This window comes from Sinohyriopsis cumingii, chromosome 3 (assembly GCF_028554795.1).
Source record: "Sinohyriopsis cumingii isolate HCF-2022 chromosome 3, ASM2855479v2, whole genome shotgun sequence".
In the NCBI taxonomy this organism is placed as follows: Eukaryota; Metazoa; Mollusca; class Bivalvia; order Unionida; family Unionidae; genus Sinohyriopsis; species Sinohyriopsis cumingii.
Genome location: NC_142963.1, coordinates 50,483,290 through 50,555,378, shown reverse-complemented (window position 1 = coordinate 50,555,378; position 72,089 = coordinate 50,483,290). Strand labels below are relative to the sequence as shown.

Below are 72,089 nucleotides of genomic sequence, written 5' to 3'. Positions count from 1 at the left end.
TTCCTGAAGTCCTGACAACCATGTTTTTATACAGAAAAGTCCAACTACAAAACATACATAATTTATATTTTAAAGAAAGAAAATTAGCTTACTAGTCTTAAAATCGAACCGTGACATACAGCAATATATTCAAACATCGCTACCGATGTTCTTTTGACCAGGCATTTTTTATATTTAATCCTGCATACATAAATCTCTTGACAGACGTACAAACATATGTATGGACAGGACACCCATTAAGATATGATCTTAGAGAGCGGAGTAGGAATACAATACAAACTAAAATCAGAATCCCAATGCCTCAAATGTCTCCATCAATATGATACTAATGAAGAAACTTTCTTTCCACGTGCAAGTGAAACTTCAAAGCCAAAAGAGGAGAACAAAACGGTCAAATTGCACTGGAAACTAAGACGCATACTAACTCGAATAGGATGGGTAGACCGTCATTATAGAACAATATTGAAAATATAAACAAGAAATTAAAGAGAGAGACAAAGATATAAAGAAGCATATAATTTCCCGGCTGCTTTTGTGAATATGACTTACAAACAAAAATATAATTTAACTTACTTTATAGGATTTATAATTCCACATCGTTTCAAGAATATCGTCCAAAATTTCCATCGTTGGTTTTGAATCAGAAATATATACCACTTGTTTATCAACAGACAATTTAAGCAGTCCGGTGACATTTAACAATCTTTTTAAAGAAAAGAATCTAGTGGATTAAAATTCAAACATCATGCGGAGAAATGGATTTTTGAAATATATTAGAAAAAGAATTACCTGGAGTAAAAGCTGTTTTTCATGGTCGAAGCATTCTGATATTGTCTGTCCCCCGGCATAAAAGAATATCCCGTCAGGCTGTTGGTGAACTCGTCTATTGCTTCCCTATCTGGGTAACATGTTCGATTGTCTGCTACAGTCAACTGGTAGCAGACGACAAAAGTAAACATAATTGTCAACCTGTCAATAATAATAATAATAATAATAATAATAAAGGCTTTCTTCCTGTATGAAAAATAATGAAAACGCACCTCAACATTGTTAAGTTTTATTTTAACTTTTGATCTTAAGACAACTGACTTGCCCCATTTTGGTGTTTTATTTTATCTGTTTTATGACTCACCTGGTGCATGCAGCGTATAATAATTGTCCATACATTGTTAGAAATACATTTGTTTGGCCTGTCGGGATGTAATAGATTGGTATATTAGAAAGACAGACTCAGTCTTCATTTTGAAAAACATTTTCTCTCATACATAAGATTAACAACAAAGCTACAGAAAAGCGGTTGGACATGTACATTGATATTACCATCAGGTTGCTTTTAGCGAATTAAAATTTTGCTAGACCTTATTACTCATAAATTCAGGAGCAAATTTCACTCTAGAATTATATCAAAATCTAAATAAAATAAAGTACAAAGATCGCTCCGATAAAGAAATTCAACCTTATTAGCTGCTTTAATCGGTTTCAAAACCTTTTTCTTATCCTTTTCGTTCAACTTAAAATTTAAAAACTCTCTATTACAATATTTAGCTTTTCTATCAGAAGTAATCACGAGAACAAACAAAAAAATATATGGGTTGTTGATATGGTGAAAAATGATATGGCTTATCTAGTTTGCATTGATGCACTGTATACTGTCATCCTTTGATGGACATAAAGAATATATTCATCTTTAGTAATGTTTTTCGTCTACAATTTGCCAAAGGTGTATACTTTTGTTGCTTGATATATTGTCACAAGCACCGATGAGATTTTGGACGGAGACAGAGTCAATGTTTTATTACACGAAAAGCAATGCTCTGCATGACATAAAGCTACGAATATCACATCCACAAATCACGTAAATATCAAAGACGTTCAGGTCATGGGTTTTTAAATGTGTGCAGTATTTACTCACATTTCCAGTATTATAACTCTGAATCAGTGGCTTTTGAGTTCGAGTACAGCACTGTTTGCCACAGTGGAGTTTAATTATACAACTGTTTGCCGCAGTTGAATTTGACTACAATACTGTTTAAACATAGTTTGCATGGTGGGATTTAGGAATAAAAGCCGAGGAAGTTATTCAGGAGCTATCAAAGTATGGTGTACTGATGCCTTTAAACTAGAAAATATGGAATCAACACAGTTATGGTCCAGAAAAAAATGTTAAAATTACCTAGCGTCAAACTCGTGCATTTTGGTTGCAAATCGCTCGGCAGTCACATCGAGTTTCTCCTAGGTGGCTCTAGATCTCCTGCCATCGACTGGACAGTGTGTACTCTTAGATCGTACTCAATATGGTGTTGGAGCAGTTGAGTATGTTCTTATTATCTAATTGAGACTGGAACTAATTTTTTCATCGCACATTAATTTGCATGCACATCGTTTGAGGCAGCACTAAAGATTGACTTTTTTCTCCATTTATTAACTTTTATCTATTGAAAATTCCCACAAAAATGGAATGCATGGAATCTCAAATGTGTAATGATTTAATACTGAATTTACAAATCTCATAAATGCTGGAAATTATTAAACAAGTTTCAAAATGAAATATCATTTTAGTATTCATTTGAAATCCTCAGTGTTCGAAAACAGTTCTGCGTGTATTGAACTGAAAATTGATTTTCTTACATGGGTCATTCGGAAAGGGCGGTTGACATTACGGGACCACGTAGTGTTGCTAAAAGACATAATGCATTGTGCAGTAACGGAAACAGGCTGTTAGCTTGTGATATTATGCGACAATTTTGCGACTTGGCCATAATTGTCATGCCTTTCAATACTGTAATTGTTCCGAAATGTCTCACAACAGTGGTTAATTAGTGACAAAAAGGAAAAGAACAATTAAGAATCATACCATACACATGCATACTGAGATAGAGAGATTATACTTACATAGTGTGATATGAGCTAGAGCCTAATATGTTCACTTGGCTGATTTCAGTTTCTTCCTGTATCACTCGAAGAAAATCAAGGTATATATGTAGATTAACATCCATTAACCTTTTTTCTCTTCCGAGTTCATTGAAATGTCAAAGTAATAATAGAACATCTACTAAAATTCGCCCAGGGGACTTAATTAAGGACTCATGACTAATATGTTTTGTTTGATATACTAAAACAATAGAACCTTATAAACTTGTAATTAATGTACAGATTTATTTTGAAACCTGTCATATTATAATACCTTCAAAAGGTATATATTAGAGACCGATCAGTTACAGTCATCGGAAGGCGGGATTGAGGTTTTCATTCTTACTAGGATAAGTGTATTTTTTAATCTCAAAAATTTGATTGTGCTTATAATGTAAAAAGTTTTTTTTTTTTCTACCAGAATGTAAAATACTGTTTCAGGCCTATGATGAATATCTTAATATTTTATTGCATATGTACAATTTATAAGTTAATGCAATCGATCCCCAAAACGTTCATCTTATGCTTATATATACCATGCCATATTCATACTGGCTTATGTTTCCATGTTATAGAAGCAGATTGTAGAAATGAAGGTAACAATAAGCAATTTATACTTTTATTGCAGTGGGCATTACAATTCTTGTAAGAACTGCAATTCATCTTGGAAATTGTAATGATGACATATGTATGATGGTCACTAGGTGCATCTGGTCAACGTCATAGGTCCATTTTAGATTAGGAGTGTCACGTGTATACTAGTGCGTGGGGGTGACAATAATATGACTATGTTTGTGTCTTCTTAATGCCACGGTCCATTAAGTACATGAGGTTTATTCGATTGACGTCATAGGCCTCACCTATTGGGAGTGGTCTTCAATGGTTGTGTTTTGAACAGGTGCACTAGCCTGCGTGTGAAGTTCTTGATGGAATAGAATTCGTTCATACCGATTCTAACGATTTAATATGTGGTAGTTTAAAGTATTATTTCTTGACGAGTTGATAAATATAGTTTTAATGTAGTTATGTTACGCTATTTCCGAACGATCTAGTCCTTAAGACTTGATTGGCGTTTAGAGTATTTGAATATTTAATGGACAGTTAACACATATTGATAATTCGACAAGAAGCAAGTAATTATATTTATTATGCGACGAGTTTAACGCTACCACTAATATAATGCTTGACTTTGTTGAAATCAATAACAAATTTATATATGCATACTTTTACCAGGCAGGTAAAATGCTTGATAACTTCATGTATCACTTTCATAGCTCTGTCCAGGATTCGCGTATAGAGACATTTTCATATGTAAGTGCTAGAAGTATAAGTGCAGTCGATTATGTATTATGTAATTAATCATGGTTATCTTCGTGTGATTATTTTCTTGTAAACTCACACAGCTTTTATTTTGATCACACCATCATAAAGTTTACGATGGGCGCAAATAATGTGTAATTATATTAATACTTATGCGAGTTGCTTAGTTTTAGTTCGGTTACAAATGGTATATTTTGATAACGTTCCAATGCATAAACATATGGATGCAAATAGGCAATCGAGTTTAATTTCGATTCGTGAGAGAACAAGGTCCAGGAAATTAATGAAAATACTTAGAAATAACATGAGAAGGAAATGATAAAATATATAAGGGTAAATGCAATGCCATGATTAGAAACGAGGTTTTTGATTGCCTGACCAAAGTGCCAATGTTGTAAATATCGCTATTTTCTTGAAAGACAAGTTTAAATGGTGAATTGTAGTAAAAAAATAATAATGATATTTAAAATATACGGGAGAGGAACATTGGTATTTCATGCCCCCTTTTAAAATCAGTTAAAATGTTAAAACTACTTACTCTTGTGTAGGTACATTTAATAGGTGGTGCAATGAGGTTAGGTCTACTATTTGCCTAAAATAGCTATGAAAATGAGATGACCCCTAAAGGGCCAACTAAAGTGCCCCTTAGCGGTCACATGGGTTTCATTTCATTGTTGGGGAATGCAAATGTGCACAGTTAACTCAATTGTAAATAGCGTCACTTTCAAATGAACCACAAAGGAGCTGAGACGCAACCTTTATTCAGGAAAAATAAATTGTATAATTCAAGTCCCACAGCCAACTTGCAAAATTTACCGAATAAGTCTTCCCTTTTTATGTCAAGACGTAACCGTTATTAGTGAGTGGGGATACATACTATACGGACAATGGGGCCTCTATGTTAAAATTGGAGGGTTTTAGGATAAGGACAAGATTTATACGGGCAATGGGAATAAGCATTACATAGAGGGTATTTGTACTATGCGGACAAAAGGTGTAAAAGGTGTGGGACTATATACGACAATATGAATTGAACAAGGTTCATCTCTCGGTACTGAACACTGGCAACAATGTTGCGATTGGTTGACCTCAATCGGGCGGAACAGTGTGTCAATGAACTGACCTGAATACGCGTTACTCTCGGGACAAATAGAGACATAGGCATGGAGTCATTGACATAGAGACGTGGTTAGTGACAGGGTTAGAGACATAGATAGAGTCATATGGATATAACACAAACAGATTTATGAACATAAATCTATCACACAAAAATATAGATTTATGAACATAAATTTATCAAATAAAATGTCGACCAAACATTTTGTAGGCAAGAGAGTAAATCTTTTCGAGGCAATGAGTGGCCCTGAAAAGGATCATTTTTTTTTTTTTTTGTTAACACCATTCAGTTTACATAGAGGGATCCCACTTCTTTTCTTCCTCAAACTTCGTCTGACCTCTGGACCGTAGATTAATACTCTCTTCAGACAGCCTTGTCTCTCCACATAGATCCTTGGTTTCGAAAGGACCGTCTCGGTGATCTGGGTGATAGCCCCTGATAATTTGACATACATGGGATAGTCCGGGTTGAACATCATCGACGATAGGAGGGTGATGATTCTACGTCAGTCCACATTTTCTGACGAGAACAGGTGAATGGAATGAAGTGAAAAGCGGTTATTTATATTGTTGTTGTTGTAGGGTTTAACGCCATTTTTCAGCACACGATAGGCTATACATGGCGGTTATTTATAGTGGAAGAGCTGATCGACACGGCTTGAGTTCTTTCACCAATCCTAGCACGCGTTACAAAATTCAGTCACAGTGCGGAGTTTGTCTTCCAATCCGAAGAGAGCTACATGTGACGTCACATTCCCTATATATTTACTCTAGCGTCTGAGCACAATAAATCAATGCGACAGAGTTAGAACATGACGGAAATTCTCTCTTCTCAAGAATTTGTTTCGGTACCGGTATCTTCGCCGCTGTCTCCTTCCCTACTGTACGTAGAGGATTTTAAACAGAGACAGAAAGTAGAATTTGAGAAATATTTTCCGCATCAGAAAGAATCAGATCAAGCCTTTCTCATTCAACAGCAACAGCGAGAAGAAGTGGTAAGAAGAAAATGACAGGAAGAAGAAACAGAGAAGAAACATGGCCTAGGAGAGAAGTAGGATGGTGAAAATCAAACGGTCATGGTACGCTTAGACATTTTGGCAGAGTCAAGGAGTCTGAAAGAAATGTATCAGAATTCTTTAAGAGAAAATGACCTTCCTGGGCCAAACATTCCAACCCTGTCCATACGCCTACTACACCTGAGATAGCAACGCTAGTGATTTCTACCAAACAATCAACAGTAACAGGTCCAGAAGTAGGCCTTGGCCGTGGCAAAGGGATAAGATAGCTAAAGATCAGTATTTTCCGTTATTGATTTTGTTTCAGGGACACACATCTCTCGAAAAAACTCAAATCCCTTTTTCCCCATGATGGTCGTGTGAGTGTATGTTCTTATTATTAAAATTAAAACCAAGAGACACTTATGTCTTATCTTTCTGGTTTATTCTCTGTAAACATTTACAATCAAATTTCACAACACAAAACAACACTTTAATAAGTTCATAGACTTTTGGAATCACAGCCCCCACATACACGATGCAATTTAAAGACTTCAAGTCTGACGTACCGTTGTATAAAGCAGAGAGGTTCAACATTGATTTGTGGGATTTTTTGTTAACCACACTGGGCTGGCAATGTCGAGCCAACGAAGACTGCTTGATTCTTTCCATTTATCACAACTGCCTGAAGTCACTCGTTTAGCAGGCCATCAGAATTGACACCTTTCAAAATCATCGACAAGATTCAACATGTGCAACAGTTCAACGACAAGTTTCACATCACCGATGGAAAAACGACAGTGTACATGGCCCATGTTTCTCTTCTTAAAGAGACCTGACGCAAAAAGGTGTTATTGGTGGACGACCTTCGCAGAACCAAACACAGTCTCGGCAGACTTCACATTTCTTAAGACAATATGTGTTTATCCCTTGCCACCGTGGTGGGACAAACGTATGCCGACAAGAACGACACGGCAGAATGGAAAAAGCCTGTCAAATTATTCCAAAACCGAACAAAGCCAAACAACGAAGAGAAGCAAAACTCATATTACAGCAAGCGGGGCTCTAAAGACACAACCTGTGGAATTCCTGAACTCCGTATATCACAAGACGTCTTAGCTCCATGCTACACCTTGAAAGTAAATTCTCAAAAGTTTGCAGACCTATGTTGTTTCGAGGCAAAATTTTTAAAGACGGAAAATACATTCACGTCTATCATCAGGATGAACGTTTCGACACCATTACCATTATCACCGGATTCCTGGCATACGGTTAGTATTGTGAGAAATGTGACTATGGCTATAACAATCGATTGCAACACATACATGACGGATCGAGATGTCCAGGATGTTTGGCCTCTAAACCCTGCATTGACGAGTGACAAAAACGAGTGCATTTCTCAGCTTGTCAGCGCACTTTCATCAGCTCAGCCTGTTACCATTAACATCTGAGGACGCAAGGTTCACAGCAGGAGAGTGCTTGTCAACTTCTGAAATGTTGTTCTACTTGTGGACAAGTCATGCGTACCAATAGTGCCAAGTTACACCTTTGTCCAGGAAAGAAACGATGACAAATTTGTCACAAAATCTTGGAACATGAAAACGATATCTACATTAAAAAATGCCAATCCTTACTGGAGGAGAAGAAGATGCCCGCAAGAAGAAAGACAATTTCATCTTTTTGATTTCGAATACAAGCAAGAGAACGGCATTCACATTCCTAATTTAGGACGTGCATCCAATAAGCGATCTTTTGTCATTGCCCTCACTGCAGCAAAATTCCTGGAGGACGTGAAAAAATCTTTCGAGGACCTAACACGTTGACCGATTTCGCCCAATGAATCTTAGTCCCTATCGACGAAATGTAGAAACAAGAGGACATCGAACGCTACGGAGATCGTCATCGTTATGTCACGCTGATAGCTCACAATTTCTCGGGGTACGATGGACAGTTTCTTCTCAAATACTATAGGGAACAACGCACCGAACGTCCTAAAGTGACTTTGAACAGAGCCAAACTCATTTCCATGCAAGTGAGACAAATGCAGTTTAAAGATTCGACGAGTTACTTCGCCATGTCTTTGAGTCGAAAGCCTAAAACGTCTGAAATGACATAAAATGGCCAAAGGCTATTATCCGCACTTTTTCAATACTGAAGCCAATCAAAACGGCGTTCAGCCCATTTTCCCGATGCTCACTAATACAACCCCGACAACATGCGCACCGGAAAACGGGGAGATTTCTGCGCTTGGTACCACACACAAGCCTCTGACCCTTTTGGCTTTCAGGATTAAATGCTAAAGTATTGTCGTTTCGACGTGGATATTTCATGGCGTCGCTGAGGATCATTTCGAGAATTATTCATTTAACACGGAGGGATCGACCACTTGAAAGAAGCCTGCACCATTGCCAAAACATGTTTCTTAGCATACCCAAACGATGCATGCCTGAGAAGACACTTGCTGTCATCCTTCCTCAAACAATCAATTTTGTCAAATGTTATCACTCGGTCAAAGCTCTACCTTGGCAACATTACTTGTGTGACAAGAAAGACAAATTGATCCAACACTCTCGAAACGGAGGAGGTGACAAGACCATTGGAACGTATACGGTGTATGCTGACACTGAAAAAATCCTGAGATCGTGTACGAGTTTAACGGTTGTTTATTTCACTGATGTGCCATCTCCTACCCTCAACGGTACACCCAAAATCAGCTTTTGCAACGTACCATGGAAGACTTGTACGAAGCTACTTGTCCGCGGCGCTTTAAGTTAGAACAGCAAGGATACCAAGTGGTGGAAATGTATGGAACACGAGTATTATCACCATTTGAAAACCGAAATTCCGAGTTTAAACGCATCGTAGAAAGTTACAAGCTAGTGGACCCTTTGAAACCGCGGAACAGTTTGCTGTTTACTGTCCCACGCCGACGACGAGAAAGGAGAAGAAATCAAATACTTGAACGTGTGTTCACTGTATCCTGTATCCTTACGTGTGCAAATATTGTCACTTTTCCGCAGGTCATCCACAGTTGCTAGCGGAACACATTAACCTGGACAAAATTCGACAATACGAAGGATTGATTAAATGTAAAATCTTGTTTCCAACCCGTTTTACCTCATCACTGCGGAACCTGAGCCGAAACGTGCAACCAAGACCAATCGTGTCATCACACTCATGAAGAACGCGTCTTGACATGAATGTGGGTCAGCGTAGAATTATTCAAAGCTCTAGACCTGGGATACCAATTATTAGAAGTGTACGAAATTTACCACTTTCCCAAGAAAGAACAATACAACAAGGGCGAGGAGATTCAGAGAGGCGTTTTCGCAGACTATGTGGATGCCATTTTGAAACTGAAACAAGAAGCCAGTGGCTAACCTTCCTGGTCTCACATTCCCTAAGACCAAAATAAATTCAAAGAGAAATGCTTGGAGTTGGAAGGCATCTCTTTAGACCACATCGAGACAACGAAGATCGACGATCGTTTGCCAAAGTGATTTTTAATTGCTTGTGGGGCAAAATGGAACAGCAACGTGTTTACCCAAAATGGAGTATTTGACGGAAACGTCCCGTTAATTCCAGATGATTAACGACAAACCAACTACATGAACACGTTAACGTCCTTCGTGAAGACTTGATCCTGTTCAATTACGAAGAAAAACTATATTTTGTACAGGCTTTCGAATTTGAAAATATCATCATTGCGGCTTACGTGACAGCCCATGCTCGCTCAAAATAGAACGAAGCTTTAGAACTGTTAGGAGATTGTGTACTGTATTTTGACACGGACAGTTTCATCTACATCGATTGTCTGGGTAACCGTCTCCCTGACATGTGAGGAGACCGTTTAGGAGTCTGAACAGACGAGCACAGCAACGACAAGATTCTAGGTTTTGATATTGGCTGTCCTCAAAATTAAGGCGAGGAATACCGGGACCCCCAAGGAGAAGTGCGCACGGAATGTAAAGTGAAAGGATTCACTCTCAATTATCTCACCAGTCAAGTTGAGAACTTTGGGGTCTTAGAAGAAGCTTTGGAATTTGGAGAGGATTAAGATTTGAAAGTGACCACCCAATCTAAAGAAATTGTACGTTTACCCACCAAATCGTCAGTCGTCCTTTTGGAAAAACTGTATAAAATCGTGTACCAGAGGCGAAAGCGACTTCCTAATCACTACACTTTGCTGTAAAAAATGGTTCCAAGAGAATAGTCGTCATAAAGAAGGATGACTTCGAAACAGAAGGAATTGAGGGAGAGACCCACTGCGAACTCCAATTTCGAACAATACAATTTTCCTGTCTTCTTAACTGAGTATTATGATTGTGCCAGTCGATTGGAAACGTTTAAAAAATGGCCCACGGATAGGGAAAGATTACCTACTTCGAATATTTTAGCTAGAACAGGATTTGTCATCTTCGGACCTGAGACTGGATTTGGATACAAAGTACATTGTTTCTGTTGTGGTCTGAAGTTGCGTATGGATCGATGTATCTATAAAGATTAAACTATCCTGGAACATAATCGATGGTCTCCGCACTTTGTTTACGTTTCTATGGCCTTTTCCACCCATCACTCTACGGTTTATTTATGAAGGTACCTTAGAAAAGGTAGTACCGTTGTCCAGGAAGGAAAAAGGAAGACTACCAAAATTAGGCGTAAAAAAGGAAAGATTTACAAGCTCGAGATTTCATTACGACTAGTATAAAAAAGGAAAACGTCCATAACCGATGGTTCATTGTGACTAATGATGAATTTTAACAAACAGACACCATTTAAGGTCGTTGATTTTTAAGTGGAGTGTGACGCTGTGCCTTGCGATTACATTCAGTACCACACCATGGGAACTTTCTATGACTACTACATTACCTACAATGTAAAGTGATGTTGTGCGTGTCGAACCTGATTGATGCGAAAGCGATGACACTCGTTACAGTACACCGTATCACTTTACTGGTTTTTATCCTTAACATCATACTACTGTACAGCTACCACCGTACGGATGCCATCCATGCCTGAGCAAATTATTTAATGTATTACCACTCTTCATCGAAATTGCACCTCTGAAAGAAGAATATTAGTTGCCTGTGCTTTTATCTGGATACTGAGACTTTGCAAGTAGATTCCAAACGTTCAAATGAAAGATGCCTAAATATCTAGGAGGACCTACCCCCAAAAAGTAGTCAGAACCGGATTTATCTACTTGGGCGAAGGGGATAAAGTCAAGTTCTTCAGTTGCGATGTGTCACTATACGAGTGGGAGCAGAACGATTCGGCTTACCTAGAACATACTCGATGGTCTCCACACTGTTACTATCTACCGTTAGTGGGACGATCTCAGTAATCTGTTGATGGATATTTTAAAAGAGCTCATTGGTTGTTCGCCTGTGGAGTTTAGAGAACGCATTTACCGAGATTTGGTCAAATACAAATTCAAAGCAAAGAACAATCGCATCCTTTACTTCACCGATGATGGAATTACTTGTACCTGAATGGTATAAGAGGATTGATTCAATTCAAGGTGTTCCATTGGTCACACACTGACGAATCACGTGAGATTCATAAAGTTTTGGATGCCACTTATTCTACATTACAAAGTGACCATAGTACATCGAATTCCAAAGGGAGAGTTAGAGGATTATCAAAATCTTTTACACGAACAAATCTTGGTTCAAGAGGAAACGTCTGTGCAACGTGTGGGGCGTAAGTTAGTTTCTAAATCATTTTGGCATGGTACTGACATAAAGCTGTTTCTGTTCAAAAAGTACATTTATTACCTTCAACAACAGAGAGTATAACCACTTTCTACAATGTCACGACTTTTATCATTATTGATACAACAATTGCCGTGGAAGGAAATGAATTACAATATTATTTAGACTTTGGCGGATTCCCAAAGCTTTTTACGAGAACTGTATCCAATGCTTTCTGGGATTTTATTTACCGGCCGATGCCTTGTGGGCTCTTTACGATCTGTACAACATAGTATCACCAAAACCATGATGATGGTACTTCTAAATGTACCCGAGAACGTCATTCTGTTAAAAGTTTTGCGCTTTCATTTCGATACTTCTCGACCTCTACGGAAAGAAAGATTCTTCAACTCTAGAACACTGAAGATGTTTACGAAGATGTGTGTGTAGCTTGTAACTTACACCTTCACTGGTCAGATGTACGTGACTGAAAAAGGTTTGTTTTCGAGGCTGTGACAAAACAAGTGGCAAACTGTGTTAACTGCAGTGCTAGAAGAACCCGACACCAAGGAAGACCACCCCAATCAGGACAGGACTGCCATCGACATGGAGATTTCCGAAAGACCATTCCGGAAGGATCCATGTGTGACTGTGTTAAGTGGTATAGAGACTCTAAGAACATTACTAACTGTAACTTGGACACCACACGTTTGTTACCAAATATGTTGTATAGTGACTTGTTTATATTGCAGTTTGATCATTTTGATGTGCATTGTATCGATGCACTTAATAATTTGGCTTTTATGAAGTTTTGTCTTTCGTGTTCAAGTTATCAAATGTTTTGAAATAAACCTGTCCTGAAAAAGTATAAAAACTCTTATCTTTACTGTCTTCGTTTCAAAAGTGACATTCCATGCACTGTGGAGACCACATCTGTCCCTGCTCCATGTTCCTCTATTTTCCAAGTCATCGATGAACACTTCGATCGTGCTAGTTGGGAGGCCTTGTATCCTCGTCATCCCTTTAACATGTTAATTGCTGGACCAAGCGGTTCAGGCAAAAGTGAATTTGTCTAACGTTTGATCAAACAGAAACATCATTAGTTCGATCGTCCACCTTAACGTATCGTGTGGTGTTACAAAGAGTGGCAATTGGCGTAGAGCCTCCTGCGAGGATGTCATGACGATTACATTGTATTTGTGAAAGGCATTTCTGGCAAAGACGACGGGATCATGTCATATCCCAGTCAAACGCATCTGGTCATCTTCGACGACATGTTAGGAGAAGACGTATAAGCAAATAAATTGTGGTTTTAGCGCAAAGGGCATCATCGTAATGCCAGTGTCATTTACATTACCCAAAATTTATTTCAACATTGTAAAGCCCATCGCACCATCATTCTAAATACTCTTTACGTGGTCTTGTTTAAAAATCCTAGAGATAAATCGCAAGTGAAAGTGTTAGCCAAACAGTTAGAAACTCCCTAGCTGATTCATGCGTATGACGATGCCACTCAAATCTCCACGCCTATTTACTCGTGGATTTAAAACCCACAACCCCTAATTATTTGCGATTTAGTACCCATTTGTTTCATCAATGGTGTCAAGATGGAGGGTATTTCGTGTACACGTCCCAGTCTACTTCAAAAATCTATAATATCCTCGGACACTTTGGGCCTGTTTCACACATCGTCAACAAAATGTCGCATCAGGCTGATCTTCCCGTCAAATTGATTTGTGCCTTGTAAGGCACCAGTTGCGAAAAAAAAATCCACAAAAACGTGCTCCCTGCTCGTGCCTTAGAAGCCAGTCTCAGAGAAGTCTTCGGATGGTTTACGTTTCCAGCACATCAATTACTGCAAAGCATCATTCACATTCCGCATCACATACAATGCTTTTTTGACAGAAACAAAGTAACCTTGTCGCAACTGGCAGATCCTCAAATCGACACTCAAACCAAAAGGCAAATCATTTTGAAACCTGGAGATAGCGGTTCTCTGTGAGGTGTCATCATTCGCTCCTTTTTAAATGGGATACCAAGGCTTTCAATGTCATCCCCATGAAAAAAGCCACTCCCCAACTCAAACGTATCCTGAAGAAAAATAGCAGTTGTGTCAGGACCAGGTCCCAACCCTAGAAAAAGAAATTTCCCCAAAAATCAATTTCTTTCCACAAAAGAGGCACTATAGACCAGACGAAATCTTACATCCCCAACCGAGGACCTGCAGTGACGGTGACCGCGTCTCCAGTAACCTCAGATTCTTTTACTTCTCCGTTGCTAGTGATGCCAGCCAAACCCAATTTTAACACCCGTTTTTCCCCATTTGATGAAAACTGTCTCCATGGACTTCCCCTACAACTGTGACACCCTCCTCCTCTTGAGCCACACTGGTTGCCGTTTTTAAAGTACCTGCCCCCAAAATCAAAGTCCAAGAGAGATTGGGCATGTTACAGAGTTTACTGGATTTATCCAAGCAAGAACACTCCCGATTGAGTTCGTTAAGAAACTCTCCACGACGCTTGATGCCTGTCATCATGTTGATACGACGTAGAGACAGTCAATGGCGACACATTCCACTTAAAAAAATGGCCTGTGGCAAATGTTGGGCATCAGTGTTTCTGTACTCTTTAACGCCAAAAGATTCGATCTAAAAGAAGTGCACACCACAACCATCGTCGTTCTCCCGTCTAAATAGAAAACAGAAAAAGAAAAAGACAGTCTGGTCGTTGGACCCTGCATCCAAATAAACGCTTAGCCAATCATATGACGTCTCTCCCCAAAAGACCCCATCGTCCAAATAGAAAAAGAGAAGCAACCAAAGGGGAGGACTTCATGAATCAATAGTAAAAGAGGTCGTCAAAACACTGGTTCAATCCCTTCGACCTACTCCAAAAAATACACCCCAAAAATAAAAGTGTGTATGCCAAGTCATAAACGTCAGAGTATTTTTTTGTTTGCCCCGGAACCAACAAGGTTGTTAACCCCCAGAAGCCATCTCTCTTCTTCCCCCAAAGGAAAGAATAGGAAAAGACTTCCTCATCGTTTAGCTAAACTTTAGGACGTGCTGTCCGTCCTGTCCAAAGACCCTCCACCCATGTGAAAACAAGAAATTCAAACGGCCGCAAAAGACGTCGTCGATAAGGTGTGTGAATGTTGCCTATTTGTCATGAAAGGTACGTTACCTTTGTCTCAACATAAAAAAGAATGCTTAGCCAAGCATTGACATGTTCTTCGTCAAATCGTCAAGAAGAAAATACACATCCATCAAAAGAAAAAAGATGTTGGTACAACGTGGAGGATTTGAGCACCTGTTGTTAGCACCCATTCTAAATGCCACATTGGCACCACTACTTACATGATTCATGACTGCAACTGTTTCACAAAGGGTACCTAAAATATGTAGGATCAAGAACATTAAAGGGACCTCAGGGGTTGAAAAGATTTCACACGTGACCTTTGGAATTTGATGGATGGACACAAACGGTCTTTAGTGCCTTTTAAACGAACGATGGAATTCCATCGTTGGCAAGAGATCTCGCATTTACCTCCTAATTCTCATTTGACCGAGATGTCCTAGATACAACACGAATTGCAATGGTTGATGGATCGCAGAGATTTGTCAGAAACTGAAAAATCGCAACGGTACGGTCAAGTGTTGCAACGACTTCAACTCTTTCACCAGAAAGCTTTGGACGAAACATCTCGACCGACTCTGAAAGAGTTTAAGTCCCTAATGAAAAATCCATCACCACCACCACCACCACCACTACCCCCCCCGTGACCAAAACACACACAACGCCATGGAGACCTGAGGACGAAGTGGCACGAGAAGTCAGCGGCTCCCATCCTTAATAAGATTGCAGAGTCCTTGTTGACCCCATCCCCCACACCCCAACTAGAAGAACTCAGAGCTTGGGTTAAAAGATGGTGTAAACTCCTCCTTCGATTGAAGTGAATAAAAAGAAGTAAAACCACAAGTGAAAAAAGCAAGACAAAAATCCATCCCATTTACTGCCATCGCCATCACCACCTCAACTACCATCAACTTCTACTCCCGTGGCACGTAGGATACGTAAAGCCGTTAACAAATCACCACCTCACCCCATTCAAAGTAGCATCAGTGAATAGTGGGTGACTTAGTAAAAAATGTCCTGATGAAGAAAGTGTTTGCCAGAATTTACTACGATCCATCCAATCACGCAGTATACGGAGGAGTTCAGAAATTGAATGCTGCTGCCAAAACGCGATTGAAAAGTGTCCGTTTACCTCAAGTGCTACGATGGTTACTAGAACAAGCTACGTACACCTTGCACAAACCGAGCCGACGAGAATATTTCCCAAAATTGCAGCCCAGTGGAGGGCATCGATCATCAATGGCAAGTCAGTTTAGCCGATGTCTCTCATTTGATCATGTACAATTGTGGCCTCAAATATTTGTTTTGTGTCATCGACGTCTTTTTCAAATGTGCCTGGGTCGTGCCATTCCCACAATATTTTGTGCTGCTCTACGGCCAGATTAATTAGGCTATCCAATTGGATCACGATTTCCATTGGGAAGTGGCTTAGGACGAAATCATTCCCCATACATAAATTAAGAAATATCACTGAAAATTAAACATTCGTGAGGTCCACATTATAGACGACCAAGGGCAAAAATACTTGAATCAGTACGTAATGGTCGATAACTCTATGAAACCACAGTGTCGCGCAATACTCATGGTACATCTATATGTTGAAAATGCTTCCAGGATATTGTTCTAGCGGTCAACATTTGGTGGACACGTTTGCTGACAGATTTAATGCACTGTTTGGCAAAGCTGTGGACAAAGCCAGATGAATTGTCAGGATCGAGTACCATAAAGTGGCTAGTCGCCAACTAATAACATTTCCGGATGACAAAACGTTGGGCATTACATTTTGTCCTAAATTGTTTGTCAGTTTTGGTGGGAACCTTAAGATGGCCAGGGATGGACACATGCCACAAATCATCAACAGCTTGGATTTTGAGAAGATTTTTAGTTCCTCTGTAAAACTCTGCCAACGATTAAATTTGATCTTTGTGTACTCTGATGTAGTGGAGTACAACATGGTGGGACACATATTCGTATCGTTACTGCGAGTCATTCATTGAATGTGGATTCTACCACACCCAGTGACGAGGAAGGTGGAAACACCTATCACGTTCAACGATAATTTGTTCATCTTCGCCATTTTCCCGTTAACATTGGTATAAAAGGAGTCTGGGACAAAACCGTCCATTCCCTAAAAGAGAATGTCACGGTGAAACTCGACAGCGAGGACATGGTTTAGGAGATATGACGAAATCTGCCCTTTATTCAGTGGTCCCAAGTTTGGAAACCGATGATGACACAAGGTCTTCACGCATTGAAAGATGCCGCTTTGACGCAAGGCAAAGGATTTCGTCAAAATGACACCATCAACAAACAAAATCCCAAAGAAGCCTTCTTGAAAGGAGAGAAAAATGTCTTTCTTCAAACTAGCAAAGACATTTCGGGTCGACGAGAAACTCCTATACATGTCTTGGACGCTACCGAATCAGGCATTTCTGATTCCATGACGCCACAGCAAGGACAAGGCAGAAAGAGACGTCGGAAACACCTCTTCAGAGTACTTCACACTCATAGAGCTAGAAAGACCAAGAAAAGAAGAACCGTCCGAGACTTAGACGTTTTTGATTATTAAATCACAGAGAGGAACATAATGCACAGAGAGTCTTGCGCCTGTTCCAAGTTGGAACTGGATTTATTTGCCATGCCACCCATCATGATGACGATGCAAGAATCCCAATGGGTAGAATTGTATCCCGTCACCTCTTTAGCGGATCCAACTCTCATCAAGTTTGAAATCAAAGGACAGCCTGATGATTAAATCTATCTGAATAGGAGTTACTTATTCCTGAATGTTAAAGTGACAAAACAGTGGATCGTCTCAATCTAAAGGAGGACGATAAAGTAGTCCCAGTTAACAATTTCATGCAATTCTTGTTCAGTGGAGTGGATTTGTACTTGAATAACAAACTGGTCAGCAGCAGGATGGATACTTATCCTTACCGAGCGTACCTGGAAAATCTCTTGCGGTACGGAAAAGAGGCCAAGAACACTCATCTGGATGCTTTTAAACAATAAAAGGAAATTTGACAGAGAAGGTAACTAAGAAATAAAACTCTTGAAGTTTTACCTATGTATCCAGTCATTCCAGAACATGTACAACGAAATCAACGACAGCAAGAAAAAAGAAAAAAACTCTACCTACAGTCAAACAGAGTGCAGATGTGGTTAACTATATATTTGACCAAGCCGATAAAATAGGAATTGGATTTATGATGACTGACCAAATTGTTGACTTAAATTACATAGAAGATCTAAGACGGATGATGGATGCTTAGCAAAAGGCAAAGTGTCAAGAGAAATTAACTCTACAACGTGATTCCCAATTTCTGTGTGCGGAGATCAGAGTCTCTTTAAATGATCGAATGGTCTACGTACACTATGTCCATAAACTAGTTCAAAATGACTAAAATGACTAAAACCCACAGATTTTTAACACTGATTCCCTAAAAACAAAGAACATCAAATGAACACCCTAACGCCAATCGTTACCTATAAAAGCAATTTGAACGAATAATATAATTCAAAGTTTGGTAAAATCTTTCTAAAGCCCCTTTACTCTCATTGTATTAGGCAGATATTTGAACTATTGGATGCCTAATTCCCACATAACATGTTGGAAAATTCGAGATATATAATTTCACACAGAATCAGACTGGAATGATTAGTAATGCAATTATGAACCATTTTACTTCATCAAATCTTTTACTATGGTTTTAGTTGCAATATTTCTACAAAGAATCGTAGACATTATGGTCAGCAAACATTGGTTTCCTGATGTGGTCTTTGGTAAGAGATCGACACAGTTTACGATTGCTCGACTAAATGGTTCGTCTGATGCAGGAATCGATGGGGCTTGAATATCTGCTGATTGGGTTAACTTCCACTTGGACAGGTGTAACACAATTTACACTATTTAGATACACCACGTTTAAGCCTCGGTCAGTAGAAATGATTCCAAATCTTGTGATCAGGTTTTGACTCCTAAACGTCTTACCTCACTGACCACTCGTCGCCAGGGGGTTCTCAGTTGGTTTTCATACTGTCATAAAATCCCATTTGTGTGACAAAATAATACTTCTGTAGACAAAAGACCAAAGTGGACATGGAAATACGTATAAAGTAAGGGCAATTGACTAAAATTATCTGGGTTTAAAACGGACTTTCTGTAAATATTTATTTAAATTCTAATGATTGGTTATGAAAACAAGTGATTGAAGGTTTGTCCGTTTTACATTTTTATCCACATTTGTTGGCTGATCAGTATTATTTCTTAAATAAGACACCCCACTCCCCCTTTTGATGAGCCTGCCTTTATTTAACTAAGTAGAAAACATTGAGGTTACTTAAAAGCATATCGAATTTTGTAAAAATCTATTTAGCGGGTTTTGAGAGGTCAATGTTGAAAGCTGAGATCAAATTTTAGTAAAGGATCCCATTTTGTGTCCCTAATTCATATAATTGGAAAAGATTGAAAACTATGAAATAATACTTCCTGTGAGATTTGTTTAATTCTACGACGCACGTTTTGACTATAATTTCGAGTTAATTCTATTTTTTTTTAAAGTAAGGACATGTGTAATGAGTGATGAACATCATTTGTACAAACAAAATGCTTTATGTCAAGATGATCTAGGTAAATTTGTTTTTAAACTGGTTCCTTGCTTTTTGAGTAGGAATTGAAAATAAAAAACCTTGACAGATACAAGATTTACGACCCATGATGAATCACACATAATGGGTGCAAGGCCATGCCACATGCATACCTTGACAAATTGATATCGCTACCTGAGTCACAAAAATACCAAAATCAAATTAAGCAAGACCCATTTACAGCAATTATTTGTACTTTCACAGGACAGGATAAAAGCTGGTAAGAGGAACATAATTTGGTTTACTATTCTATCTATATGCTTCATTCCTTTTAATATTATCTGCATTCCTAATATAGCAAATTGTGTAAAACGAATATTGTATTTATTTGTTCTTCTGACTCCAACTGTCGGGTTGAATTCTTGCTTTCTTTTCGGAGTGAAAGAGAGAGTTTACCAAATATAGAAATGTCCGATACAATTCTTCTTTCGTTTCTAGCGAAAAGAGAGCGTTTTCCAGATACGATAATATCAGATAGAATTCTAATTTCCTTGCAGTCTTTTAGTGTATTATATATTGGTATGTAAACAAAGGCCCTAGTACCATTAATGACTACACTAAAAAAAAACTACTATACTATGTAATGGTAATTATTCATTTCGGGAGGGCGAATAAGCTGAATAGAATATACACCTGTCAAAACATGTGTCCGAATGATTTGCATTCATTTATCGACTATTTTACCTGCAAAAGATGACAAATCATGTGTACAAAAACAACTATCTTGTTCATGTAAGGCGTGCCATAAACCTGGATAGAGATAGATCAATGGTATCATGCAGGAAAGGTAATTTATTAAAGATATGGTATTCCTTCCCACTTTGACTTTAATTGTCGTGCTCTAATTGTTCACTTCTGTACAATTTCCTGCCTTGTAACTGTTCATGAAATTTATTTAGATTAGTTCGTTTGCATTCCCTTTTGTTAAAGTAGCAAGGAATATCAACAGACGAAAGCAGTTTCTTTAAGTCAGCATTTCCTATTGACACTTGTATAAGCCCAATTATAACCTCCTATTAACATTCAATTAATTCTATTTATTTTTGTCCAGCTGTTCTTGTGGGGTTTCCATATTAGGTCAAACATTACTAAGAGATAAACATATTGCACATTCCTTCCATCCAAGTACACACTGTTCGTCAAACTAAATTGGCATGGGATCATATCTGCATGCTTTTGGAAGGCTTCATTCCACATGCCGGCATTGTACAGAACATGAACTATGTGATTTAAAACAGCCGCCTCATCAATGAAAACAATCTTACATCACTCTTGAGACTACCGCTACATATAGAAGCCTGAATATTAGGTTCTCACTTTATTAGTAATGTATTTTGGATAATTTAATTGCATTGAAGTTAATACCTGTGTTCATGAACTCATCTATACTTCATGGATATTATACTGGAGGAAATTAAAATTCCACACCAAACATATATCATTTAGTTATCCCTTTCACCAGACATAACATTTCAAGAAATAAAGCTCACATTTTCAGTGATTGTTTATGAAATTAAATAAAGCATTTGTGAAGTATTATATTAGCCCCAAGTCTTGATACCGATGTAAGTATTAGCAATTTATTAATTTCTCACAGTAAAATATACAAGTTTAAAACTGATAAAGTATGTTTTGTTTGGTTTAGGTATATTTCTGCCAAACTGAGAACCCATTATTATTAATTTCTTGTGTAGAAGAAATATAAATTATATGCATCTATATTATCTACATTACTCACCCATTTATATTTGGTGCCTGTAAGGAATGTTATAGCACAGGTGCCTTCGGACTGTCCTTGGACCTATATGGCCCTGCCTCCATATATTGTCCAAGGTAACGACATCAAACTTTCACTTCTCAATTTTCTCATTGCTGCTTTTGTCTCCTTTAATTCTTTTATCATAAGCTACATCTCTTTTAGATACAAACTTTCCGACTGTTTTTAAGTCCATTTGACGCGCTATACTTATTATTTATATTTGGCAGTTTTTTAAAATTATTTTATTCCCCTAATTTCACCCCCAATCCTACCTAGAAGCTGTGATCTACTACATTTGTGGACTGATTGGCCTGCTGAATCAATTTTATTCACAACACAAAGGAGGGAAGCTTACTATTTGTGTTACAAAGAGGATGGGAAGGTTGACCTTTAGGTGAGGATGGGTAGGTTGACCTTTGTGTGAGGACTGGTTGTTAGTGACCTCATATATCTGCAGACAGTGTAAAAAGTTCAAAGCTTATACTTTATAATAAAATTGGGTCATATCCATCTGCCTTTGATGTTACGTTCTGCATCTACCAAGCAAATATAAAGTCCTTTATTTTAAATGAAGTGTACTTTTTGAAATAGGACAGGTACGCACTATTTGGTACATTGACCTTTGACCTAGTTATTACATAATATGATATAAAGTCATTTATCTCAAATCACCCATGTGAAGTTCAATAAGTGTTAATATGTATAAAACACAATTCAGTGTACAATTCATTTTATTCCTGAAATATAGTTTGGTAGTAAAGCACAAATATGAAAACAGCAGCTGAAATAGTTCGAAGACCATTACATACAAATTAGTATAAGACACAGCTTGGTACCTCATAAAATTGCTTTTGATAAGCAATACTAAGCACACTTGTTACTTGTACAGTCCCGAGATAGATTATTGAAAAAAATAAGGTTGGCTGTAGGTATAACGGTAGCAATTGAATAACCCCAGGTGGTCGGAGCTTAAGGTGTAGGGTATCATTGAATTCAGAAACAAAAAATAAAACTAGCTGTGATAGATGCATTATGTAAGAGTTATATTTTCTGTTAGGCTTACAAAGTATTGAGATTATTGGAAAAATGTGAGATTGTGTTCATTCATATCTAGATCATATTTTTTATTTTTTTTATGATTTTTTAAAATGTGATACACATAGCTGAATTGTGTCTTTTGTGACTAGATAACTAGAGTACCTGGTTTTGTCCTTGTCTAATTGACATTCTAAGATTGTTCTCTATAACAGTGTGTGACATACATCATGAGGTCGGATAGAAAGTGTATTTATTTAACAAAACATTTGCATTGAGGTATTTGAAAAACATTTGGTACCGTGATACCTTTCTGGAACTGTTTCATATAATTGTTTCCGATGCTTGCCTCTGTCCTCTTCCACGCCCGTGTATTACTCTGTACGTACATCCACTGAAGATAACTGAGTTCCGGTGCCATTCTTACCCCGAAGCATTTGTTTCATTAGCCTGCTCTTGAACACCATCATCATTACAGCTGGTGCACTTATCACTAGAATTGTCACAAAATTCAGACTAGTTAGCTGAATTATCAATATCCTTCTTCTTTTGCAAATTATAAAATCTTCTTTGCTCGTAAATCGGCACCAGTTTAGTCCGTTCCATTAGTAGGACTACTCCCATGTTAACCAATTTATTAGTATATTCTGTAAAGATTCCAGAGAATGTATGTACTATCTTCTATTTTTCTCTAAACAATCTAAATGACAAATTGAGCCGATAGAGTAATTTCAGATTTTCTCCCACATCTTTGATAGTCCAATCTTTTGAAAGACTAATTAAATTTTTACAAACGGCAAAAAGCTCGTTCATAATGACTTGGCTGTCTATTATTTGAGTATCAAATATTCGTATATATAACGGCGGAGCATGTTTACAATGTACAATTATTCTTTGTTAGTGTGTAGGCATTACTGTAAAAAATAGTTATAGCCTCTGTGTTAGTATAGTTACAATTAAAAATGTGGTCTTGGCAGATAACCATGCAGTGTGTATTTATTGATATCTACCATAGACTTGACTGCCTGAGCCTCCCATCTCTCTCTATCTCCCCCTCTCTCTATGTTTGTGTGTGTTTGTGCAGAATTTTTTTTCCACACCCAATGCAGACTACAGAAGTACACAAGATGATTATTTTGCTCCTTTGGTTCACTTTGTCAGCACTTCAACCGTATGCGTCTCTACTCGCCATGGAACATCACCTGTCTGCTTGCCTGTGTACGCGATCAAAATTCAGGGTGAATTACAGACAACGCTCAGGTAGGAGATAACGTTTCATGGTAAAAACGAGGACGGGTCAAAAGTCCGGCATGTAATGAGCCAGTGGGTCAAGAGCCTCATCTACTTACTTTTGAAGTGGATCTTATTTATTTGATGAGGCGATACGTAATTGCACATTTCTGACCATCCGCAGAATATCTGTGTGAGCAAGAGCCCCAAGAAGTCCTAAATTGCTAATATCAAAGACATTCGTCATCATAGCCAAAAGTAAGAGCATTGGCCAAATAATCTGGTTACGCAGGATATTTTCTGTAATTATTTATAATTCTATTGATTGGTTACGAAAACAGTCAGTGTTCTTTGTATGTTTATCCATATTTGGTGGCAGACAGCATAATTTGTAAAATATCCCCTTTTCATCTCACCATCTTTAATTTAGCTAAATATAAGACTTTGAGGTGAATCGTAAACGTAACACGGAAGTTGATATAGGGCGTTAACAAAAATATTTTGTCCGTCAAAACTGGTTAGTTTGTGTTAAATGGGCGTTAATGAATATGCGCTCAAGTGTGTTCTGTTTTCAGTAGCAATGACCATATTTAATAGCAATTGACGTCGCTGATTTTGTGTACAATTTAAAAGCACCTGTTACAAGAAGCTTTTAACAGAATTCAATAAAAAAACTATTGATCGGGCTTTTTGAAGAAATAGTTGAAATGTACTACCTTTATTCAGTAATAGCGTTCAATTTTATGCTATTTACAGAATTTGTAATGGAGAATTGAAAGGTATCATTAGCTTTCTCTAAAAATTGCTTACATTCCGTTGAGCAGTATTTAGGTTAATATATTCAAGTTGGTTCATTTTAACAAGTATGAACATGTGCGATGAGTGATGAACATCATTTCTACAAAACGCAAAGGCTGTATGTCAAGATGATCTCATAAAAGTTGTTTTGAAACTAGTTCCTCGCTTTGTAAGAAGGGGTTAACAAAACATTGACAGATGAAGGATTAACAACCGATGACGAATGACTGTCGCAGGTCCATTCCAAGTGCTCAGTTGGATAAATTGATATTGCTAGCAGGACCGAAAAATTTGTGAAATTAAATGAAATATGACTTAATTGCAATACTTATTTCTATTTTCACAGGAAAAAAATTAAAAGGCTGCAATTATTTTATACCTTTTTAAAATAAGAGCGGAAGATGTATATACTGCATCCTGTGTAAAACTACAATTTCATATTTGACTTAATTATTTGTTCTTTCATTGTGGTTGTTTCTAATTCTTGTTTTCTTTTGGCTATCGCTAAGAGCTTCCCAAATAAGGAAAGCTCGGAGAAGATTCTGCATACAGTGTTTCAAATACATTCAGTTAAAAAGTGCTCAAGTGTTGCAATTTGTTTGTACAAAAGGACATACATATATTACTAGTTAAATATATACTTTCATGATAGACGCTGTGTTGCTGGTGGTGCTTTACGCTATATGTGTATAATAAAGACATTATAAGCATTTTCTTGTGGTGACGGTGGTTGTCATCTCGTTTTCTTCTTTAACCTTATAACTGTATCAGGGTGAACAATAATGCTGGCCGTAAAACAATTGTTCTCTTTAGCTGCCAAATATGACAAAAACATCGATTTCGAAATCCGCAAAGTAAAGTTTGAGGAACGCTGCAGCTAAGCTATAGGTACTGATCATACATAATAACACCTTTAAACTGGTATAAATCAAATACAATCATTTCTAATTATTTTCCCAAAATTAATATTAAAAGCAATTAAACACTTAGATTTTTTTATGTCAGTACACTGATAATGAGTCAAATCCTATAAAGAACAAACTTATCAATATCAACATTCACATATCAATATTCATAAGTGTACGTGAAATAGGTTCATTCACTGATAAAAATAATTAAAGAATAATCGAAAATGCGGAAGTTACACAAACCCGTCAGTTCTATCAAAGTGACATACTTTATATAAGGTTGAATTACACCCTTTGAAATGTATCCATATTCCAAATTTCAAAAGATTAGGTGACAAACGGTCAAATATATTGAGGGTGGAATGAGCAGGTGAAATATAAAAATTCAAGCATAAAATTTGGGTCACCTTGATCTAGTTTTATGGATAGTAGATATCACAGAATTGTATAAATACCTTTATTTATTGAATACATGTACTCGGGTTCCTTATTTTTGTGTGCAACGATACCTGAGGGTGATTTATGCATACTGTACAACATTTCGAAACAGTGAATTCTGTTCATCCTATGTCGCTCGTGCGAAGTATTTTCGATTGGAAAAACCGAATACTTTCAGCGCATTGACGATGTATGGGTGCGTAGACTGTGTATAAATGACTCACCGTGAGTGTAAATGTTCACATTACGGAACGTCTTGTCAGCGAGCGGTCTACTTTATGACTTGCACAACTTCAGCTGTAGAGGTATGTGAGTTATCTTTTATGTTCTTGTCTATAAGTTATAATTATTGTACTACCACATTTATTTTTGTATATTTTCTATAAAGCTTCGGCTTACGTAGTATAATGCAAGTATTTTCTATTCTTGTTTGTGACTTAGCAAGAGATTTAAATTAACAATTATTAGTTGCATTTTTCAAGAAATGTTTAGTACAGTAGGATTCTTATTGCGCACGGGTATGCTCACTTCTGAATCTGTTTATTGCTTTGTATGTATTGTGCCCCAATTTGAAGACGACAAAAATAAGATGGATAGTTATCTAAACAGGTTTGAAAGGTAGGCCACTATGCAAACACGAAAAAGGACGATTGGTCACTTCATCTTTGTACGTTCTTGTAGGTTAAAGCATTAGACGTGTATTCGCGTTTACCCGTGGACGATTCGCTAAATTACCACGCGTAAAAAGAAGCATTTCTGAAGAAATACGAGGTAACCGGTTTCGCAAGAAGTCTAAGTATAGCAAACCCGAGAGAGGCGAGACATTCACCCAGTTCGTCAGTAGGACGTGCAATTTCTTGCAGCGATGGGTGGAATATGGTAAAGTCGTCAAGACGTTTGAGGGTCTTATCGATTTATTGCTTCGTGTCCAACTATTCACAACTTGTGGCAAGGAGTTATATTTATTCCTGACAGAAAAGTCCTTCACGAATATATATGACATGGGCGCAAAGGCAGATTTATTCGCTGAAGATCGGAATGGTTCATAGAATGTCATCTCGCGAGACAGCATAGGTGGGACTCGAGTCAAGGAACAAAAACCTAGGAAACCTGAGAAACCTAGTATGGATAACCAGGGAAGGAATAAGGACAAGCAATGTTTGACTGGCAAGGAGTGGGGTCATCTCTTTCCCAATTCTCCTAAATGGATGGGATCAGTCCAAACAGTCGCCGTGGCCATTGAAGGCAAACGGTCGGTAGATGGAAAACTCGATGTTAGCCAGCAGGCTAAGCGGGAAGCAATGCACGATGCCAGTGTTGCAAGCAGAGATCGGTCGCGGTGTTATCCAATTCATTGGCACGTGTATTTTCCACGAGGTAAGGGTACCAATGACGAATGACACTGACAACGGACAAGAAGTGACCATTTTACGAGAAACAGGGTGCACTAGTGTAGTGGTGAAACGGAGCCTCGTTAGCGATAACCAATTGCTTGAGTTTAAATCGCCTTGTATGCTACTGGACCAGCAATCGGCCACGTTCCCGTAGCAAGAATAGTTATCGACACAACTTTTTTGACCGGAATCGTTCAAGTGTTGAGCATAGCCAACACGATCTATGCACTTACGATTGACAATGTAAAGGGATCTAGGCTCCCAACCATGTCTGACTTTCTATTCCCGATCATCCAAGCAGTGCAAACCAGAGGTCAGGTAGGAGGATAACAAAACCATACGCAAATTAAAAGTACCGGAAGACATTACCGATATCTACCTAGAGGAATTTCTGAACAAGCAAGAACGTGATGCGTCTTTACGCGAATCAGCAGAGAATGTTTTATCCGGTACCGTGAAGAACTATAAGAACGGTGGGTCCGCCAGATGTCTACAACGTAATGGTTTCATGTATAAAGAGTATACTACACCTGAGGGTACGACATTTTTGCAGCTAGTTGTTCCCCAGAAATTCAGGTCACACGTACTCAGGGTGGCGCACAGTCGAGTACGGCAGACCATTTAATTATGAGTAAAATAACAGTTAAGATATTACGTGAATGTTATAGACCAAAAGTTAACAGTAACGTAGCACAATTTTGTCGTTCGTGCAAGGTTTGTCAGAAGACGTTCTCAAGGGAATTCGACTGCGTCATTGACATGGAATGTAGGTCCACTATACAGAAACATTATGTACAAAGACCTGTTCGAACAATTGATAAAGGGTCTTGAACGTAGTATGTATAGCGGTGATAGAGGATGGGTCGTGTGAAGAATCGGAATTCGTATCCAGTTCCGAAATGCCCCTTGAATACCCTATGGACATAGAGAAATAAGGTATAAACCAGACTAATGTATGCCCGGATTTATGTAAGGGTCAGCGTACGTATATTTTTGAGGTTTTGTCCCAATACCCAGACGTGTTTAAGGACAAACCAGGCCGAACTGGATTGATTCAACACGAGATCAAGTTGAATACTTCAGAGTCAATCAGGATTAAAGGATATCCAATACCGTTTCTGTCAAAAGAAGTGAAGAAGTGGGGGAATTGTTAGCAAAGGAAGTGATCGAACCTTCCAATTCCCCGTACTCGTATTAGTTAGAAAGATGGTTCAGACCGTTTCCCCATTGACTCTCAGCAACTGAAAAGCATCACCGTGTTCGATGCAGAACCAAGCAAACTGGATATTGGCAGGTACCAATCGCTGATAATGCTTGCGCGTTGACAGCATTCGTGACTCCCAAAGGTCTTTATCGATGTAAAGCAATGCCTTTTGGTTTAGCAAACGCCGGCGCGTAGTGCGTTCGTCACAGGCGTAAACCGTTAAACGGAAAGGAAAACGTCGACAGTTTAGTAGATGATATCTTTGCTTATAATTTACTGGATGACCATGTTATGGTATTAAGGGACTTGTTTGATAAGCTTCACACTACCTATCTTACAGCTTGGCCCACCAAATGTAATATAGGATGTTTGGGTTATCTTGTAAGCAGACTAGACCAATTAAAACCTTACCCAGACAAAATAGAAGCAATCAGAGATGCGCATAGACCAGAAACCAAGAAAGAAGTAAGATATTTCCGAGGTTTTATTGGGTTTTACAGGAATTTTGTTCCCAGTTTTGCTGCTATTGCCAGCCCATTAATTACAGACTTGACTAGGAAAGGACAACCGTATAAAGATCCTTGGGGTGGGTACAAGGAAAAGGCGTTTAACGTTTTAAAACAGAAATAGATAAGTGAACCAATCTTAAAGTTGCCAGAATTGAACATAACCTTAGTGCTGAGGTCTGATCCGTTTGATACGGGGCTTGGGGTTGATTTTTTAGAGGAGGAAGAGGGGATGAAATTACCCATTGCTCATGCAAGTAGGAAATTGTTCTTTAGGGAGCAAAACTGCTCTGTGATGAAGAAGGAGCCTTTGTGTGGGCGATAGGGAAATTCCATACATATCTTTTCCGGAGGGAGTTTGCCTTACAAACAGACAATCAATCGCTCTTACACTTGAACAAAGCAAAGGTTGCCAACGCAAGACTGATGCGTTCGGCATTGTTTTTGCAATCCGAGTGTCCGATTCGTGGTGTTGCAAGGGTCATACAATGTGGGTGCTGTTTTTTAATTAGGTGTAATTAACAGATTACTGTCGTTCAGTATTCAAAATTGAATGTTTTAATAATTGTTTACATTTACATTCCATGATTTTTCTATAATTGTTACCACTTTTTAAGGCGGAAGGTATTGTCCCATAATTGTATGATTCTCTTTATTTATTTAATACATGTACTAAGTTTTTGTTTTTTTACAAAGATACCCGAAGGTGATTTAAGTACATTGTACAATAATTTGAATCAGTGAGTTCGGTTTATCCCATGCCGCGCGTGGCTTGTATTTTCAATGGGAAAACCGAATGCTCATAATTCTTTTCTCATTAGTCATTAAAGGTTGTATTTCTATCACCATCAGAAGTGTGCTCTTATAAATCCGAAATCCCACCCGGTTATCTTGTTACAACAGAGAAATTATACTTGAAATGTGTCCGCATACCAATTGCCATGACTTTTTGTGAAACAGGTTTTAAATTATTGAGGTTGTAAGAAACATTGCGCTTGGAAGGCAAAAAGTACCTTAGAGTGTAAGTCAAACTGGGTCCGTGATATTTGAAGTGTAATAAACGAGATACTGAAGAAATAAAAGACCAAAGTGACTGAGACGTGCAAAATAAGGTTATATTCTTCTATTTTTTTTAAAAGTTACTTGATCTGAAAATATAATGATATTTAGAATGAAACTAAGAGAGAAGCACTCAAGCCTGAAAGCATGATCACTGTAGCCTATTTTATTATGGTTGAGTTGCCATTTTCTTAAATGAGTTATTTGTGTGGATCTAATAGGGTTCTGTTTACTGAAGTTGTAACTAAATGAGCTGCTCTTTCTGCCATACCAACTTTCATGAGTTTGGGTGTAACAGAGTCCAATATATTGAGAGCGTGACGAAATGACACATACATCAACGTACGAACATACACATGAACGAATTGGGAAAACATCAAGTCCCTTCCACATTTCGATGACGATGGTAAAATAGACATAATAAACCAAACATGGCTCGTAGCAATATGTACAAAGACCCAAAAGTTGCATCTGCAAGCAGCACTTTAAAATCAAAAGTTCATTTTTATGCTAGTTTTCACTCGTCTACAAATTCACACCGTGGTCCATGTAATCGAAAAATCTACCGTTTGTTTTCAAATGTAACTTGAAAGATACGCTTTGCCGTTTTGAATGTAAGCAACATAGATACGATCTATTTATATATGGTTGTGAGCTATCAGTGATCTTTCATGATGTACGAAAAAATAGTTTATGCGTGATAGGAAGCAAAACACTGCATTAAAAATTATTATTTCATATTTAGAACATAGACTGTACTAGTCATAATGAAAACGTCTCTTTTTATGACAAAGATAGTGTGAGTGACCTAAAAAAATCAAATTTAATGGAGAATGTCGCCTTTTCAATTTTATGCAAATGTTAAAAGTTAGTGAGATGTTTCATGAATCTCTTCATAAACATGTGAAGTTTTAACCAACACTCTTCTAGAAGATTTGTTATTTTTTGACAAGAAAGAGAATTCATCAGAACATGTGTCTTTATGAAAATTCACTCGATCTTTACGTTTTCGGTTAGAAGGTACACCCACATATTACGCATAAAAAGTGATTAAATTTTCCCAAACACTCGATTGTATTACTAAGACAAATCGTGGTGAAAGATATATTTATTAATGAAAAAGTGTCCATTTCCTGAAAAGAATTAATATTTCAGGAAAAAAGTCCCTTTCCAATTGAAAACATGTTTGGTTTTGGAAATCACATCGTGCATGATATTAACAGCTAATGTTAATAAGTATTCAGATTTATTCAATTCTTCCTATCACAATGAAAATTGCAGGAAATACTGATAACAAAACTATGAATACGTTAGAAATATTTATTTATCTACGCTTGTTTTGTCACACGTTACGATTTGCTTCCTTGTGGTCATTTGTTCGGACCCAACGCAATAGTGGTACGTGAACAAATTTGTGGGATCCCATTTCTGCTTAATCTCTAACAGACGGTTATAATGGTTACCCCAAACAGCGTCTTCTCAGTTGCCAAGGTCATAAGCTGTTTCGTTTATATACACTCCGCTTCCATACCGTTAGAGATTCTGGGAAAACTCCATTCCTGCCGCAGTATTTTCCTTGTCTTTAGTGGGTTCGGACATCACGACTGCGCATGTCATGCAGACAAGGCCATTCCGGAAACCAGAGTGTATGGGCGCCGGGTCATTTGAGAATTGACTCACTTTACCTGTCAAAAATTTGTAAAAGTATCAGTTTTTAAACGAGAAAGCAGTATTGGCTGGTTCAAGCTTGAAATGTGGTCTAAGTATTTCCTAATCTCATTATACCATCACTTTAATTTGAATTTACGATGTGAAGTTTTAGAATTTATTACTCATGCGTCGGGATATGTTTGAGCATTTCTATTTTGGTATTGAAACACAAAAAAGATTGTGCCTCATGCAAACAAATTACAGTCAAATTCATATTTAACAAAAATTATTACATTTCTCACTTATTAAAAATCTTTTCTTGCTTCTTACACTTATTTTATTCGACAATGAGATTCACTGAATTTGAACTTTGCTATTTGCCTATTGCATACAAATTTAAATTCTTAAATATAAATTTAAATATAAAGCATTTTCATCCGCGCGATTAATAGGAGATACATTTTGACAATCTTGTTCTGTCTTTTGCCGTATGTGTGGTGGTATGAACTTAGGAGTTCTACTCTTGGGTCTCTGTAGGACATTGGTTGATATAAAAAAGATAAGATATTCACAAATATATATATATATATATATATATATATATATATATATATATATATATATATATATATATATATATATATATATATATATATATATATATATATATATATATATATAATCCCTTTATATGAGGAGGGGAAGAGGCCACATAGTTTGGCAACCACCCGTAGAACAGTGTTTGGAGACACAGTTTTAATAATAAGCAATGAGATTATGATATATGCCATGATTACCTTTGGAAGAATCTAAATAGTTTAGTTAGTACTGTTACAAGAAAGTTAACAAGCATTTTATGTGCCCACTATTACCATGGGTAACAAAAAGTATTTTCAGTTAAAGAGAATTAACATATATTTAAGAAAATTATTGACTCTTGCGTATGACTGTACCATGAACCAAGCAACAGCAGAAATACACGAAAAGTTGCATCACCACCTACCTCCGATGAGTGTGCCAACACATATCATGAATACCTTCTGTCTGTAATATTTTGCAAGTTCATCGAGCATAAAATAGGTAAGACTCGTGTTCAAACTTCCTGTCTGAAGAAATGTCCCAAGTGTGTAGACTCTGGTGATCGGAATAGCAAACATGTCTTTCTCATAATCATAAAAAGTCGTTTTATTCTCTATTGTCAGTTCACATCCATACCGTAAGAAACAATCTTTCAATGGATCCAAAACCTAATTATAAAGATGAAACGTTTATTTGGCTTATACAAACAGGACACTGAAGAGAGGGTCAGATAGGAAGAAAGTGCCTATTACCTAAATTTGAACAAAATATATTTCTACTTAAAATTACGATTTAAAAAAGGTACTGATAAATTGGTTGCTTTTATAATTTGTCAAAACATTAATCACATCAGCTTGTTACTTATCAAAAGAAAACACAATTTATAATTTAACATGGAGAATTTAACGTCCTTTTTAAAGTGATCAAGATAAAGTAAGGATTTAACTCAGATTAGGCTAAAAATATTATCTGGTAAATGCTTCCTCAGAAAAAATAAATTAGTGACGTTTTGGTCCTATATGAAAAAAGCAAATTGCACTTTCTTGTTAGCTATGAGCTAGTTTAATACAATTACTCTTTAAATATAGCATATAGCATAATATTAAGTCAAATTCAATCTGTATTTCAGTACACTGAAACGGTGATTTGCAGATTTTATGGAAATTGATGTTTAGATTTACGCAGTTTTATATTGGAACTATACTACATTTTATTATCGTGTTTCTATAACAAATATTGACTATCAAAGATTCTGAACTTTAGTAATATTTGAGAATGAAATACACCTACTGCGTCGAAGATGAACATAAATTCCGATACGCACAAGAAAATCTGGAAATACATAGACGGAAATGTATGGCTGTACAAAGAAGGTAATTCTAGACTGGAGATCGCTCCCATGGCTGATACCTACCAAAAGTACAAATGACAGAGAAGCTGACCAAGAAATATCTGTCAGGATAATACAATCTGACAATTAAGTTTGTTTTCCTACTTTTAAGTAACGGCAGCCAAACTGGCTTAGTATGACAAGTTACAAATAAACAAAGGCAAGATATTCAACGGGATTCGAATTCATATCTCTGATATATTATCTACTCACTCTACCAAGTCTCATGGTGTGCAAAAGTTCTTATACCATCATAAAATCACGCTGTTTTAAATCACATCATTTTCCCTTGTCGAAAGATACACCAGTCGTAAGATGAGATAAGACTTGACTGTTTTATAATCGTCATGCCACAGAACAAGAATTCTACGTAAACTGTAATGAACTTTTTACCGGAATGACATACAAACAACAAATGCATTACATCAGTTTGATTCTCGATCACATATCAAAACATCATATTATTTTTTACAAACAATGATACAAATCACGTAACATAAAATATAAGACGGCAAAGAATATTAAAAAGACAGTAATTAAAAGTGATGTAAATATTTAGGTAATTAATAAAAGTGTAAATTAAAGGAATGATCCTAAATCATATTACTTAAATTATAAATTATATTTCAAACTCAATTAAATTGAAGCAAAGCATCAGCCTAAGTCTAAAAGCAATATAAGATGCAAATTAAGGTTTGCTTAAGATATGAAAAAAGGTGTAACAGCTCGACACGTAATGGTACGAAAGAGAAAGACTACAAAACAAGTTACACAGATAATTGAACTCTTCATTATGGCAGGAGAATTGGTGGGTGTGGCGTATTTTTTGATGATATTACATTTGTTGTCTTTACAAATCCAGAATAAATTAATAATGTAAACTAAGTGATTTGCTAATTCATTTGTTTGAAGGGCATCTGGATTTAAAAATTGTTTTTTTTTATATATTGAGGTTTTAATTTTAAGGACATCTAAAATATCAGAATATGTAATATTGTATTTATTAAATTTAGAAAATCGTCCAAATACTAGGAAGCAACCTTATTTAGAAGTTTAAAAGTCTCCAGACTCATTGATCTAAGTCTGTGAACCTTCATGGTTGACATGTTTGGCTTACGTAAAAGCTTGTTATCTGCTTCCGTGCTAGTTATTTACAAATATCACAAGACACTCTAGTACATTTTCAAGTTCAGTTGTATTCATATCACTACAGACGTGCAAGGCTAAGGGACAAAATTTGAATATGAAGAGGATAAAGGTATGTAAGATTGTTATTTTTAAAAAGTCTTTTTGACGTTTGATCAAGGTATTTCAAGGCAGTTGTCTCGCGGAGTCGTCATTTTTCTTATATGTGAATCGAGCTGAAGATGATAGTCGATATCAATTCCTAGCAAACCGACAAGTCCTTCTCAGTTTATAACATCATTGCTACCAGGGTTCATCAAGAATATTTACTTCCCACTACTAGTGCTTGAAACTTTTCAGGGTTTGTTCATAGTGAACCAGTCAGTCACGACGTTAGCCTCGTTTCCATGTGTGTCAAGTTAGGCGAAGCATTGAACAAAATGTTATCAACATGATGGATATATAGAGAACCATATTTAATAAAATAACAACTATCATGGATAAAAACATTCAAGAATAAAGATATGAGATTTTACTTCCTGTATAAGCCCTTTGTTAATTTCCGTTAAAAAATGTTTGATTAAACATCTGCATTATTATTATAACTATGACCATTATGCTAAATAGTTTTGTCCGATTTGAATACAGTCGTTTAGTACAGGTTTTTGAACTGGCTCAATATATTTATATTAATTTGCTAACTACAGCTACATTTGATGAATAATTAGCACAATATCATTAGCGTCTGCTAGCTTTGATATAATCGTAAAATATTCTTTCAAACTTGTGTCTTTCTGCACTCAACCAAACTGTTTATACTGAGCTTCCTCATAGTTGCTATCCCCCGACTTGCTTTGATCTACCTAGATATGATGCTTGGTTTACGTACGCGTTAAACATCTCACTACGGAGCCATTGTCCATTTGTTTTTGTTTTTTTTTATCATTGTTATCTAAAAGGCAAATTGGTAGCTTTGACACGTATAGACATATCTTTGCGGAACACTATATTCGTGGCTATGGAAGAAGATGTTATTTTCAATGAGGAAATAGTATCTTTTTTCGGAACAGTCATCAAATTAATTGAAATTTCTAATTTCCCTTGCTGCAGCACCATGAAACATTCCAAGCTAATTTTGTCCTGGAAGATCGAAATTCAAGGTCTAGCGAAACTATGGGCTCTTTACTGGGAGAAGGGTGTTAGGTTAAGTGTAGGAATTATAAATCTGCATGACTTACATTCTCGGTTTTACTGTCCCATGCACCGAATTTAATCAGCAACAACCTAAAGGTTTCTATTCGGCTGATCCCCTGTATTATTCGTGGATTGTTATCGAGTATTAGGTAGCCTAGATAATCGCTTGATAAATCCTTTACAAACTTGTTGAAGCCTTCCAGAAAATAAAAACCGCTCCAGAACGCATGCGGAGGAACGTGCATAGGTGCGGTGATGACCATTTTTACGAGTTGTTTCGGTTGATAATGTAACTTATACGTAAACTTAACCACGATGCCGTACGTGACGCCACCACCACCTCTAAGCGCCCAGAATAGATCTGAGTCACTTTTGTCTCGAACGGTTCCGTTGTCATGGTACACTCTGCTACCATTTGATGTGTAGTCTATGATCCGCCCATCAGCAACCACAACCTTTAAATGAAAGAACAAAATCAGTGACCACTGAGGAATTTATGAAGCGTTTAGAGCTTGGTAGAGGTCTCATCAGCCTTACTGAAATGTAGAGAATATGGAGATTGGTGTATAATCAACTTCATTTCCTCCATTATATAGCCAAAGATAGTCAATCGTTGACGACATAGCACATTTTTGGTTCCACATCATACTCTTTTGGCGTTTTGTAAATAACTTCTTAAGCTAAAGCTTACACACACACACACACACACACACACACAGAGACACACACACACACACACACACACATATATTCCCATACTTTGCAACGTTTCTCCTTTCAACCTATTGTTATAGCTGCTTCTGAGATGGAGCGTATGCTAAAGGAAACCTGCTGGATTTACCGTCTTAATATGGAATATCCAAAAGGTCTAAATTTCAGAACTCTCCCATATTCATTAATTAATTTTTTCTGAATGAAGTCCCCTGTTTACAATTTAGTTATGAATATTGTGAAGATTTTCTAATTTACAGAATAACCTAGCTAGTGAAAATATAAACTAATATCATAAAAATAAGTTTACTAATTCTTTAAAAATGAAAGGGCATTTAAAATAAATTCTCAATTTATTATGATTAATTACTTATAAGATTCTTATTTATTTTCTGATAAAAGTATTATGCACACCATACTTTTTTTATATAGTTTTTTATTAAATAATTTGAGATCTGATCAAATATTGAACATTTGTCAATAAGATATCAAAGTATAATATATCATTTTTAAAAAATGCGCATTATACTTAAAAAAAATATTAGTAATGCTCTTTATTTATATTTATTCAGAAAGTTTTGATATAGTTATCACTAGAGATATATGTATCTTTAAGATCAAGATTTATGTGTTTTTAGGTATTAAAATATCATTTATCTGTACTCTATATACATATTTCCATGTCTATTATTAGTAAAAGATTAAAACAATTAGGTTAAAAATGAAAGCTAAGATATCATCTCATTTATATCATATTGTTTGTATTATTGAACACTTAGAAACAGAATATATTTAATGACGTAAGCAATGATATTGAATTCAGTGTGAATTCAGTCTGATGAAGCAATAAAGCAAAACCAGTCACACATTCTACGTGTTGGTAGCCAACATTTGCTAAGTCTTTATCTTCTTTATTCGTTTTAGAAATATTTCAATTTCGAATGTATTTAATATGTTTACCAAACAATCCTGTCTTAAAGGCGAATTTAAAGGCATCAACATATTAAATACTCTTTTAAAAGGAAACGTAAATATTAAATAAAAATATCATGAAAGAAAATGGAAGACGCACAGTACAACCTTAATTCTCTGCGGCAAGAACGGTTGAAATTCCGTTCTTATGGACCAATAATGTTCCATTAAATGTTTGATATATTAGAAAAGGACGCATATAACCAAAATCCAGATTATCTGCGTCTTCTAATCTACCAAATCAAATTATCTAAGTTATACTGTGCTTGAAAATGAAAGCAATATATAGAAATGATAGATAGTCGATCGATCGATCGATTGATCGAGAGAGAGAGAGAGAGAGTTCTGGCCAGCAGTCTTGATATAACTTTGATTTACCATCATTTCAAGGACTTGGCTGTGTGGGAAGTCAATAGACTGGACCTAAGAGATAACAAACAATATATTGAGTCTCCAAAATGTTCTATTCTGCCACTTCTAATATCCACAAATGAAAACGGTACACGACAGTATTTTGAGACAAATGTTCAAACATGGTTATAAATATGCCAACAACGTCCCGATAAACTCTAAAGACGTTTTGCATGAAACTCTTTTACATGGGTTAATTTATTTATTTTAATTTCGAGCAATTAATGACGGTTTTGATGCAGACGTTAAGGTTAAAACCATTGGTCTAACCACTGATAATTATCGCTATAGGGCGGGTGACTAAGAATTCTTTAACAATATTCCATTAGATGGGCGTTTGGATTTTGATCGTAAATACAAAGTCATATACTGCAACGGCATCCTACTAAGTGCCTTTGTCATATTTTATAGCTATAAGACATCTACAAATAAATCAGATGTATATCTATGTCGGCACGACACAAACATGTGTCAGGGTGAACATAATCCAGAGTAGAATAAGCTTGTATATAGACTATTTCACTCACCTTTTCATATATTTTGAGCCAAGAATTGTCAGTCTACAGTTACCTCCCCTGCATCATGACGCTTTGAATTCAAAATGATGGTGATCTCTTTCATGGAGAACAGGTTGATCATCAGGCTACCGTCGTCCGTTTAGCGCCCATTGTAGTCACGGCCCGAGGAGTGGACTGTCACATGCAAGCTATATATTTTCGCAAACAACGCTGACTTCTGTACGTCCTCTACTGAACTGGCCATTACTACCATGCCTGGATGTCTAGAAGAAAATTTAAATTAGCAGCAAGGACATTTCAAACTCGATTTTGAATCATATTCTTTTAATCATATTTGCTGAATTTCGCGCAGTCCTGATAAAAGGTTTTGATGCAGAAAAGTCGATCTACATAACATTCATAATTTATATTTTAATGAAAGAAAATTTGCTTACTAGTTTTATGATCGAACCTTGACGTACGCCAACATATTTAAACATCGCTACGAATGTTCTTTTGACCAGAAATTTTTATTTAATCTTGCATACATGCATCTATTGACAGACGTACATCCATATGGATGAACAGGACAAACAATGAGATATGCTCTTTTTTTGTGGAGTAGGAATACAACACAAACTGAAAACAGAATCCGGATACAAATAATGTCTCTATTTATATGATACTAATAAAGAAACCTTCTTTCCATGGGCAAAGAGAAACTTCTATGTCACAAAAGAGAATAAAATGGTCAACTTTCACTGAAAACTAAGGGATATACTGGAACAGGAAGGGTAGATCATTATTATAGAACAGAGTTGAAAACACAAACAAAAAAAATAAACAGAGACCTGTCAATAATAATAATAATAATAATGATGTTTCTGCCTGCATCAAAATAGTTATCACACGCCTCAACATTGATAAATTTTATTTTAGCTTTTGATCTTAAGCCACCTGCTTCGGTCCATCTTGGTGCTTTATTTGATCTGTTTTAAGACTCATACGATGCATGTGGCGTATAATAATTGGCCACACATTGTTAGAAATACATTTGTTTGGCCGGCCAGGATGTAAAAGTTTGGTATATTAGAAAGACAGACTCAATTGCTTTAAGCAAATTTAAATTTTGTGTAGACCTTATTACCCATAAGTTGAGAAAGAAATTTCACTCTAAAATTCAATCAAAATCTAAATATAATAAAGTTGAAAGACCGCTTCGATAACGAAATTCAAACATATAACACGGAAGCTGTTTAAATCGGTTTCCAAACCTTTTTCTTATCCTTTTATTTCAACTTAAAATTGAAAAACTCTGGAATTACAATATTTAGCTATTCTTTCAGAAGTAATCACGAGAACAGACAAAGAAATACATGGGTTGTTAGTATGGTGAAAAATGATACGGCTTAACATGTAGTTTACATTGTTGCAATGTATACTGTCATCCTTTGATGGACGTAACAAATATATTCATCTTTAGTAATGTATTTCGCCTACACTTTCCAGATGTGTATACTTTTGTTTTTTATTTGATATATTGTCACAAGCACGATGGGCTTTTGGACGGAGACAGAGTTAATGTTTTATTACATTTCAAATGAAGAGAAACAAACGGCATGACATAAATCTACAACTACCACGTCCACAAAACATAAATATCAACGACGTTCAGGTCATGGGTTTTTAAATGTGTGCAGTACTTACTAACATTTCCAGTATTATAACTCTGAATCAGCGGCTTCTGAATTCGACTACAGCACTGTTTGCCACAGTCGAGTTTAATTATACAGCTGTTTGCCGCAGTTGAGTTTGACTACAGCAATATTTAAACAGACTTTATATGGTGGGATTTAGGAATAAAAGCTGAGGAAGTTATTCAAGAGCTATCAAAGTATAGTGCACTGATGCATTTAACCTAGAAAATATGACACCAATACAGTTATGGTATAGGAAAAAAATGTTAAAATTACCTAGCGTCAAACTTGTGCATTTTGGTTGAAAATCGCTCGGCACTCACATCGAGTTTCCTTTACGTGGCTCTAAATATTCTGCCATCGACTGGACAGTGTGTACTCTTAGATGGTACTCAATATGGTGTTGGAGCAGTTGAGTATATTCTTATTATCTAATTGAGACTGGAACTACTTTTTTCATCGCACATCAATTTGCATGCACATCGTTTGAGGCAGCACTAAAGATTGACTTTTTTCTCCATTTATTAACTTTTATCTATTGAAAATCCCCACAAAAATGGAATGCATGGAATCTCAAAATGTGTAATGATTTAATACTGAATTTACAATTCTCATAAATGCTGGAAATTATTAAACAAGTTTCAAAATGAAATATTAATTTAGTACTCATTTGAAATCCTCAGTGTTCGAAATAACGAACGTTTTAGCGTGGGTTGATAATAGTATGAACTTTGGTTCTGAACCTTGTTTCCATGTTTTTCAGCTCTATTACAGGTCGATTCATGGCCAAATAATTTAGTTGTGGTGTAAACATGGTACAGACAAGTCTTGCATTTGCATTTATTTATCTGCCATGATACTATTGAGTTCCTTATTATGCAGTTTGATCTCTTTCTCCTTATAATATAAATAACATATCAATATGTTTAATTCGTTCCAATTTAATAATCCTCTGTTTCCAATGGCATACACGTTTACAGTAATGTCAGTTTTCATTGATGATATTCTATATTCTCGACTCTAAAGGGATACGTAAAAGATAATACTAATATGGGCCAACGTAATATGTAGAATTATCTTAATTAAAATGTTTATAATTACCAATGTGTAGAAACAAAAACAGTTTCTATCTTCGCTTACTATCTATTTATATTTATTATATAGCAGAAAAAAAAACTTCTATGCAAAAGCATAAATTTATCTTCTGCAAAGGATCTTTTTTACCTTAATCCAATAATTCCATGCAAAACTCGTTATTCTCCTTTCCGGTTGCATAGCCATAGTTATTGCCAAATCACGTCGTACTTTCATACATTTAAAATCTCTCCATAACAGATCTTCTTTAAGTAAGGTTCAACATCACCAAAGAATTCATACAATTCATGATATTCCAGTGTGCTCATTAAAAGTTTGTTTAAATGAGTCCTGCATATTTTATAATTTAAAAATTTGTTACAGTTTTCTGTTTATTTTCTTTATTCCTTTTAGTCAGCTGGCTGATTAAGGGTCATTGCAGACGTATCCTTTCGTTTTTAATTATTGGTGACCTGATGGTTGTAATCTATTTTAGAAAATATATTTAGATACTACATTTGCTTACCCGTTTCATTTTACGGGTACATACTTATTTCCAATCATTCATTATCTTTTCAAACTTTGTTAAATCTGACACCATTCATTACTTGTATCATTTAGAGTTAATTCCTCTTTGTAGAAAATTCATCGCATGACCATCATATTTTCGATTCGGTACACAACTAAATTACTCAAACTGTTTTGCTATTTTTGGAAATTGTCTTTTTTAAAATTAGGCAAATAAGAATGAGAAGTGACGTTGTAACTTTATACTATTTTAGGCAATAAATATACATGAACCCATTCCCCAGTCTCACCTTATGTAAAATAGATTTAAATGTCTCATATAATTCATTCCCTCGTTCAACTTTAACTTCTTCAACAAAAGCGCATTTTTAAATAAAAATATTTATGACACATAATATATTTGTACCAGAGGTATCTATTTTGAATGATTGGGAAAAAATGGCTGTTGTGACAAAACTGCGTGAGTAGTTTCCATCATCTTGGTAGCTGAACCATCATGACGTTGCAGATGACTGATTTAATGGCGATCAAGTATTTTGTTTACCAGAATCAAACACATGTCACGTGTCTTGATATCTTTCCGTGAAAACATGACAACGAGGCTGTCCCTTTTGTTTATGAGGAGAAGGGAGCAGTTTAAAATCAAGATTTGAATTCTCGTTATGTACCTTGAACACATACGTTGAGATTAAGAACGTTTACATAAACTCTATACACCCCCCTATAAACACACACACACACACACACACACACACACACACACACACACATATATATATATATATATATATATATATATATATATATATATATATATATATATATATATATATATATATATATATATATATATATATATATATATTGTAAAATTACACGAAGAAAGAAGTGTATAATTACTTCTTGTATTTCTTAAAGTATAGATGTTCATATCCAAGGCATTAGAGACAATTATCTGGGTGCGTGATAGAGGTTGGCGATGATATTTTCATTCCTATTAGGATATTTGTATTTTTTAACCGCAAAAAAATATTGTTTGTATTTTCAAGTAATATAATGGATTCAAGTAGTTCTTATTTTCTACTGATCAGAGCAAAAATAATTTTGAAGCTATTTGTGGGGATCAAATTAAGTAGTGCTTAATAAGTAAAAATCTTTTTCTACCAGGAAGTAAAATACTGTTTCAGACCTATTCCGAATTTCTCAGTATTTTATTGTCTATATACAATTTATAAGGTAATGTGATCGAACCCCAAAACGTTCCTCTTCTGCTTATTTATATCATGCCATATTCATACTGGCTTATGTTTCCACGTTATAGAAGCAGATTGTTGAAATGAAGGTAACAATAAACAATTGATACTTTAATTGCAGTGGATGTTGCAATTCTTGCAAGAAGTGCATTTAATGGTGGAAATGTTAGCGGAAATATATATATATATATATATATATATATATATATATATATATATATATATATATATATATATATATATACATATATATATATATATGATGCATTTGGTCAACGTCACAGATCCATCTTAAATTGGGAGTGACCATATATACAGTGTATGGGAGTGACAATAACATGACCATGTTCGTATCCTAGGTTAATGATACGGTCCATAAAGTACGTGATGTTTGGAGGTTTCACATCATAGGCTTAGCCTGTTTTGGCTCCAATCCGAATGATCAAACTATTACTGATGTAGTGGTCTCCCCTTGATTCTACCATTTGTCATGTTGGTTGTTGTTCATTTGACTCAGCAGTTATTGAACATGTTAATTAGCTTGACATGTGCAATTTGTAAATCATATTACCATTTCACCTCCGACTCCCACAATACGGAAATATTTCTTCCTGTTTTTCTGTCCTTTCATAATGCACTAGGAAAATCCTACAAATGGGTGAAGCAGTTTGTGGATAACATAGAAGAACTTCTTCAGTTTCAGCTCCTTGCCCATCTTCATCCCTTGATGTGGAAACAGTAAAGAATATGACGAGATCTGTGGCAGACACCATCAAGGCCCGCGCAGATGACCGACTGGTCATAACATTTCGAGCATAATCACATAATTTGCACGTAGAAACTGGAATAGAAAGGAGAACACATTCTAGTCTTGTTAAACAGATTGTATACCCTTTGTAATCTACTAGAAGATGTATACCACTTTATAATTAATTGTGAAAGGTACATTTATGCTGCAATATAAGTTTGATGAATATATCAGTCAAACCAAAATTATTTTATTATTAATAATTTTATTTTTATTATTATTATTATTATTATTATTATTATTATTATTAACGATATGTTGTGAAGTTTCCTATATTACAGACATAATTTCATTACATGCCCATTTGAACAGAACAGAAGTATATTGATTTGAATTATGCAAACAAGCATGAAGTCAATAGAATAAGTAATTCATATACAATGCACTGTTGGAATAAAAGAATAAATAAGGATTGGCGACATAAACTGTTGTGCACATAAATCATCGGAGAGAGAGAGAGATACAGTTCTCAAATTTGTCTACTAGCTTTATCCTGCATGCTGCTGTAACTAGTTATCATGTCGGTCTTCCCACTTGCTTCAACCAGTTGTCAGCTTGCTCATAGATCAAGTGGCTTTAAGTTTTTTAGTTGGTCGGCTAATTCAACTCTGCATGCTATTATTTCCAGTCATCAATTGGGTTTTCCTCATGTCTGTACCATTTATCAGGTTGCTCGTATATCAATTAACTCCGAGGTTATCAACTACTTCGGATCTACATATTGTTATTACAAGTTATCAAGTGGATCCTTCAACCTGACTCGACAATTATGAAGTTGATTGTGTATCACTTGACTCTTTGCCTCTGTATGCCATAGTTAATCGTTATTGTCTCTTTACACTTTGATCTACTTGGCGATTCAATTCTTAAATTTGTCAACTGGTTCAAATCTGAATATTCAAACTACTACGTATCTAGTGGTCTCCCCTTGTTTCTACCATTTATCAAGTTGGTTGTTGATCATTTGAATCTGCAGTTATTGAACGTGTTAATAAGCGTGACCTGTGCAATTTGTAAATCATATTATCATTTCACTTCCGACTCCAACAATACGGAAACATTTATGTCTGGTTTCCTTTCCTTTCAGAAGACAAGCTTACAAAGGCGTGCAGCTGTTCCTGGATAACATGAATACCCGACATAAAAGAACTTTTTCAGTTTCAGCCAATTGCCCATCTTTATCCCTTAATGTGGAAACAGTAAGGAAATCACGAGATCTGTGACAGACACCTTCAATGCCCACGTAGATGTCTGATTGGTCATAAAATTACGAACATCATAGCATAATTTGCACGTAGAAACTGGAAGGTCGAGGAGATCACAATCTTGTCAAACAGACTGTATACCTTTTGTAATCTACTAGAAGATGAATAGCACGTTATAACTAATTGTGACAGATTAGAGATGTTTCCAATATACAGATCGTTTTGTTCTGGGTCAGGAGCAATTAAACTGGCAGCACAGTCATGTTATGAGAAGTACGTGCAATTCATATACAGCACATGTATTTTAATGATTAAAGGCAATATAACCTCTAGTATCAGTAGATTTGTATTTGAATTTTAATATTAAATGCTATTCATTTCTATGACAACTGTAACTGGTAATGACGTATAGTATCTAAAATTAAAAGAATAATGAAGAACACAAAATGTCTACTAACTCATGCATATTTCATTTAAAGTCTTCTATTGAATAATGATGTAGTGTATATGTTACTGATGCATATCACTGCAACAAATTTCTGTTTGGTGCCACCATTCAGTTATATGCATTTGATAATGAACATCATGCACTTGTCATGACCAATTGTCTTTATAAAATAAACTCAATGGACAATCACAAAGTCACACCGCAATCAGAGCGAACGTAAAATTCGACAACCTTTCCAGTTAACTGTTGAATTCGTTGAAATATGTATTGCTAAATAATGGATACTACATGTATAAGTATATGGCAAATTGGACTTAGCCTAAAAATTGTTGTCAAAAAGTGATCTGTTTAACCCATCATGCATCATACTCATTATTGTATGTTTGCCAGCCCCACTCTGCTAAAAAGACATAAAGCTGGCGTTATTATTACTATTATCATTCTTATTATTACATCATCATATGTATTATAGTATTTAACATGCCTTGGACACAACTCTTTAATATTACTTGAACACAAGAATATGTTCATATATATATATATATATATATATATATATATATATATATATATATATATATATATATATATATATATATATATATATATATATATATATATATATATATATATATATACACACATACATACATACATACATACATATATACATAACTCTATCACATGGAACTCCTCGTGTAAGTGATTTTGTTGTTCATACTCTGTCAAAAACCTTCAAAAGTATGAGTAAACAAGGCCGGATTAAATTGGTTATGGGCCTTGATTATTTCTTAAAGGCCTATTTGGCCCGTAACCTACTACATAAGCCAAATCCTCATGCTCTCAGAATGAAAAGTAAAGACCAATTACAAGCAGTAGCAGCAAGAACAACAACGATAATAATGGTAATATTTGGAGAATGAATATGACACTGAATACTGCTTTTCAGTACATTGAAAAATTCCTAGTGAGACCCAAGTGTAAATTTTACATAGATTTTGTATGTAATTGTGACGTACACAAGGGCATAGTCAAAGCTGTAAAATGTAAGTTGACGACAATTGGCACAATTATCATCATCTTGAACATAATTATCAATGATACCGTTGTCAGGGAATTGTATAAATCCTTTTATTTATTAAATACATGTATTCGGGTTTCGTTTTTTTTTTTGGTTGTATGGAACGATACCGGAGTGTGATTTATGTATATTGTTCAATATTTCGAAACCTTGACTTCGTTTCATCCTATTCCGAATGTGCGAAGTGCTTTCAATGGGAAGAAACAAATGATTCAAGAGCATAGAAGGTGACCTAGTGGTTAGAGCGTCCGCCTCGGATGCGGGAGGTCGTAGGTTCGATCCCTGGCCGAGTCATACGAAAGACTTACAAAAATAGTACTAACAGTTGCCTCGCTTGGCGCTCATCATTAAGAGGTTAGTGTTAGGACTGGTCGGCCTGGTGGCAGGATAATGTGACTGGTGGGACATCATACTACATGTCTGCGGCTTGATGCCCAGTGCTGACACCACTATGAACTGTCACACTGCAGACATCGTAGCAATATGACTGAAAAATTGTTAAATCTACTTTAAAAATCCAACACACACACACACACACACACACACACACACACACCAGAGGACAGACGATGTATGGCTGCATTGTCTCTGTATAAATGCCCTACCGTAAGACTAAATTTTCACACAACTGAACGTCTTGTCAGTGAGCGGTCGCTTTTAACTTCGCAAGGTATAACTGCAATACAATAAAATGTCTGGCAGAGGCAAGGGAGGAAATCTTAGGATATTTTCCCGCCAAGTCCAGCATGTTTGCGCTGTGGACAATGGACTAGATCACTAGTAATTCTAACGAGAGAAAATCAACAAAACAACAAACAACTGAAAAAATTTAGCAAAATGGAAAATAAGAATGACTTCGACGTAGGATAGAGATTGGATTGATTGACTTTTTTAAATATATCATGGCAAGAACACAGGACCGGAAATGAACATTGACCGAGAAATTTGGACAATTTATATCGAACACTAACAAAGATTTAATATGTATCTACCACATCAGATATAATGTCGGGCAAAGGAGGGAGATTATTCCCGCAAAAACCAGGCGCGTCATCAAGGTGTGTTTGGGATTGATTCACTAGTACTTTTAACGAGGCATAAACCACAATACCAATAAACAACTCAACTAAAAGGAAAGGAAATCGAAATGAACGAGGACTCTGATGTAGAATAATGTATTCAAGATAAGGAATATTCTAAACCGGGAACGTATATGGAATTGGGCACACGAATATGGATGATGTACATGAATTAATTCTTTCTCATCAAAAACACGGTAATTTGATTACAAATACTATTAAATCTTGGAATTTACTTCAAACTAAGGTCTATTTATAACTGAGCTTAGTTGAATTACTCCTAATTTGCCGAAGCAACACGTATTGATTACTTCTTTTTATTGTTAACTAGCCTAAATAGCAGCAGAGGGGGCGAATCCGACATTTTGTCCAATCGTTATTTTGCTTAATTATTACTTTCTGCACTCAACGATCTAGTGTCGTCAGCGCTGGTAAAAAAAAAACGACGACGTCGTTGGGGGATCGTCCAATCGTCATTTGGTTTAATTAACACCTTCTGTGCGCCGATCCCCAGCGTCGTCATCGCCCCCTCTGCTGCTATGATCTTACAAACAGAGTGATCACTAACTCCTCCTCTTGTAGATCAATTAGGTTATTTGACTGATCGGTAATTCTAAAATTAATTCTCGTTAAAAACCGATCATGGCATCGCATATAGACCGGATTAATCGGACTCTCAACGATTAAAAATCCCGGAGGGGCTGTTGGTGAAAACGAATAAAGGATATATCCCTGTTGAGCCTGATTTGATTGCTTGGTATCCACCTGGTAACTCCCTTCGATAACATCACACACTAGATTAATCGCTATCACCGATGCAATATTTACGTTGTATGGAGCAATATGCCTACCACCATCTCCGTTATCGTGTCTGAGGATAGTTGATGGGGGGGTGTCCGCGGGTGGATTCTCAGGCCATCCTAGTGTGGTTCTTATTGAACTGTTATAAATATCAACCATATACCCTGGTGTGCTTATTTCAATCGTCGACGATAACGTCGGTTCATGAACCGTAATAGCGATTTTTGATTCTTTTCCTGTGATCGATTTTATTCTGCGTTGAAATTCTTTATTGATTTGTTCTATTTGGTATGACCCAGTTGGTATTGTAACCTCCTCCCAGTCTGGAGTTCCATCGGGTTTATTTGTCCGTGCAAAAACCAGCGAGTTATTAGGTTGTTGTCCGTTAAATGCGTCCGCTCGGATATTAGGCCAACTGTGATATACTCGCAATTTTGCCAGCGCTATTTCCTTCACTGGAACCGGCGATGGGAAGTTCACACTGAATTCGGGTTTCGTTGACGTTATCGATATCATACTTGCTTGTACCGGAGTGGTGTTCTCCGCGATCCGCTGAAGTAATTGAAACCCTTCGGGGTTCAGCGACATTATTATTATTCGTTGTCTTTAGTGTTTAATTTCAACAACCAGGTGGTTCCGGCTTCCAGTTGAAAATCCTCGATTTTTGACATCGCGGAGCTATACAACTGGACCATCGTGGAGAATTCAACATCGGATACGAACAAATTATCAATCGATAACGAGATCAACCCGGATAATTTCGAGTACGCGTCGGATACTATTTGATGTTTTACTGTATACTCGTTGAGTTTTTTCTGAAAACACGATGATATCTTCCTAGTGATTGCGTTGGCAACTCCAGCAACTGTTGTCATTGCGGAGACAGCGATTGGAACAGCGATCGGGGTTATCGTGGTCACCGTGGTCGCCGTGGATAAAATAACACCGGCGCCAGCTACTATACCCGACACCGAGTACACGACCGCGTCGATGGTGGTTATTTTTCGGCGGTATTTTTTTATTTTTGCACGGTATTGTTCGGAAAGCGTTTTCAAGTTCGCGGAAAATTCTTTTGCGGTATCGAATCGATATTGATGTGACGTCGGTGATACCTCTGATTCAATTTCCTTGGTGGTCATTTTTATTTTAAAAGAGCTAGTGTTTTTAATTACTTAGATTCGCTACAAATTCCACATACCATGTAATGTTTGCCCCGGCTAGATTTCTATCAACGGCATAAATTGTAAACTTTTCAGTTGCGTTCTTGTCTATAATTGTTGATATTGTATTGTTAAACCCGGATGAACTCGACGATAATATATTAAACTGCATCATTGAAACCAGTGTCAATCGATAAATACCCTTAATAGTTGCGGTGATATTTACTGTATTCTGTGTAGGAGTCCAATCGAATGATCCATGCCGAATTGTGTATACTGTGTTGATGATGTTCTCATGAGGGGTTTTTATTTTTTCGAGTTGCTCTGCCATTCTCGGTAGTCTGTCTTTAATCGCTTCAACATCAGTTATAACTATTCCTACTCCCCGCCAACTCGCGTCTATATTATTCTTGTTCGCTGCAACATTAGTTTTGATTGTTTCTATTTCCCGTGTATTCTCGGTCATACTTTTTTTGTTCGCTGCAACATCAAGTTTGATTGTTTCTATTTCATATGTATGCACGTCTATACCTTTTTTGTTCGCTGCAACATCAGTTTTGATTAATCCTATTCCCCGCCAATACGCGTCTACATTTTTTTTGTTCGCTTCAATATCGGTTTTGATTGTTCCTATTTCCTGTGTATGCGCGTCCACATCCTTTTTGTTCGCTTCAATATCAGTTTTGATTGTTCCTATTTCCTGTGTATGCGCGTCCATATTATTTATGATCGTTGTAACATCAGTTTTGATTGTTTCTATTTTCCGTCCATGCGAGTCTACATTATTTATGATCGTTGCAACATTAGCGCCGATTATTTCTATTTCCCGTTCATGCGAGTCTACACTCTTTTTGTTCGTTGCAACATCAGTTTTGATTGTTTCTATTTCCTGTCCATACGTAGTGATATCATTTATAGTTATTGTAATCTCATCCGGCTTGGTATTTTTTTTACCAAGGAATTTATCAAAGTTGTCATCGATCCTGTTAACATTTTTTCGTAACGTGTAAAATTGGCCCGACAGCGTTGTAAACTCCGAGATAGTATTTTTTATTGTTGCAAGATTTGGTTCGGTTACCGTCGGGATCCCAAAAAAACTACCGATAGTTTTTTTCACATGCACGTTGAGTTCGATCATAAATTCATTCAACCTTATAAGACCGTCTTGGACTAATGTTATCATATCCTCTATCTCCAATATATGTTTACCCGGTCTGAGTCGTCCGTCGCTGGTATATAACGCGATAGTGCCCTCGTTGGTATTACGCTGTCGTATTAAAACGTCATTCAGCGACACATTACCGGATTTCAATTTACCCTGGCGGTCTTGAAATACAACTATTTCGCCCGGGTCAACACTTGTTAGATTCAACATATCAGCGATTTCATCCTCAATTAGTTTTTTTTATGTCGGCGGCGGCCGTTTCCGTGGATTCTTTCAGCGCCGAAACCGGTCGCCCCCAGATATCAATCATTATTATTGTAAATGTTATTCTCTAAAATCCGTTGAGCTTCTACGACCCCACTAGTGTATTCGTTTACAACCACATGAGGTGGTTTTCGCGATGATGAAATCGCCGCAAGTACGTTTAATACCTCACGGCCACATATCGGCGGGTCACTCAATTGCTGTGTTGGCAGCGTGGAATAAAAAACCCGGGCTGAACACGCCCGGGCTGAACACGCCCGGATATACCGCATGAACTCGTTCGGCGGGGCTAACCCGTATGAATCAAAATAGACGATTGCACGCGGATCAATCGCGTATGCAACCCAATGAGTTCCCGCTCCGGAGGACCCATCGAGGTTAATTATACCGGTTTCAATATTCCTTGGTGCCGCCGGTAATTGATCCCTCATAAAAACACCTCTGAAGTTTTTTATCGCTAACGCGTTTGCGGCGTCTATTAAATCAAAATTAGACATTGGAGTCATAGACTCTTGAGTTAATAAACGGTTCCCGGTAGTCTCAGACCCTTTCCCGAATACCATGAATACGGGGTTCCCGGTAGTCTTAGACCCTTTCCGGCCACGGGTCGTTTTTTTTTGTAGCCTTTCCCGGTTGCCTTCTTCAATGCCATTCCCGCCGCGGTACCAACGGCCCCCAACGCAGCCGCCTTAGCCACTGCTGGTACGGCCGCGGCAATCAACGCTGGAATCGCAGCTAACAGCGGAAATATCCCACCGGTCTTTTCCATGTTTTTAATTGCTGCGGCTGAAAAATCTATTTGAACTCCCTTTTTATTCTCCATCGCATTATTGAAATGTTTTATTTGACGCGCCGTCAACGATATCTTATGATTACCACCTGCCATCTGCGACGGCTTCAGCGTTATTGTGGTCCCGCATTGTTTAGCCGACTTTGATCGTAATTTCTTGACTTGACCATCAGTCAACTCTACACTGACGACACTATACGACATTTATTGTAAACGCGTTTTGTGCTTTCAATTACATGTTTTCCACTGGCGCATCAACGATTCTCATTCGTCCACCAACGCCTTCTAGCAGCATTGATTTATCGCTGAGAATGACAGCAACCGCTCTATAATCAATACCACCCGGGGCTATACGAACTCGGAAGTGTATATCAACGACGGATTGTCTCGTTAAATCAAGATGTTCCAGCGAAAAATAATAAATCGGATACAGGTTTTTAAAATCAAGTTGTGATATTTGCAAACCAGTGTCGACGTTTTGATCACGACCCATATACGACAGCAATCGATGGTACACACGTGCGATATGGTTGTCGCCGTAATTAAGCTGTATATCCTCGGATGGTTCCTGTTGTCCGTTTATTCTCAGCGAAACATCCCTGACTCCTAATTGATCAAATATCATATGGCTGCGTTCTTGACTGCCCAATCGTTCCCTATTCTGTAGCGCTATGAATATATGACGCGGGGCTGAAACACCCTGTTTTGATGCTAGGTGCCATGTAAACGTATCGGCGACGTTATCCTCTTTAGCATCAGTTGTTACCGCTAGCCAACTCAACAACGATTTCCCTCCCTGTTCCATAAATGCTAACAATTGTGCTTCCGTGGTAACTGATGGAGTCAACACCGGCATCCACAATGCCATTTTAGTTAAAACGACTTTACCGGCAGCGACGCCAGCAGCACGCCATATTGCATTGTTATCATCACCCCTTCGAGTCAGCGCGATTGTATGCTTAGCCCCATAGATAACCTTCCTTACATTTCTGCAGAATCCAAATATGTGATGGAGTGGAATCGCGCATGAAAACTGTCGGCGTGGTCTTTGCAACATTCCTACTCGTGCTGCGAATCCCATATTGTAATTATCGTTAAGACTTTTTATAATATTGAAATTAGCGCCTGGTCTTGCTCTGCGGTCTGGGTTATTTGCTTCAGCCTGTGGGTCAGTTGCGGTATCTCTTTCCACTAGCACGTTAACGTACTGAAGATGATCAGCGTTATTAGTGGTGTCCTTTGCGAACATTATAGATGGGCCCGCCGATCTTGTATAATCATCCGAGTATCTCGCCAACCCAATTATCGTCGTTGCAACATCAACCTCGCGTTCTATTGATTCAATTTCTCGCCCGTCAATAAGATATCTGGCGCTCTCAAATAACGCCATGATACCGTTGTTGACGAAGCCAACTCGAACACGATGGTCATCTGCGTATGGTGCATTATCGGCGGCATTTGTCACGAGTTCTCCCTCAATTTCGATAAACGCTTCACACGGCAAAAAATATTTACTGGTATCTTGGACCTGAAGTTCAATTCGCGATCGTTGGTCGGGTTGCGCTGCATAATAAGAATAATATTGATAATCACGGACAGAATCATCCCTGCGCACTGGGGCATCCATATCAAACGCGGGGTCAGCGGTTCGCGCAAACATTTTATTATTATTCATGTCGGTGTTTTCAATTGAAATCCATCAACGTCGTTTTCGTCGTAGACCACTCCCCGCTATCGCGTTCATGAGCGCGTTGGTTGCCGCATCGGCTGATGGCGAAGTCACCAACGACTCTAGTTTTTCTTCCACGGCGTTATTTATTACTTTACTGACATTCGCAGGCATCACTGTCGTTGATGGCATCTGTTTTTTTCTTGAAAATATCTTGGATTTCACCAACGACATTAGTTTGTCCCGCGCGGCTGAAAGCGCCTTTCCGGCAACATCTCCAATAGCACTAATTCCCTTATCACGAATAACATCAATAGCCTTCATTCCTAATTGTTTGGCTAACGGCGCTACTTTTGGAGCCATTCTTGTAAATAACCCCGCAATGGTGCTACCGAGACCATCTCCATAGTACGCGCGGTAAACAGGCAATCGCGAGTTTACCACGTAGACGAGTACTGGTTTATCATGGTTGTAGTGTATGATCATCCTTATTAAAAACACCAGTTTTCCAATTAATCATCCACGAGCTCGTCTATGAGCGTTCGATATGCATTAATGTCCATGATACCGCCTGCAAATAACCGCTTGCAAATATCAGCGGCCTCATTGATTATTTCCGTAGAGTTATTTCCGGCTCGTTTTCCTCCAATTAGTACCTCTAGCCGTGATATATCACTGAGAACACTACCAGGACAGGTAACGCCGTAGGATTCTTTACCAACAGGGTATCCTTTTCCTTTTTTTGGTGTTCTACTCTTAACTTCCTTGTGGAATGCGTCGTAATCGGATTTACTACGATGTGGTAATGCATCTTTATGTTTACTTGCTAAATACACTATTCTTGCCCAGTCCTTTAACGACTTTATATTTTTCTCGTAACCGCTATTGATATGCTTCTTATCTCGTATGCTCTTAGCAAAATTGTTGGCAGCAAAATTAATTAATTCTTCCCTGCTGCTGAAGCCTCTAATTTGATCTATTGTGCTCTTCTTGAGTATAACACGGGGTATATTCTCCTCTTTTTCTTCCGGTTCTCTTGCGGTGGCGCCTAGTTCTTCTTCTGGTATTTCTTCTTCTGGTATTTCTTCTTCTGGTTCTTTCGCAGTAGCACCTAATTCTTCTTCGTCGGCCATTGTAACATAACGGTCTTGTGGTTCCGTTATAGCGAGTGGTGGTGGCCTCCGTGTTGTAGCAGCCGCTATTTTTCAGGGAGTGTTTCTAAGGACCTTTTTGTTTGTTTTGTCTCTGCCGCTATCTTTTCAAGCGCATCGAGGACGGGTACAGTTGCCGCCGTAACATCTTTGGTCGCTTTAGTTACCGGGGCAAAGAGTTGTTCGCTTCCAACAGTAAAATCGGTTTGTAGTTGCTGCCGCGTTTGAAGTTGTTCTCGGACCCTGTCTCGTAACGGTATAAACTTTTTAAGCGCCGCTAGCCGCTCTCTGGCTAGCCGAGTAGTAAGTGATTCGCCTACCATTATTGCAATTGCGAAGCAATTTCTAATTTCTCGCCGGAGTTTTCGTCTATAATCCTTCTAATGTTTTTGATCTTGCTAGAAATCTCCCGGCGTCGTTCATAAACACGTCCGAGTTTTTTTCGTATTATTTCAACGGCAGTAAATAGTCCAATGAATGCATTTGCGTCATTGTGGTACAAGTTTTCATTAATCGTATGTTGTAATCGTTTTATAAAAAAGTACTCGCGGGCCAGGGTAAAACGCCCCCGTTTTGATTGTTCGTTAATAATCTCATAATCGGATAATATTTTTTCACTGTCGAGACCATCAGATAATTCAATTCCTTGATTTTTTAATTTTGAAATCTCGGCTAATATATTATTGATGTCTTCGATATTCATTATTCTTATAAAACATCTTGTTTTTAAATAAAAAAAATGAAACCCCGCGTATCAATCCCGAGGTGTTCAACAATACTGAATACTTTGTTTTCTTCCGGAATGGACAATTTATTGTCATGGCGACTTCGTCAGCGCCATAGGCGCCGGTGATTTCGTCACTCGCTGATATTTACATATGAAAATCGAATTCTATGCCCGGTCTTTTTTGAGATTGCTGTTTGATATACTCGTTCTGCTACTTTTCGTATTGAGGCGATACAAATGTCAAAGTATCTACTGGCTTCATTCATCGACTGAAATATTTTTTCCTCGTGAGTTGTTGTATCAAATGACTTTACGGGTTTTGCTTTCTTTGGGTATTTACCGGTTTGGCCTTTTTTGGTATTTTGACTCTGCGAGACAGCTTGCAAGTTTATAAGAGAATTATCAGTCTTATTATTATTAATATGATCAATCACAAGTCCATTTTCGATTAATCCGTTGAATACCTCAAATACCGCCCTATGAACATGGTACTTCTTCTTTCCGGCACCAAACATCAGATACCCCTGATTACTTACGGTACCAACCGGCTTCTTCAGTTTGCGGTTTCTAACAATGCCGTCGCGAGATGCCTCGTAATTGACGAGCACAGGATGCGGCTGAAATTCTTGGTCCATTTATATAATAATACTATTTGTCTAATTTATTATTTGGTTTAATTATAAATCTTTCAACGTAGTCTTGGGGGGTTTTGATGACGAAGTCAGCGGTGGGGTCAATGACGGCGTTTTTAATTCGCTTGTCATAATAGCGTTTTAGTTCCCTGTATCGCTTTCCGCCACAATTAATACACAACTGAGATTTTCCTCTTACACCGACGTGGCAAACCAAGCACGGTAGGGGGCCAAGAGAACCATTACGAACGCTTTGTAAATGATATCCGCAGAATTCACCTCTACATGATTTATTGCACGGGGTTGTCGACCCAATCATCAACCATTTGCAGTGATTCATTATACTATATTCTTTCATTTAAATACTTGTTTTAATTATATGGATGAGTTCGAGAGATTAGCAGCAATTAAGCCCTGGAAAAATATTAAGTTCAATCTCGATAGAGTCCTCAAGGACACACCAAAAGCGTTAATAAACGATAGAACCCTGTTGAGTAAAATACGCGATTGTATCGATGAATTCAAACGTGATGGTGCATCTCATAGTTGGTCAACATTTCGAATTGATGGCGTTGTTGATGCTACCATGAACGACAACCGCGCAGCAACGATAATATCACAACTTGGCTCCAGCAAGTATTTCTTCAGAGTAAAATTCATTGTCCGGGTGGAATCAGGTAATTGGATCATACGTGATAAATTTGAACCGGTTCTCAGCGACAAGAAAACAGTCATTGTTAGCCGCGACTCCAAGCCGGGGCTGTTAACCGGAGTTGACAGACCATACTATGAACGAGCGTATCCTGAAACAGCAGTTGTTTATGGAATATACCCGTTAAATAAGAAACCTGATATCGGAAAACTGAAACCAATGAAACAGTCAACGGGGATAAATTGTGTAGCAGAACGAGTAATAGAGCATTTTACAAATGCGTGTCGAGGAAACAAATTGACTGATTTACGACGTAGCAAAATCAACCAGTGGGAACTAACCGTAAAAGAGCGAGGAGCAACCATCAGCGACATAGCGAAATTAGAAACGTCGTTGAGATTTCCAATAACCGTTACAACGATAACCGGTGAAGTAATATACGAATCAAAGTATAAATCAAATGGAGCCCCAATCAAAATTATTGATCATAACGAACACGCGTGGACGCCCGCGGTCACAATATTTCCACGGGATAGAACAGTAAAGTATATCCCCGGGGAATTCCTGGGAGAGGATGGTTTTCTCGCGGAGAGGAAACTATTTGATGCTATTGCCTGCTTGTGTAAAAACGACCCTGTATCAGTGTGGTTACTTCGCAGCGCTGAAAACGACATGGATACCTTTGATCAGTTTGTAAGACCAAACGGTGAATTATATCGCACTGAAGCGTTTCACAACAAGATGAAAAAAACCGCCATGGAATTTGAAGAGCATGATGAACAACTGCTAACAAATTGTTTTACGATTCCATCGGTTGCGGCTCATGTTGCAGCAAGGAAAAATGCGTGGAGACCAACGCGCAAGGAATTTCTACCGGATGTACAATCCAGTTGTTTGGAATATTATCACGGTGGACTATGGAACACTGAATACAACCGCGACGCTATGATTTCCGTTGATATGGTTGCCTGTTATCCAGCGAGTTTTCTCGGGTATGGATCCGCCGCTGAGTATTTCAAACGATTTGGACACCCCAGACATGAAATGACTCGTGTTGCTATTAATGGACCACTGCCTGATTTTGATTTAACCGGATTCGCTCGCATAGTATCATTTGAATTCGCGGCAGGACTTCATCGCTGTTGTTATATTTGGATCGGTAGACACATGGCTGAAAAGAAGTGGCTGCCAATAGCGCTGTTACGGTATATGATTGATTGTAGCATGCTTGTATCGTTGATTGTCAGTGACGCGATTATATCATATCGGGCGCAGACTGAAGTCTGGTTACCAGAACCAGAGCGTCTAGATAGCATAATTGACGAGTCCAGAGCACACATTGATGCCGACGAGGAATATATCATCGAATGGTCCAAAAAGATATTCAACCAACGAAACTGCGAGGCAAAAGATCTCGGTAGAAGAATAATCGGTAAGTTCACACAAGGTGGAAAAAACTGCGACTACAAACGATATTGCTCACGGCTGATTATAGATGACGCAGAATATGATTTCGTAATCAAGGACGCAGTGGCAAAAAATAGATACGTGAACTGCAAAACAGCTTTCTTGTCCAATGGAACAAAGTTGGGTACAGTTGTTACTTACGCCGATGGAGACAGCCCCGCGTATCCACATTTGAGGGCGTCTATGCTGGGTTACGCCGCTATTAATTTATTCTCGATGATAAATAGATTTCCCGACACCGCGGTTAGAGTAGCCGTTGATTCATTTTATATAGACGTAAAGTACAAGGGAAACTTAGCCGAGTTTACTAGTCCGGACGAGAGTTGGGGTATATGGAGAATTAAAAATGAAATACGACGCGATTATTCCCCGTCAGCAAATGTCACCGTTGAAAATAATTACTTACGCGGTGATAATTTATCAGAATGGTCTAATGCACCACCGTGTTCTGATCCAATTTGTAGATACAAAACAGTTTATTTAAGCGGCTGTGGCGGGTCAGGAAAGACGACTCGGGCAATTGAATTATTTCGAACGCGGGCAAGTATAATCGTGCTTACACCGACCCATAGACTAGCGCGAGAGATAAAACAACGAAATGTTGACGCCGTTACTTATCACAGCTTTTTTCGATACAGCGGCGGTGAGTGGACTCCTGATCGAATGGGTGAAAAATTTATTCCTGAAGTTATCATCTGGGATGAGATATGTACTGTTTCGTTAGATACTTTACGAATGTTTCTTGATTGGTTGCTGCGCGCGAATACAGCGGTAATCATGTGTGGGGACCATGGCCAACCACCACCATTTGTCGGCGAGGGTCCACATGATTGGTTGAGCGGGTTCGTAGACTATTATGAAGAAACCGATACTGATTATCGAGCACTTGATGAACAACTGCGCGGGGTTAAAAAATTAATCAGATTACAGCCGGATAGAGTTCAATGTGAAATAATCCGCGAGGTGATTCCGGAAACGCCGTTAAATGAATTCTGGGAAACATGGAGACCAAACGATTTGATTGTAGCGAGTAGAAAGATAGTCAGAGACACACTTCAGCGGAAGTTGTTTGCGTTGCATAAGGAAAAGTTTCCAACGCGTCCAGTGCCGTTATGTTATAGACCCGCGGACACACGGCGGCAGAACATTGAAGTTGAAATCCCGGGCCCGACAGCGTCAGGGACAAAAAAACAAATTCTTGTGCTGAATGATATTGTGCTCGTTGATATCAGCGTCGTCGAGGACGCGCTACGTGCTGATAAATCCCCGTGGACGCTAGGATACGCAACGACAATACATTCCTCGCAGGGATTAACCATCACGGACACAGTTGTTTGGATGGTTGATAATCGCATCGAATGGTCAAATCTAGTCTATCTTGCAGTGTCCCGAGTACGGAGAATGAATCAGCTTCGAAGAATTGTTATTGACGAAGCCACCGACGAAGCCGGCGACAACGAAGACATTATTGATGCTAGCGTCATTGATAGAAAACTCTCGGGTTACCGCCAACAGGATAAAAAAAAAACAGCGGCGTTTTGATATTGATGCCGAATTAATAATTGCGTTACGACAACAACAGAATAATCACTGTGCGAGTTGCAATTGTGTAATGCGCTGGCGTTATTCGGATAAAGACGCTCGCCAATTTACCGTGGATAGGATCGATAACAGTCTCGGTCATGTCAAAAACAATGTGAGGTTGACCTGTCTTGAGTGCAATAGACGCAACGGCGCTAGTTAAGACCACGCGGGGGTAATTGAGTATCGTTAGGTATCACTTGTAGTTGCTCGCGAGTAAATCCGCGCTGAGGAGCAGTTGAATCCAGTCTGTAGATCGGTGGTCTACCAGTTGATCGTGTTATCGTTGATATGTTATGTGTGGTAACACTCCAAATAGGATCAGTAGCTCTTTTTTTACCGCCTTCAAGCTCTCCTGGTTCATACAGATATCTGACAGTGACATTGCCGAGAATCGGCTTGGAAACGCTATCTATTTTTGATCTTCCGGGTATATACTCGTATTTAATCGCGTCGCTGGGCTTCATGTTGATTTCTCGGGTAATCTCGTTATTTAACGCTGCAATTACGATTGGTAATCTTTTAACCCATTCAAGAGATCGTTTTTCCTGAATGAATTCTTTCGCGTATTGATATCCAAATAACCGTTCAGCAAGAGTCCGATTGAATCGTTCAACAATTGCCTGATCACGATGTAGCGCAGTATGACCTCGTCGTATCGCGACGCTATGATGTTTCAGCGTTGATAAAACAGCGCCGCGAAATTCATTGCCAGGATCAACTTGTAATAGATTTGGCCAGCGCAGAGGACCCCTTCGATAAATCCGCTCAAACGCATCGGCTACTTCAGTTGCTGACTTTGTTTTTAACGGCTCCGCTTGTTTGTATCGACTCGCAACATCAACTACGGTTAGCGCGTATTTGTAACCGTTGTCATGCGGCAGAAATAGTATATCAGCCTGATGAACTTCATTAGGTACGCTGACATCAAAGCGCGAAAAGTTGATTTGTTTAGGCGGTGGTAGATAGATTTGCCATATAGCCTGTTTGGATAACCAATTAGCCGCAACGGCCTTTGTTACCTTTGCAGCGCTTGCGAGTTTACCAATTGCGGCCTTTCCTTTCCAGTATCCTTTCGGAGAATAATAGATGGATTCCATGTTGTTATTATAAACGCTAGCGTTTTCAATTACCAGCGCGAGAAGCTCCGCTTCCAATCATTAATTTACCTTTCATAGCCGATTTTACCAACCATGAAGCCAATTTTTCTTTGACGGATTTATCAGGAATAGCATTTAACGCGTGAATTAATTTTACGTCCGCGATATGACGCTGTTGCAGATCGCTACTTTTGTAAGCAACATCATGAACATGACACGCCTTATCGATAGCGTTTATTGGGTACTCACCGGGTTTGGGTTGATTTTGATCATCGAGTCTGATATCTAATCGTGTTCCGGGGCCACAGTAGCTATATCCTGGGAGGTGCTTTTCTCCTGGATACTTTGCCCACGGTGTTCCGGGGAGTTTTGATAACTTGGCTGCAATATCACCTCCTCGCTTTTTTTTAAAGCATCCCCGGGTCTAATAGAAATAAATCTAAATTTCTTTGTACCGCATTGTACACACTTACCAGTAAGCGCCGATCTGTTATTTCTTGTTGTAACGGTTGTCATATCATTTGTGCCAGTACGCACTCTACACTTCACACAATATAGATCCATAATTTATGTATAGAGATATGAATATAATTGATTTTTCGGCGACTAAAACGAGAGAACCAGTTAAGCATGTTGCAGCGTTACCAAACTCGATCCGGATGATTATCATCGGACCATCTGGATCCGGCAAGACGCAATTGTTACTCAATTTAATAATGAGATGGATGAAGTGGGATAAGTTGTATTTGGTTGCTCCTAGCGTAGATGATCAACGATGCTACGAGGTGTAGAAAGATTTCAACGAGAATGCATCAGCGATCGCTAAAAAAAATGTCATCGAGTTTATTACAGATATCAATGATGCACCAGGTATTGATGATATTGATGGCGACGTTAACAATCTAGTCGTGTACGATGATGTTATGTTAGACAATCAAAAAACCCAGCTAGGATATTTTCCAGAGGCAGGCATAAAAACACTGACGTGGTATATGTCACTCAACGATACACTCAGATTCCAAAAGTAATTAGAGACAACTGTAATATTCTTGCTGTGTTCAACGGCGTTGATACACACACGCTACGAAATATTTGGCAGACATGGTGCGGCGGTGACATGGACTTTAATGTTTTTCGAAACTTTTTTAGTCATGCTCAGTCGACCCCACATGGATTCGTAACGATAAATTTACATGATCCTCGGACACGATATCGTATCGGACTTGACCAAATATTCGGTTAGTTGTAAGTAATTTTCATTGTAAATAACTACTTAGCAGCAGAGGGGGCGATGACATCGACGCGGTCGTCGATGTGCTTACCGGACGCTGACGACGCTGGGGATCGGCGCGCAGAAGGTGTTAATTAAACCAAATGACGATTGGACGATCCCCCAACGACGTCGTCGTTTTTTTTTTACCAGCGCTGACGACACTAGATCGTTGAGTGCAGAAAGTAATAATTAAGCAAAATAACGATTGGACAAAATGTCGGATTCGCCCCCTCTGCTGCTTAAATAATTTGAATACATTTTAAAAGTTTAGAGGGGAATGACTCTCCTTTTTAAAATATTGGCATCTCAACATACAACCAAGAACTGATAATGTAAAATCACTTAACACTGTTTTCCATCACGTTCGCATAATGGAAGATTTCAATTTTCTTTCTGCACCAATGCGCAACAAGAAAAAGTTACACAATTACATCACAATATGCTAAGGAATATATAAAAACAGGAACTCCAATAACAATACGCAACACACGCACTCACTAAACAAAACAGAAAGCCGTTAGACACTTTATTATTTAAAACATAAAATATTTTATCTTAGGATTTAGATACTTTTTCAAAATTAATTTCAATAAACTACTACAATAAAATTGATCTAGATAGAGCGGTCTTTACATCTAAAGAGGAGCTACTACAACACAACACACACTAATGCACAACATTAGGGCAAAATGACTCTGGCTGAGTCACTATAATATGAGCAACCACAAAACAAAGGAAAGGAACCCCTCCCTTGGATTTAATAGTCCTAAGGGAACATAGTGCGATCATAAATTCTAAGCGTGGGTGGTTAGAAATCAGGCCCATTGCCAACCCAGGCTAGGTGAAGTGAGTATAACAACCTAAGCTTCATTTAGATAACGTTACACTCTGCAATTTGGCGAACAAAACAGAGTAACTCTGACGAAATTGCATTTACTGAATTGTATTTATTGTTTTTTTTTATTATAACACTAACACATCCAGCACTAAATGGGTGGACAATGAAACACCGCACCACATAACATTTTAGGAAAACCAGGGTGTCACTTCTAAGCTTTAACCATTTATTTGTATTTTCATTTGTTGCATTATTAGGTTCGTGTAGATTATGTTAATTTGTCCAATATCTGGATCTTATACAAGCACGTAGTAATCATAATTCATCCTTGAACATGACCCTAACCCTTCCAAGCATGGTTTGACATGTACGCGATTATTTAGCATTTATTCAGAAATAATTGGAACGTATACCATTAGCTGAATATCAATTCTTTCCAATGAGTAAATAAAAATTAAATTGACTTAAATTCTTTTGTTATATTATTCGTGTGTTCATCTACAATAAACGAAGAAAAAAAGCACTTAAAAGACTGCACATACTAAATTGAAAATATAAATAAATAAATAAATAAATAAATAAATAAATAAATAAATAAATAAAAAAGCACTCACATGCACACGTACACACACACATACGTTTAATAATGGAGGGCGGGCGAAATTTAAGTTTTTATATTTAATTATTTGATCAAGACATGTATAACGCATAATGCATTTACTTTTCAATATAAAACAAACAAGTCAACTGACAAAGGAGAAAGCAATAACAGAAAATAAGTATTATTGACATTTGTAGTTTTGTTTATTCACTAATATATTTAGTTCGGGGAAAACCTATCTAAAAGTCTTGAATTATGATGCTATAGATAAACGTTAAATGTTATATACCACTTACTTAGCTACTACAGTGTGGTTAGCAAATGAATGGAGTAATTGAAATATATTAAACTTTTCATTACAGTTCCTTGCACTTCTTATGTAAGTGTATTTTAACAGGGTGATTTTCGTTTGAATCGTTATGTTCACAAATACATAAACCAAGATATACGAAAGTACAAGTTTGATTTGGAAACAACACTTTTCCGCGATACTTGCACAAGGAAATGTGTCTTTATCGTTTGTTAAAGTATGATCTAGCTGATCACATTATTGGGGTAGGAAGCAGTCAAGTAAAATGAAACATTCCGGGAGAAATGTTCAGGGACGAAATCTCTTTGGAAAAAATAGTCAAAGAGCCAAGATGTTTAGCACAATTCAAACAATCTTGGTTAACGCGTTATTCTATTTTTTCATCCTATTATCTTGAAACTTACTTTATCTATATATATATATGTATATATATCTATGTATATATATATATATATATATATATATATATATATATATATATATATATATATATATATATATATATATATATATATATGATCTTAACGAAATTAGTTCGCATATACATTCTAGATGATGCTGATATTAATCAACAAAAATTATTAACCATTGTAACCCTCTGTTTACTACTCATTATATCAATCCAAATCATCGTGGCAAACAACAATCACTTGTCGAACAATACAAATACCATGAGACGTCCCGTTTGTTTCAGAAGGCTATTAGCGAAACTGAAGTTGCGGAGGTCCGAGTTAAATAACGTTTTGACAAAATGGCTTCGTTATGAGAAAATAAAGACCGCCTGCTGGTGGTCAGTGACCTATCAATTTGTTGTTTCGAAGTCGTATAGACAAAAAATTCTTAGTTTAGCCCATAACACTCTCATGACATCATTTAGGATTCAGTAAGTCTTATCACAAGGTCTTGAATCATTTTCATTGAAATACAATTGTCTTGATTATGTCTATGTGAAGTAACAAGAAATGATCTTCACTCCATTCAATTAAAAATGAAATTAAGGTATGACAAAACTACAAAGAAAATATCGTTTCAACCTAGTGATATAGTTCTGGCTTTCTTGCCCATACCTCAAAATCTTCTTTATGCTAAATATGTTTACCTTATAGAGTTAAAAAGAAAGTCAGCTAGTCAAATGATATCATCAAGACTCAAGGGAGGCGAAAACAGAAACAACTCTGACATGTAAATAGATTTTGGGAGTATGTTGCTAGAGACATATCTGTTACTGAGTCAGTCACTCTAGTTATAATAATCCCACTAATCCCACACAGTGAAGATTTAAATTATGACGTGAATATATTCTGGATACTACCAGGAAATTATTTGTTCCACTGAAAGAAGCATATCCGACAATTAATCAATGTAAAAGTGAAATTTGCCAAACTTGTGTTACGTTTTTAGGAGATATTGCGTTACTTGGTGAAACTAAGCCTCTATAATGTAAGGTTAAAACTCTCTGTGAAACAGAGTGCCTGTCAGTTCTAAGAAATTGATGAGACTTTGGGACTACGGCTGAAAATTATCTGCAGTTTGCTCAAATGTTTCCATGATCGTTGAGCCACTGATCAATGTGTTGAGAAAGAAGACCAAGTTGTTTTGGTCTGAAAAGTGTCAAGAGGCATTCCATAAATTCATTAAATTAAAGACCATAATTAAAAAATGTCGTGTATCATCCAGTGTTCTATTTCTCTAAAGAAGTAAAAGAGCACCAGAGGAATTCGTCCACTGTCATGAAAGAGTAGTTAGTTTTAATTTTGGCTTTACATTAGTGTGAAACTTATATTAAATCATGTCCTCCGATTATTGTGTTCAGTGATCACAACTCCCTTACTTTGATCATAAAATGAAAAATAAAAACTAAAGATTGTTTAGGTGGAGTTTTTTGAGGTTGCAAGAATGCAGTATTGACATTTGGCGGTCAAGGGAAAAGAGTATTTATTTACAGATGTACGTTCAGGTGGAGAGAAGTTCGACATTGGTTTATGTTTTTTATATTCCGATGAATTTTGAGACATCGTTTGTATTTATTATTTATATTATTATATGTATGTTTGACTAATATGTAAAAGAAATATATATAAAGCTTTCATTTTCTTTCTGAGGGGAGGTGTTATGAATATCTATTTCTTGTCATTATTTTGCATGACTATTAATTGCAGTTATCATCTATAAAGAGGATGCTAGATTATTTTGTACACGGCTTTAAATCATAATTTTAGATATTAAGTGTCTTTATATTGCATTGGATTTATAAATATGTGTTGTCAGAGGTATTTACGATGATTAATAATACTACTAATAATAGACCTATTTACTACTTGAGGTCATTTCTCATTGGACTGGTTTATAAAGTTGGTTCTTAAAAGAATTAAGCTATTTGCTATTGGATGGGTCAGTTAGGTTGGTTATTTTTTTATGTAGAAAATTTGAAAAAATGTCACATAGTGAGAAGGAGGATATTAGGTTTAGCACCCTATGCTTGTCATATAACATAACTGAAAAATTGATCTCATTTCTTTAGGGGTTTCGCTTCATATGTATTTGTATCAATCTCAGCCTGCAAAAAATATTTAATATTGTCTTTAAATAATTTCAGCGGACTCATTTGTTAAGCTTATTAATGTGACTTGCAAAGTTTTCATTGGGCTAAAGTATTCTTTATTATTTTGATTGTGAATTATTCAAAGTATTCGGTACAATATCGTTGTTCTTCTTTGGATTGTTGGCAAACCAGTACATTCGAGGTTATAAAATTGATCCAGAACGTTCCGTTCTGTTGTAAGTTAATATAATTGTTTAAGTTTTTTTTTGATTCAATTCATAATCGTACACTTTCCTCTTATATTTTCATTTTATAGATTTGAAAATTAAATTTTTTTTTTTCAGTTTTATAAAACTTGCTAGGTTTGCTTCTTTCTGTTACTTTCTGTCATAGCACATCCAAAATATCTTTATATCAGATTGTCTTTGATGTCTTTTTTCATCAAACTGTTTTCTGAACGTAGCGAAATTCATCTTTTATGTAGGTAATAGGTAATAGGCTATTTTCTTCTGTCAGACGATGTCTGTATTACTATACTATTAGCTATAACCAAAAAAGCACGATTCAAAGGTGAGTAGTTGTTTTGTCGCATAATAAATAAAGGTGCTGTCGACTACGCTTCATTCAAAGGTAATTATGTCTTGTTTGCATAGTCGTTTTGATGAACGATACAAACTCGTGTGACTGATTAAGCTTCTTTATGCCCATCTGCCTGCAGGCTATATCACTCATAGCTAATCTGGTCAAAATGGGCTAGAGAAGGGCAATGTACTCATTAAGTGAATTATATTGAAAAGACCGACATCACATTTAGATATTTGTCTCATTATAAAGGTGACAGTCAATCGAAAGAGACCTATGTACCAAGAACACTAGTAATGATTTCAAAACGTTTAAGTAGGTGGATTTTCCTTAGTATAAAAGTGGCATCATCATGGCTGTTTATTAGAACACTGTGTAAATATATTTCTAGAAAAAAGGAAAGAACTGTAATAAATCATAGCTGTAACTTCTTGTTTGCAGTGGGTGTATGCGCGAACAGGTGAGCAAACGCGTGGTCAAACGCGTGCGTGTGTGTGTCCTATATGTGATCAGTACCAGCGACATCTAGTTATATTGTTCAATACCAAAATATACAAATCTGACGATAGCATTTAGAGTAGTACAAGATGAACATCGTAACAACCCTTCAATCCTTAATAAAACAATTATTGTGTCTCTATCCGTAATGCCTAGTTGATATGGGATAATATGACATTGTCTTTGAAGAAAACTTCAACATTATATTACCACTATTGGTTACATACAGCAAGTAAAATCTATCGAACTGTTTTAATTACTGTTATATCCTTCATCTTTCTTTAAAAGTGTTGAAACTTATTTCATTTGTACCAGAATCAAGTTACTCTCGAAACTCATCTATCGACATCCAGTTATGGGTTTAAAGATGTGTTTTCATGCCAGTGATACATCAGGGAATAATAACTATTTTATGAGTAGATAATATTTTCAGGCGGGCAAAATAATATAGATGTCTGTACTACAATACTACGATATTGTCATGAATTTTTCGTTCGCTTAAAGGTTCAGTAATATTTTTTTCATTGGAGATTTATAATTGGATACATATCCCGCAAATTCTTCATTTACCAAAATTTTATGAGCGGAATCCATCTGCATATATTGATGTTTGTTTACAAAATGTCTCGCCGATAAATCTTATTACTGCTCTAACGGTCAACTCCTTTCCCGTGTTTTTCGGTCATACCTCAATGTCGTTTCTGAATGAGTAGAGTGTAGGTCAGTTCTTGATACTTTACAAACCTTTGACAACTTATTTTGAAATCAGAGACATAGTCAATAAGATAATTTTCTGAATCTTAATTTGAAATAAGTTTCTCTTTGAATAATCAAATGGTCTACGCACAGTATATCCTAAGACTAGTTCAAAGGGACTAACATGACTAAAACCCATGGCTTTTTAAGCTGATTCCCAAGAAGCAAAGGACATCAAATGAACACCCTAATGCCAACCGTTTCCTATGAAAGCAATATGAACGAATCACATAATTGAACGTTTGGTGAAATATTTCTAAAGCCACTTTACTCTCAGTGTGATAGGCAGAGATTTGAACTGTTGGATGCCTAATTCACGAATAACTTGTTTCAAAATTCGAGATATAAAATTTCACCCAGAACCAAACTGGAATGATTTGTAATGCGAACATAGGAAATGTTACTTTATCAAACTTTTAGTATGGTATTGGTTTCCTAATTTGGTCTTAGGTAAGGGATCAATACAGTTTACCTTTGCTCAGCAAAATTGTTCGTCAAATGCAGGAATAGGTTGCAGATGAGGCTTTTGTATCTTCTGATTGGATTTGCCTCCCACTTTGACAGGTGTAACAAAATTTACACTATTTAGAAACACCACGTTTAAGCCTCGGTCAATAAAAATGATTCCGAATATTGTGATCAGGTTTTGACTCCTAAACCTCTTAGCTCATTGACCACTCGTTGCCAGCGGGTAGCTCAGGTGGTGTTCATATTTTCATAAACTCTCCTTTTTAGTCAAGATAGTACTTCTTTGGCTTCAGTTTTACTAATAACCCTCTTAAACATATATGAAATCTCAGAACATTTTCCTCTTTGACAGTAGGTCAATGTCTTTTGTCATTTTGGTTAGAACAGAGAGAATGAGTAGTAAAAATAGTATCGATGTGATCTATACCTCTTTATTGATCAATACTAGGAGGAATAGTGAACTCATGTAAAGGCTTACTAATATATTTATCAGATAAAGGAATACTTTCCTGATAAACTTCATTCTCAACAGCCTTTTAGCCATTGCTCTGGTAACTGCACAAACTGGGCTCAAATCAGGGACTTCAATAATTGACATTTTGATGCTTTCATATGAGACTAAGATGGTTATTTATATATAAAAATCTGATGTGAATAAGACTTAATGACAAATTAAACTTTGAAACAATTCCTAAACTCTTCAAATGATATGAACTGTCTTCGTTGTTAAGCACAACGTTTCTTTGTTGCAAAATTTGAATTTGCTTGGTCAGTTTAATTTCTGCAATTCCAAAACCTTTTTCGATATGCATCAGGTATGAACTCGTAACCCTTAAAGATATTATTCTTACCCACATCACAATCAGCACTATGTTGTACTGACAGTGAAGTGTAAACTTAACGAGCTTTGCCATTAAGTATACTTTGCAATAATAAAGTCCAATAACATCTGTGCCATTTCAAGTTTAGAGCAGAGGAGAAAGTATTTATCAATTCATTTTTCTTGGAAAGGGATTGCTCACTTAATATTTCTTGTAGCATAAAAGCCTGAACTTGTGTGTAAAGGGGGTGTGGCGTGCCATTTCGTATTCTTTTTATCTATATTGCTTTCAACTTTCTTCTCTCTGCAACTGTGTATTTTGTTATTCTCTCTGCATCTTTATTTATATTTCCGTTCTTGTTGTTCTCGTAGCCTCTCCCTTTTCTCTCTCTGCATTTGCTATTGCTTCTCTTTTCCCTCTTTTTGCATTTGCATCTCTCTTTATGTCAGTCTGCATTTCCATTTGTCCCTCCTTTTCATCTTCCATTTCCATAATTTATGTTTGTAGCTGAAAGTTTATTTATTTCAATTCCAGCTGGGGTTTCAAGACTGTAATTTGTTTAATTTCCTATTGAAACTTGAGACAGTCTTATCAAATGTCTGTCCCAACAAATACTGAATCAAAATATTCTTTATTTCTTGCTTTCATAACGTCTGGTAAGCTTAATCAATTCGTGCTTTTTCATATACTTGAACCCTTTCTGGGTACTATTTAAAATAAAGTTCTCCATATTAGTTGATATTATGAATGCTTGCTTGTTTCACTAGAGATTTCGTAATTGTGTGTTATTAAAATCAGCGACAATGAAGTTTATAAATAAGGTAAATTTAATTTGAAAGATAAATTTCAATATCTCCGCAATGTTTTAAAGAACTTCAGATCTCCGAGGAACCATATAATTCTGTTACGACTCCTGGTATAAACTATGTAAAAGAAAGACGTGGAACCAACATGTTTGGTCAAGTCACCAGGTTATTTATTGTCCTAAGCTACAAGGTGAAAAGGTACGAAAAAACTCACAGAAATGACCATTTCCAAAGCCAAGTGAGTGAGTTATATGCTGAGGAAAAGTCCTTCTTTCTTTATTACATATGAACAAAGTCACAACAATACATCAAGCAGTTAAACAAGTTTTCATTCAATGTTAAGTATACATTTAGAGAAGTGTTTTTAAATAAAGGAATATTGCACTGTTTAAAATATTTGTAAGACATTAAGAACTGAAATACTAACGAACTACATTGCAGCTTATGACAATCGACCGGACCTTTGGAAATGGTGTCGGACTGACTTTTGTGAGATTCAATTAACAATGATTTGTTTTTCTGGATTACTTTGGAACTTCCGTACTTACAGACATGCTATCATCAATCAAACACAAATATTTGCGCTCCACTTCTGGCACTCGTTATATTGTTGTTACCACTATTCAAGCGAAGTCACACGGTTAATCTTATTGATCATATCAGGGCCCAGCAACGTGGAACGAATTGCCTATCGAATGTAGACATAAAAGCACTGTAATCTTGTTTAAGAGTACTTTAAAAACACACCCTTTAGACTACAAGAACTGACTTAAAGACTTAAAAATGCTTATTTCCTTAATTACTGACAGCATATTTTTGTTTTTTGTAAATGTTCTCGAAGAATATAATTTTTGTGTTTTATCTAATATTGTAAAGTACTTAGAGCTTTTAAGCGTTAGAAGCTATACTAAATCCACATTATTATTATCATTATTATTATTATTATTATTATTATTATTATTATTAATTATTATTATTATTATTATTATTATTATTATTATTATTATTATTATTATTATTATTATTATTATTATTATTATATTGTACCTAAGTCTTAAGAGTGCACCAGTTCTTTAAGTTCCAGATTTCAATCAACCATTTAAAGTGTCTGTTGATGCGAATGATGAAGGGGTTGGTCGTGTATTATTTCAGGAAGAATAAAATGGTGTACATCATCCACTGCACAATTTCTCCAGAAAAGGTAAATAAACACAAGAAAAATTATTCTACCATTAATTAGGAGTGCTTGACACTAATTATGATTTACCAAAATTTGAAGTGTATATTAATTCTGCTCCTTCTCCAATTATTGAATTCAGTGATCACAACCACCTTACTTAAATCAACAAAATGAAAATTAAAACTAGAAGTTTGATATTACAAGAATGCATCGTCGATATTCGGCACATCAAGGAAAAATAAAATTTAATAGAAGACGCACCTTCACGTGCAAGTTTCGAGAAGAATTATGTGGCTACCCCTCTGTTTGCGACAGGTCATGTGAACATAGTATGTCGCGACTTAGTTCTTCGTAAATCAATAGTGTATGTTGTCACATGGGAAAATACAATTGTAATTTACGATGAA

At 36.9% G+C, this 72,089-nt stretch overlaps 1 protein-coding gene and 1 pseudogene across 1 annotated transcript in view; both read right to left on the bottom strand.

Moving 5' to 3' along the window:
- LOC149802836 (uncharacterized) overlaps positions 1-3,131 on the bottom strand; it is a 5,840-nt gene extending 2,709 nt beyond the window's left edge. The window contains exons 1-2 of the mRNA XM_089953840.1: positions 2,893-3,131; positions 790-969 (exon numbers count right to left, since the gene is read on the bottom strand). Of these exons, the coding sequence (XP_089809966.1) occupies positions 790-969; positions 2,893-2,996 (284 nt within the window). The 5' untranslated portion in view covers positions 2,997-3,131. The remainder of the gene's footprint in view (positions 1-789; positions 970-2,892) is intronic.
- A 28,335-nt stretch (positions 3,132-31,466) lies between these two features.
- LOC149802835 (uncharacterized) lies at positions 31,467-38,949 on the bottom strand (annotated as a pseudogene).
- Between the last annotated feature and the right edge of the window lie 33,140 nt (positions 38,950-72,089).